A 66045-nucleotide genomic window follows, 5' to 3' on the forward strand; every position below is an offset into this window, starting at 1 on the left:
AAGCTTCCGCTGTGGTATTATAATTGAGGTTTGAGAATCAGACTTGATCAGTCGAACAGAACAAAGTTTCTAGAAGGGAGAAAGAAACAAAGACAAAAGACAAAGCACTAATTGTAAACAGGATGAGTGAAGTAAATCAGTACATTATCTACAACAATGAAACGTTAAAATATGAGTGTTGCATGGGGCTGTAGTGCTACACCCTGTGAGGGAAGGACAGAACAAGGACAGGAGAAGAAGCATGCAGGACAAGGGTCGTAAACCCTGCTGTACAACTGAAGTGTGGTGGCATTAATTATGTAAATTATAAAACTGTACAGGACGAGAGTATAAGTGAAGGGATACACAAGTTATTGAGTTATTTGTTGCAGTAAGGGGTGTGTGCCTGCGGATACATGCAAGTGAATTAATACCGTTTTACATGCACAAAGACTGACAGAAGTGTCCTGTAATTGTTGTGGCCGAACCGCGGCGGCTGAGGACCCCACCCAATCAATCGAGGGGCGGGATCAGGCCCAAGGTTCCACCCAAGAGCAGCCCAGCGAACGGGACAAGTCCCACACCGAGGGACCCAGGGCGGTCCACCGGCCCCACCGAGGCGCCCCGACAACCGGCCACCCAGCGGGGGCCGCAGGGACCCAATGCCACCCCCGCAGCCAAACACCACCCCACCCCACCCACCCCTCCACCCCCAGGGGAGCCAGATACCCCCCAACCCGCAGGGCCCGTGATGCAGTCACTCCCCGCCCAGCCAGAGGAGCACCGCCATGCAAGTAAGTGAGACCCACCTCCCCCCCTGTTACTATGGCTGCCAGGTCCCCAACTAGCAGTCATTGGCCCTACCCCGTGTATCAGTGTATCCATCCATCCATTTTCTGTACAGTTTATCCTCACAAGGGTTGCGGGCGTGCTGGAGCCGTCCCAGCTCAAATGATTCTCTAGCGTTTTAGACAAAAGTTAAAACACACATAAATTGTCATTATTTATTAATATTGACATAACATTCTTAATGAAAATTTGAGCAAATTTGTCATTTCAGAAGTATGTATCAAACTGGGAGCCCTTCGCATTAATGAGTACTTGAGAAGTAGCTACACCCCTGGTGTAGTTAGTGTAATTAATTTTGTTGTCTTTTAACTAACAAAGTAGATGATGATGATGCTGATGACAGTGACAAATTATAAATGCATGGTGGTAAATTACCGCAGTGTACATGGGCATCCTCCAATATTGTGAAGGTCAGCTCAAAAGTGAAACTGACTTGAATTACTGTACCTTGAATCTATCTATACAGGTGAAAAGTTCAGTAACTACTATTGAAATTAAGCAGTAATTCAAAGAATGGGAATATTGCTTTATTCTTCCAGACGGAGAACCAGCAAATTTCTCTCTGCCAGAACTGACCAGGTTTCAGCAAGTTGAAATTACAGAAGCATGCGCAGTTCATGGAGTTTAATTACTGTACAATACAATGATGAATTTTTTTTCTCCATCTCCTGTGAAAGATAACAGAACCCAAGGACTTATCGACACGCAACCCCTTCACCTCACAGCTACCGACTTTTGCTAATACCTAATTCATATGACAAGTGAACTCTGATTTAGAACATTACTGAGGATACAAGATATGGTATATAGAATACATTTAACTGTGCAACACAAAACCCGCTGTAACCAAATCATCCACAGACAATTTATACACCGGACATACAAAAATAACAACACAACATTCCCACATTTACAAATAATTTACTTAAAGTGATATAAACAAAATTATATACATATTCTTTTATTATACTGTATTTAGCCACACTACTTTGTTATGGGAAACTTCCTAACCCACACGGTAAATACCTTGTCTTAAAAATAAGACCTCAACCGGAACCTAAATAGTTGTGGATAATGTAAATAGAAGTCACGTTTTTCGATTTTAAATTTGTACAAACTTTAAAAAACTAATAAAATAAAGGTTTTTATATTCAATTTGATTCAATTCTACAACAACTGGAACAAAAATACTGATCTGAAAAGAAAGCAGCCTTCATAATGGGTAAACGTTTAGAATGAAGAAAAAAAAACAGGTGAAGTCTATAATAAGGGAAAGGAGAATACATATTTTTAAAAAGTCTACAGAAGGCATTGTTTCACATTATGTTTGAAAAACACAACAACACAATGTAACAAGCAGATGTGCTAAAGGACACAGCAGCCAGCACTGTGAAAATGCTCAAACGCAATGCTCAGCACTAGTCATAGATTTATCAATGACAGCCAAACTAGAAGTACTACTAGAACTAGAACTACTACTTGCGACCTTATTTTGGACACCTGATCTTTGTATGACCTGCAACCTCCGCTGCTGCCCTAACAGGTGCAGCCATTTGTGCTGCCAGTGATTGACAGCAATAATATTAGAGATGAGCTATTTGTGTTGGAGTGTCCTGCCAGAACATTTCAACATCACTTACATAAGTGTTGGCAATTATAGAATGTACTGGTGCATGTCAAGAAATATGTCCACAGTGATGGAACCCAGCAACATGTGACAAAAGTAATGTGTATTTTTTTTTTTTTTACTTTTTGGAGGTATTACTAATAGAATGTAGTAACATTATACCTGGTACAATCACAGTAAGGCATGTTGCAATGCATTGGGGTGACCAGACGTTGCTTTCCTTGGACAGGTTCACTTTTTGGACCAACAGAAAGCATCCCGCTGGTAAATTCTAAATAATCTGGGATTCTACTCACTCTGTCACAATGAGAGGCGGTTTAAATCCCGCCTGTCTGACTGTTCCGCCACTGGCGGGCTTTTCAGTTATTGTTCATGCATCATTGCATCTGTTCATCAATATTATCGGGACCAGTTTGTTTTAGTCGCAGATAACGCCTGGCAAGTTTGTTATTTATTTATTTATTTATTTTTAGGACCAGTAGTTGAAACAAAGTAAATAAATACGATTATTTTTCTCAAATACACTTTACCATGATGACGTTATGTCCGCATTACAATGGCAAGTAGGCTTATTAAAATTGCATAACAAACATTATGGTTGTGTTAAAGGCCATTAAAGTGTTCATTTATTTTCATACTATACAATTTTGTAGTTGTTTTAGTGAAAGTAACTCAAATGTAGAAGTAGTGTGATGTACAACCAATTCAGAGCCCATACTATAACTACATTATTTTCAAATGACATTAACTAGTAACATTTTGGAACTTGCCCAACACTATCAATACAAAGTAATATTGGTTTCATTGAAAGGGAATAAAAGAAGTTGGTGATGACTGGCTTCTGGACATAATCTGACCCAGACAAGCAAATGTTATGGTCACCCAGGAACTTGAACTGGTTTCATGTCAAGCTACATAATACATCTGAGCCTTCATCCATCAATCCATCCATTTTCTGAGCCGCTTCTCCTCACTAGGGTCGCGGGCGTGCTGGAGCCTATCTCAGCTATCATCGGGCAGGAGGCGGGATACACCCTGAACTGGTTGCCAGCCAATCGCAGGGCACATCGAAACAAACAACCATTCGCAGTCACATTCACACCTAGGGGCAATTTAGAGACTTCAATTAACCTCCACATTTTTGGGATGTGGGAGGAAACCGGAGTGCCCGGAAAAAACCCACGCAGGCACGGGGAGAACATGCAAACTCCACACAGGTGGGGCAGGGTATTGGACCCCGGTTCTCAGAACTGTGAGGTAGACGCTCTAACCAGTCGTCCACCGTGCCGCCTCTGATACCCTCATATTTCAGCAAAATATTCAATACAGCAGCATGCAGCTTCACAAATCGTGTGTTTGAATGTTATAGTTTAAACATTCCCTAATTGTTACTTGAAGGACTGGGAGATGCCCCGTCCAAATTACACAGACACACCATTGCCAGGGCAGGTGGTTGTGTATGCACAACAAAGATCCCTACAAGTCTCCGTCGTCATCCTCCATGAGCTCGATGCCGTTGTGAAGGAAGGCCTCCTTTTCGGGTGTTGTGGATACAGAATCTCGGTCGCGCTTGAAGCCGTTCATCTCCGTGTCAGGAGATGAGCGGGCCGCCGCTGCCTCGGCGCTGTGATGGATGCCGTAGCAAAAGTAGATCAAAAAACCTGAAACCCCCCCCAGAAAAAAACATGCAGGGGTCACTGTTGTACACACTGTTGTAAATGTGATTCAAGTCATGCATTTGTTAGATCTTTCATTGCACTGCGACGCAGCATGGCCATTCGAAGACATTTCCATGAACAATGACCAGGAAAATGTAATTAATAAATCACTTTTAAATGTCAACCAAATGTTTATCATAGTTAAAAATGAAAGTGAAATGGAAGGGCAATGCACCCTAAATTATATATATAAATATTCCTAATAAAGTAACTACAGACCTGTGATTGTTGTGAGCATGTCAACATGTAAAAGCAGCCCAAGTACAGTTGATGAAAACAGTGATACCTTCGCAACCCTACTCCAGTTCCACGAGTTGGTGATGTAGGATCCAGTGCGTGTTGCAATATTTCTAACAGCTACCGTAAACCCCTGCATATTCATAGTTCCTTATTCACAAATTCACTTATATTTTTTTCCTGTGGAATCTATCGTCAGCTATTTACTGAAAAATTTGCAGTTTTCAAGTGCTTTAAGTAACATAGTATCACTAAGATGCCACAAGATGGCGCCAAAGCTCTGGCTAATAGGAAAGTAGCTCTGTAACTTGCGTCAAGGAAGTATTTTGAAGTGATACATCTCGACTGTTCTACAATTTTTGCATGTCGGGGAGGAGCTAAGTTAAGTCTTGCCCGCATGTGTATGCTTTTGTTCTGCTGACTGGCTGGTAATAAGCTCGAGCCAACAAACGACGAGGGTCTCTTTGTTGCTTGACAATTTGACAGTATTTTCACGGGTTGCGATGCCACCTTGTGCTGCCAACATAGTGCACATGCCAGAAACCTTCACTGCTTATGCGTACATGCCAACCCTAACATTGCTGCCTGCAAAGGAGCAGTTTACCTAAAGCCATCCAGATTGCAAACCGTATCCAAGTGCCTCTGTCCAGCTGCATCATCAGGTAGACATTAACAAACATGCTGATCACCGGAAGAATAGGCAGGAACGGAACCTAAAAAGCAAAATATCACAGAATGTAATGTAATGTATGTAATGTAATGTAAAGTATCACAAATGTACAGGATGTCTGTTACATTTCACTTAGTGCTAATTTATGGCTGTGCAAAGACACAAACCTTAAAAGAGAGCTTTGTTTTGCTCTGTGGCTGTCTCCAGACAATACAAGTGAGGAGGAGGCACATGATAAAGATGATACTGAGGAATAGAATGTTCAACAAAGTTGAGCCTCCCTGGACAGCCATTGCACTGAACATCAGGATCAGCAGCCCTGCATAGCAACAAAATAGTTAGTGAAAAGTTGCATCTCTGTCAAATCTAATCTAATAATATTTGTGAGGCGTGTGTTTCCTTGGTTGTGATATAGATTGCACATGTGACAGCAGTTGTAACTTAGCATGGAAAATCCAAAGCAACATGTTACCAGATCTCAGATGTGGTTACTTGTTGGGTTTACTGTACATGGATTTTGTTCTTAAATGACTGGATTAAAACTTCCTGTAGTTATCTTCTTTAGAGTGGTTTTCAAACTTGGGTCCGTCAGCTGTAATTTAAATACCTACACACAGTATAGGGACTGACGCGCCAATAAAACAAACACTTAACCGTGGGCCATTTAAAAGCGCTGATATGATTGTAGCGTTTCAGATAAATCTAACATCTCTGCGTGCATACAGAATTTCTAGTACATTTTTTTTTTCAAGTAGAGTTGTACAGGTGAAAAAATGAAACCTACCCTTTTTGCGGGCTCGGAAGCACATACTCTGGGTCAAAAGTTTCCAACATTATGATCGATAACTTCTTTTCCAAAGTACTTTATAAATGGGGAATTAAAGGAGAGACTGCAATTAACACACCTCCCCAAAAAATCTATTATTGATATGAAGTGTAAAAAAAAAGAAAATCAGCCATCTCTGGCCCCATCTTCTCTCTCTACTTTGATATACAAGAAATCACCATGTCTGAAGAAAAAATAACCAATATTTTTTTCCCCCAAATAGTCACTATTAGATTGGTAAAGTTGCTTAGTTCTGTGTAGCGATCAAACCACTAAATGGCAACACTGACTCTTTAGGTTGAAACTTCAAAAAAATAAATAATTCCCTTGGCATTTAAAGGTGCACGTGGTAGTTAATTGGAGTTAGGAATTTGAGTGGGACAAATTCTCCCCTGAAAGCGGTTTTGAGAACCCATGTCCTAAATCACAGCCATTCACAGAATGATTTTTCCATCTGACAAATGTTTATGCCTGCCTAAAGATCTGCTCTCGCTGTAGTCTACATGGAAGTAAGTTCGGAGCATTCGCATTTCCCATACCCATGATAGAGGCACAGATGTTGACCGTGAAGCCTGAAAGGGAGGTCGGATCAAGGTTGTCCGGGAAGAACAACGTCTTTAAGCTGAACCTCTCCTCCACACCGGGTAGGATGCCCATACTGCCATCGCTCTGCTCCAGCTCCTCCTGCATATTGGCCATCTGATACACCGCACTGGGCTGCTCGGGCTGGTACCTGGCAATCAAACAGGCGCACGAGGCGGAATTCAACTTGGAGATAGCTGCAAAAACCAGCGTGTTCACAGTAATCCACTGTCATACTGCAATGTTAGCAGGCAATGAGCCTGTTTATGAGTACTGTCAATCACAATGTCCGCAAACACAGTTCAAGTCAGTCGTAATCTGTGTTGCAGTTTAAAAGATGATGAGGTGTGAAATTACATTCAATATGGATGCAGGGCTCAATTTGAATGGTTGCCTGAGAGCAGATGTGGCAGTATGGGGGGTGGTGACCGAATTGATGAAGTGTCTATTGGCTGTATAACTTCCTCATTATCTCGGGCAAAATACCCAAGATTGCCTTTTGACAGTGAACTATGTCCTGCTTGTGTGACACGTAGCTCAATAGACTGACATAAGCACCTCTTCTTGATTCTTGTATAAACAAGTCTCTGACAGTTCTGACAGTGCTCCACTGACCTTAGTACCAAGACACAGGCAGCCACTAATGTATAGGCCAGCAGTGTACCGATGGACATCAGGTCCACCAGATCCTTCAGGTCAAACAGAAATGCCATGGTAGCTTGAAAGGAAGAACAAGGGAAAAGGTGACAATAATTGTGAGACATTTGGTAACAAACTAGAGAGATACCTACTGTCTATGTTTTTTTCAGGGGCAACACCGATTATCAGTAGCCAAGGAGGCCGAAAACTGATATTTATAGCCGATATTCATTTGTTGAAAAAGGGAATATTTTGGTGTCAAAATTTGAAATAATACAAAGTCCAACACTTAACTGTTTAAATGCCTTTTGACGTATGTTTATTGAAAAGCTTTTCAGATTTGCACCATGTTCAAGATATTTGTTTTCTTTCTTTTAAAATTCTAACAAAAAGTACAGGGAGCTCCAAGACTCAGCAGAATGTCTTATAAAGTCAAATGAAAACGTAAACAATTAAATAGCTCCCTAAAAGCTTTGACAGTAAATCAAGTTTTCCAAAATTTTAATATAACTGAAATGTTAATCTTTCACACATCTTTGTTTTAAGTTCAAACAAAAACAAAAAAAATCAAGGAGTTCCCAGGGTCAGCCACATCTCTTATAAAGTTAAATAAAAAGTTTAAATGTAAATAAATCATTCCCTGACGTTTACCCAGTTTTAAATCGATTTCTTAGTCGCCCAAGGATTTTTGAGAAGAATTTTTTTTTTCAAAAATCCCGACATGCGTCAAAATACTGATTATCAGCGCTGATAATCGGCCCAGCCAATACTTGGTCTATCCTGATAACAAAGATGACTGAACTTGGAATTTGGTTCATATAACCCATAAATTGTGACATCTATCACGTTAGACAGCATTTGTGAAGAAACCAAAACATCCAAAACAAAACTGATGCATGATGAGTTGGTTGGATCTGTGTTTGGTGGTAATTGTATTTTTAGCATTAAGCATCAAAATAAGTGAAATAATTTTAATATTTACTCTCCTATTTGTGTTTTTTTGGTGCTCTTTTTGAAATGCCCAAAGATGCCACAAGATTGGTGCCAAAGCCCTGTCTAAATTGGAAAGCTGAACAGTATTGGTCTAAATAACACTACTTTTGTGACCATAGACCTACACTTTTAAATGCAAGTGATCATTCAGCAAACTCCAAAACAGCACATGCAGCTATCTTTGCGTGCCCGATTCATCTTACCAGACAGAACCCCGGCAGTCACAGTGGACGTTATGGGGGATTTCCTCTCGCTGACATGGGCCAGGAAGGAGAAGAGCAGGCCATCCCGAGCCATGGCAAAGATGATACGAGGCAGGGGGAACATGGAACCCAACAGACTGGGATGGGAGGCAAAACAACAGATTGGGGTGACAGGAATGAGAACAGGGCATGGGGGGAATTGAGATACGTCAGTAGGGGGGAAAAGGAAATAATTAGTCAATAAGAAACAAATGGCCAGTTGCAGACTTGCCACAGATGAAAAAAGCGGCGGGATTCAAGACCGGCTACACATGAGCGATAGGGGCATGACGGTGGACTTAATGTTTTGATGCCTGCATGCAGAAAGTTTGTCTCGAATAAGAACTAATTCCACTTGTTTGCAATCTGCGTTCCAACGTGGATTGTAAAAAGTAATCTGTTATACAAACATCATGCACTTTATCCTCAGAATAGAAATGACATGACATTAGAGAGGATTAGTGAGTTCCTTTTGCATGCTTTGGGTACTGGTTTCTGCCAGGGCTCTCTCAGTTAAATAAAATATCAGATAATATACAACCCAACCTCGCTGAGCCCAGCAGCATGAAAACAGAAGACTCCGAAACCATGTATGCCCTTTTAAAAACATGCGTGTTAGTGTCTCACCTGCCACTATGCCAGAGGTGAGGGTTGCAGTTAGCGGGGTTTTGCTGCGCGGGCTGATCTTGGCCATGAACTCGAAAAGCAGCCCGTCATCAGCCATAGCCCAGATGACACGGGGCATTGGAAACATAGAGCCCAGCAGGCTACCAGAGGTGGGGGAGGAGGACCAGGAAATATAGTATCCACATATACGTGAGAAGGCAGTACACAGATATGAGATTTTATCTCAACTCGTCAACAAATATGACATTGCATTCATAGTCACATACACAACATAATGAAGTAAATTGTGTAGTATTATGCATGCAGTGAGAATGACAGTGGCATGCAATTAAAAACACTCTTTACATATATCCATTCACCTCATTGCAGTATATTGCTTGGAATAACCTGTTTGCTATGCACTGTAAGGCCAGGTCACATCTATAAGTTATACAAAATTACAGTGGACCCTCAGATGTCAAATGAGATTTAGAGAGTTCCAGGGGATTGTCCGACCTTTGATTTGTTTGGATTTCAAACGAATTTTGCACCATCATGATCGATGTAAATGCCATTGATTTAATTGATGCAGACCTAAGAGGTACCGTTTTGTCAGTCATTTGAAATTGGTTCAGGTCTACAGCATTAGACAAAGAGCAACGAGTAGTCCGCTGCCAAGTGTGTTTGAAGAGTGTTAAAAAAAAAAGAGAGTAGCATGGAAGAAAAAACTCCTGCTAAGAAACAGTGTATTTGGATTTTGTTATGCAAGTTGTGAATAATATCCTTGTTATTTGCTTTTCCTTCTTAGTGAAGGACAAAAAAACTAAACAAAATACAATCTATCCATTCATCCATTTTCAACACCACTTATCCTGGTTAGGGTCACGGGGCGCTGGAGCCTATCCCAGCTGACTTTGGGCAAAAGGCAAACTACACCCTGAACTGGTCACCAGTCAGTCGCAGGGCACATATAGACATGGACAACCATTCGCACTCACATTCACACCATCACTGAGTGGGAACTGAACCCATGCTGCCTGCACCAAAGTCAGGCGAGTGTACCACTACACCATCAGTGACCCAAAAAACAATCAAAATCAGAAATCGTATTTTGTGGAAAATAACCTGGGATTTTATTTTAATACCGTATCACCCAGCCCTAGCTGTATCACATTGTGTTACAATCAATTTACAATTTGAATGTGAAATTATTTTTGTTCCACACACAAAAATATATCTTGACGGATGGCTGTTTATCAAATATATCCCTGGGTTTTCCCCAATGAGGGAGCATATTCAAGGGGTTTGTCATAATCAGATTCACAGGTAATGTTTTAAGCAACATTGTTAACAAAGTGTGAAAATGCCAAAATTTGTTCAAACTGCCATTGGCATTACCATAGGTTAAATTTAGTTTGATTGTTGAAATGTTCATGTTCTGAAAGTCCACTGTATTATACTGAGAGTCCACTGTATTGTAATGATCTAGCAAATGGACACAGTTGCAAGGTCAGTAGAGGTTACGCACACACATTCAAAGACACATGAATATCTCCTGTCAAGGCAGATTTTTTTTTTTTTAGAAAAGATGCAACTTGCAGTGACCTTTGCTGATCTCATAACTGCTCAATGTAGTCTGTTGGGACTAAATTCTTAGCAAGCCAAGACTTAAAAAATATACATACACAAATAGACCTAGAGACTGAAAGCATATACACGTAGTATGAGAGGGCCTACCTTGTGGACAGTGCACAAAGGGAGCCGACAGCCACAGCATATTTGGCTCCTTCCCAGCCCACGTACTTAAAAGCAACGGGAAGGGGGCTATTGCTGTCGAGCAGGTAGTACGGCATCATGAGCGTGAGTGCGCCAGAAACGCAGAAGTACGCCACAAAGCAGATCAGCAGCGACGACACAATGCCGATCGGGATGGCTCGCTGGGGGTTCTTCGCCTCTTCTCCTGAGGGCATCATGTTCAAAAGGCACACTACCATTAGGTACACTTGTGCTCTTTGGTTTGTATTCAAATTGTTCAGTTTTGAGTTTTCATTCAACTCTGCCATTTATTAAGCCAAGGCAGACATTTCACATAACGCTGGCGTTGGACCGAAACCTTGCATCTCCAAAACCATCACTTTTCAAAAAACAAAACATCCACCCATCCATTTTCTGTACCGCTTTTCCACACGTGGGTCGCGGGCGTGCTGCAGCCTATCCCAGCTATCTTTGGGCGAGAGGCGGGGTACACCCTGAACTGGTTGCCAGGCAATCGCAGGGCACATAGAAACAAACAACCATTCGCACTCACATTCACACCTACGGGCAATTTAGAGTCTTCAATTAACCTACCATGCATGTTTTTGGGATGTGGGAGGAAACGGGAGTACCCGGAGAAAACCCATGCAGGCACGGGGAGAACATGCAAACACCACAAAGACGAGGCCGGGATTTGAACCCCGGTCCTCAGAACTGTGAGGCAGATGTGCTAACCAGTCGTCCACCATTCCGCGCAAACAAAACAAACAAAAAACGGCATGTTTGTTGAGCCAATAGCATTGGGTTTCTGAGAGACGCAATGAAATACATTTTCAACAATTTAGCTTGGTCAATAAATTGTAAAAATAACACAATAGTATTGCTTTGTGAGAAAATGTATGAAATTGACGAAATTTAGACCCGATTTATGGCCCGATGCCAGCAATAAGATAAATCTTACGGTCAAAAATACATACTGAAATTATGATAGTAGTATACATCAGTGTCATAGATAATTGAACAACAATACAATACAATACAAAACATTTGTAGTAAAAAAAAAAAACAGTTCTATTGAAAACAAAATGGGGTAAAAATGTGAAATTGAATGATTTAATTGGAAATTACAGCTCTTATCGAATATGATCAACTAGAAGAACAGTATAAAAATTCTTGTCTTGCTCAATTTTGATCAACAGTGACAAATTTTGCTCAGTATTTTTTTTGCGTTACCTCTGCCGAGGAGATTGTTTTTCATTCCCTTCTGTTTGTTAGCAGTAGCATACAAAAACTTACTATAATCATCTTACATTTTTTCATTACCTTGTACATCACTGTTTGGTGGAACATGGTGAAAAAAGAGGGCAAATTGATTCATTTAATTATTGTTTCCGTTGCATTTTGTAACAGAATTGAACAAGAAGCTTATTTAGCACCCATAAGACTGAAACACCCGACTATTCAACTGCTGGCCATTACGCAACCGCGTTCCTGAGACGAACACTCAGGATTTGTTGTGCAGTTAAAAATCACATTGCGATGATGGGAACGTGTACAGCACCGTCTGGATCCTTTCACTGTTTTTGACAGGTCAAAGCCACTGGCTGACCTAGATTATACACACTGAAGCCTGTCTGCCAAGTGTTGGACTGAAGTGCCCTCATAAATAAAACTCAAATAAATGCTCAGGGTTAACGGCACAAGAGCCAATAAGAATTCAGGACATAGAGGGGTGGGACAAGAGGGGCGAGAGGAAGCTTTTACAGGCATTTTGCATAGTGAACAGATTAGACGACAGTACATAAAAGGAAGGCTTGTCCGAGTGATTCTTGTTACCTGCGTCACAGTTCGTATTGGGCCAAGCACACAAACTTTAGCGTTTCTCTTTGCCCTGCTTATGTAATAGCGAAACATTTTTGGACAAGCTTTGGGTACATGATCTCCGCTCCAGATCTATTTACACTCCCCCAAAAGTATGTCCACTGGGTGTATATTATGTATGGGGAAATTAGAGGAAGACTTTAGGGCCAACCAAATCAACACTGACCTGTGGTTGCTATGCAGTCGAATCCAACAAATGCATAGAAACAGGTAGCAGCTCCAGACAGGACGCCTGTGAAACCAAATGGCATGAAGCCACCGGCACCTAGTTCCTCTCTAGTTGGCAAGACATCTGTAAAACTAGACAAACACACACACACACGCACACGCACGCACACACACACACAAAAGGAATTTGGATTATGTTCAAAAAGGCTGTGACATTTGTAAAAAAAAAATTGATGTAAACATAGAAAATGTAAATATGAAGAGTCAACAGTTCCAAAATGTTCCAATCCAATCCTGTAGGTAGCAGTAACTAGCAAAGTGGCAACGGTAGCAGTAGAGGTTAAGGCCACCGCATACCAAGCGACGTGGCTGAACATAACACAACTTGAACCATAGTGGAAAAATTAATTCTCACTGCATATCAACCGGAATGCTACAGTAAAAAAAGACATAGTAGAAACTTGTGTATATACAACCCCAATTGCAATGAAGTTGGGACGTTGTGTTAAACAAATAAAAACAGAATACAATGATTTGCAAATCATGTTCAACCTATATTTAATTGAATACACTACAAAGACAAGATATTTAATGTTCAAACTGATAAACTTTATTGTTTTTAGCAAATAATCATTAACTTGGAATTTTATGGCTGGAACACGTTCCAAAAAAGCTGGTACAGGTGGCAAAAAAAAAACTGAGAAAGTTGAGGAATGCTCATCAAACACCTGTTTGGAACATCCCACAGGTGAACAGGCTAATAGGGAACAGGTGGGTGCCATGATTGGGTATAAATGGAGCTTCCCTGAATTGCTCAGTCATTCACAAGCAAAGATGGGGCGAGGTTCACCTCTTTGTGAACAAGTGCGTGAGAAAATGTTTAAGGACAATGTTCCTCAACGTACAATTGCAAGGAATCTATAGGGATTTCATCATCTACGGTTCATAATATCATCAAAAGGTTCAGAGAATCTAGAGAAATCACTGCATGTAAGCGGCAAGGCCAAAAACCAACATTGAATGCCCGTGACCTTCGATCCCTCAGGCGGCACTGCATCAAAAACCGACATCAATGTGTAAAGGATATCACCGCATGGGCTCAGGAACACTTCAGAAAACCAATGTCAGTAAATACAGTTTGGCACTACATCCGTAAGTCCAACTTGAAACTCTACTATGTAAAGCAAAAGCCATTTATCAACAACACCCACAAATGCCGCCGGCTTCTCTGGGCCCGAGCTCATCTACGATGGACTGATGCAAAGTGGAAAAGTGTTCTGTGGTCCGACGAGTCCACATTTCAAATTGTTTTTGAAAATTGTGGACGTCGTGTCCTCCGCGCCAAAGAGGAAAAGAACCGGACTGTTATGGACGCAAAGTTCAAAAGCCAGCATCTGTGATGGTATGGGGCTGTGTTAGTGTCAATGGCATGGGTAACTTACAAATCTGTGAAGGCACCATGATGCTGACTGGGTACTCGACTGGCCTTCCTGCAGTCCAGATCTCTCTCCCATTGAAAATGTGTGGCGCATTATGAAGCGTAAAATACGACAACGGAGACCCCGGACTGTTGAAGCTCATGTGCATTTTTCATTGGGGGTTACATCTGTGACGTTTCAGACGCAGTTCACTGGCGATTAGGCCGGAAAAACCAATAGGTGACGGTTGGCCACTCAAGAAAACTAGATGTCAGACCCCAGTTTAGTTTTCAGTGTTTCATGACTTCACAATAATTGGATGTGGATCAACATGAAAATTTAAGCTCTTCTGCCTCATGCTTAGTGAAGGAAATAGTGTGTGAGTGTGTCCTTACTTGTGGCTGGAGTTACTGCTGTTAAATGCATGCAGGATTTCCTCAGGGTTCAGGTACCAGTTCTTCAAAGTACCTTTGACCAGGCCAGAGATCACCATGAACAACAGGACTAGCATGTTGATACACGTAAAAACCTTGTTGACCATTGCAGACTCTTTTACTCCAAATGCCAGCAGACCTTAGATGTTATGAAGACAAGTGAGAAAAGCTGATCAATACACATGGTCAGAGGGGAAAACAAGTTGTGAATTTTTTTTATTTTTTTATGTTACCTGTGAGAGTGATAATGATGACAACAGCAAACAAGTCAGGGTATTCTGCCAGTACTCCTGGTGCATTCATGTGCATGTACCCTCTGAAGAACTCCTCTATCCGCTTCCCTATTAACTCATCAAAGGTAGCGCTCCATGCTCTGGCCACACTGGCAGTACCTGAATTGCGGGAAGATTATTTAGGCTTATCATTTCTGTCATAGCTGTAAGATTTTATATAAGTATGACGGTTATAATTAGATCTGTCTGATTTAGACAGCCTATTTAGCTCCAGCTTGACATAGAAAATTCCATTGAACATTTTCAGACACTTACATTTCTGTCAGATCAGGTTAATAATGGTTATGTTAGATTTTATTGGCCGACTGGAGATAGTATTTCAACCAGGCAACTGGAAGATGCGGCTCGGGAGTGCTCTATTTTTTACAGTAGTAAATGCGGGCTTACCAATGATATAGGCAAGTATGAGGTTCCATCCAGTTATGAAGGCCCAGAGTTCGCCAACAGTCACATAAGAGTACAGATAAGCTGAGCCTGTCTTGGGAACACGAGCTCCAAATTCAGCATAGCACAAGCCGGCTAGGACTGATGCTAAAGCTGCTATCAGGAAAGACAGCACTATGGCAGGACCTGGAAGGGCAACGCAAGTTTCGGATTTAGAGGCTTTCAACAGCATTCGACAGGAGTTTTAAATCATGGCTGGCGATACCTGAATTCTCCCGTGCGACAGCACCCGCGAGCACGTAGACGCCGGCCCCCAGCGTGCTACCCACCCCTAGTGCCACCAGGTCTAAAGTGTTGAGGCATCGCGACAGGCGAGAATCCTCCGTGTTACAGTCCACCACCTTGACCCTCAGCAACTGCTTCCCAAATCTCACAAGTTTGTCCAGCCCCATTGGTCCGACTGCAGGGAAGGGAAGGCGGCCGAGCTGGAGAGGGTTGACCGCGATTTGGGGGTCACAGGGGGAAAGCGGCACACACCTTCAGTGGGCATAAAGAAGGATTGTGATAAAAGACAATGCGACAGTCTCTATCGCTGGTGAAAATGAGTTCAGGTTTGTAGCGTACAGTTATATACAGCTGTTAACAGAAGAAGCTTGATTCACTGGCAGAGAGGCGCATTGCTGTGGGAACGTTTTTAGCGGCCACACTTGCAATCAAATCTACACGATGGACATACTTGACAAACTTATGTAGGACACAGTTTCCTGTGTTGCATAACACATCCCAAATCCACAATTTCTGACAAGTGTCCAAAAAGTAAAAAGTCTATATGGATAATCCAGTTTATTGCTTGATGTGTTGTTGACATGTGTTACATAACACAACTCACAGGCGTGGAACCAAATCCCCCTGAACAGATTGTTGGATACGAAGAATCATAACTCATGACACAAGTACTGCAACAGTTTTAGTCTCTTAAACATGCACCCACACACACACACACACGACGGAAGTTACTAATTATGAACACTGAAAGTCCTTACTTAGTTTTTGGAAAATATGCCTCAACAATTGCCAAAAAACATGGACTTTCTCCTGTTGTCCTGCAAGATGCAAGTTCCAGAGTATTTCTGTCCCATGTCAAACGGAATGATGCGACACTTAGTAAAGTGTCAGTCGTTGAGTGAAACTGAAGTTGTAGGACAAGGTTCAACAAATACAACTGACGGTTAACGTTAGCTGCTAATGCTAGCCATTAGCTCGCAAGTAGCCAAGTGGCCATTTTATTTTTATTATGACCTCCTCATCGAGCTGTTAAACACATTGTTACACTAGTGTTGTCCATCTATGTTTGCCCTGGCGACTAGTCCAGGGTGTATCTGCCTTTCGCGCCAAGTTTGGTGGGTTAGCTGTCAGCTTTCCATGACCCTTAACAAGATAAGCAGTATAGAAAATGGATGGATGGATGTTACACTGGTTAACTTTTATTTTTTGTTATCAATGTTAACATTTATGTTTAAGAAATGCCTGCACTGTTAATCAAGAGTTTATGATGGTGACAGTTTGACTACTGAGCAGATTATTTCTATTAACATTATTTCCCATAGGAACATTATTATTATTTTAGTTTTTTTTTTTTTTTTTTTTTTTTTTTTTTTATCTGAGCAAATTGGAGGTCAACCACTGTCCAGGGAACAGATTGTGGTCAGCTTTAGACATTGTGCGCCAAACCCAATTGACTGTGCATAACACCACAGCTGTTGGTGGAAAATATTCCCTGGATGATAAGGAGCGGTCGAGGATCTCTTCCACGTTCCTTAGCATTTAGTTCATATAAAGGGATCAGATTGAGGAATAGAATGTGAAAACTGTGGGACAGGGAAATTCAACAATCACTCCAGTTTTTCCTGGAGTGTTTGGGGAGGAAACCAGAGCAATGTCCCATGGAAGACAGGACTTGAGCACGATCATGCCGATGATGGCTCCTTTCCAGAGCTCACTGACATGGTGACACAAACTCTGAAAGGTCATGCGGACAGTGATACAGTCATGTCACACCCCATGGAAACTTCCTCTTGAGGGTAACTTAAGGTTACACCTTTTTTTTCCCTCCCTTTCCACAAAGCTGTAGAAATGTTCCAGGTGATAAATTATGCATGGAGCAGACCACAGACATTAAACCTCGACTTCTCAGACTTGAAGTTGCTATTTAGCATTTCCGAGTTCATTAAGCGTGACTTACAGTAGGGCCATGCATCATACACCACTTTAACATGACAAAGATTAAAACAGCAAATGGACAAAAAACAAACAAACGAGATATGTCAGAAAGGTTCCAGGTTTTCCCCTTCATTGTGGGCCAGACTATCAAACAGCATGTCTACAAAGTGATCCTGCGACTTTAGGTTGGTTCACTGCGCAACATCCATGAGCATCCGACAGCTCCTGGCCGAGAAATCAACGTCCCTACTAGGCATGGGCTGGTTACCGGTTTCAAGGTATACTGCTGTTTTTTGTTTGTTTTGTTTTTAAATCATTGTTTCGAAACCGCTAAAACTTTCCATCAGCCTTATGAGCTGAAATTGAGTGCAGCCAAGTGACACGACCCCTCCACACATCCATCCATCCATCCATTTTCAATACCAATATATAGCATGCACCAAGCAGCTTCCATTCATCCATTTTCAACACCGCTTATCCTGGTTAGGGTCGCAGGGTGCTGGAGCCTATCCCAGCTGACTTTAGGCGAAAGGCAGACTACACCCTGAACTGGTCGCTAGTCAGTCACAGGGCACACGGACAACCATTCGCACTCACATTCACACTGTCACCGAGTGGGAACTGAACCCACGCTGCCCGCCCCAAAGTCAGCTGGGATAGGCTCCAGCGCCCCGCGACCCTAACCAGGATAAGCAGTGTTGAAAATGGATGGATGGAAGCTGCTTGGTGCATGGTATATATTGGTAAAATAGCAGATTTTACACAATGCATAATGGTTTTCACATATCCTTTGTTACACAGTAAGTAAACAAAAAATTCCAAACAATCTATTCGAACTATTGATGAAAAACCCTCATCTGGTAGAGATAAACAAGGTTGTGCCTGTCAAGTTTATTAAAAAAAGATCTGCGTAAAAATAGTATGTCTGGTAGAGTGCTTAGAGAACCACAGGCAGAAACAGTAAATCAAAGCTGTCTTTATGGACGGCATGAACCCCTCAGTGACTGAGTTTAGGTTACTGAGTGTTGAGTCAAGAGCAGTCTGTGAGTAGAAATAAACAGCACAAATGTATAAATAAATCTGCGACGGGGAACCTAGGGCCACGAGTATTTGATGGGGCCTGCCATGCAATTCTAAAAAAAAAAGAAAAAAAAACAATTTAACAATTAATCGACGACTAATTGGTCATCAAATTAATTGACAACTATTTTGATAATTGATTAATTATTTAGTCATTGTTTAACTTTAAAATTGTTGTACACATTCTCTGATTTCAGCCTTTCAACAATAAATAGATTTTTGCAGTCCTCCATGAAAGCAGACTGATAAGCTTTGTGATTAATCAAAATAAGACATTTGCAAACATCTGCTTTCATTTTGGATAACAAGCGTCAGTATTTTTGCTTATTTTCTATGACCAAACCAGTAACATAATCATAATCACTTAGTGGAAAAAAAACAATAGTCAATTTAATCTATTATGAAAATTATCCCCATCCTTGAGCTGTCACCTTATTGTGGTGTAGGGGTTTGTCTGTTCCAATGATCCTAGGAGCTAAGTTGTCTGGGGCTTTATGCCCCTGGCAGGGTCACCCTTGGCAAACAGGTCCTAGGTGAGGGACCAGACAAAGCACAGCTCCAAAAACCCCTATGATGACAAACAATTCAGGAAGACGTTTTCCCCTGCCCGGACGCGGGTCACCGGGCCCCCCCCTCTGGAGCCAAGCCTCGAAGGCGAGCGCCTGGTGACCGGGCCTGCACCCATGGGGCCCGGCAAGGCACAGCCCGAAAGGGTAACGTGGGTCCCCCTTCCCATGGGCTCACCACCTGTGGGAGGGGCCATAGGGGTCGGGTGCAGTGTGAGCTGGGCGGTCACCGAAGGCAGGGACCATGGCGATCCGATCCCCGGCTACAGAAGCTGGCTCTAGGTACGTGGAATGTCACCGCTCTGGCAGGGAAGGAGCCTGAGCTGGTGTGTGAGGTCGAGAAGTTCCGACTAGATATAGTCAGGCTCGCCTCCACACACAGCTGGTCGTGGCGAACCAACGGTCAGGGATGCCGTCAAGCTGAAGAAGGAGTCCTATTGGGCCTTTTTGGCCTCTGGGACTCCTGAGGCAGCTGATGGGTACCGGCTGGCCAAGCGGAATGCAGCTTTGGTGGTCGCTGAAGCAAAAACCCGAGCATGGGAGGAGTTCGGTGAGGCCATGGAAAAAGACTTTCGGACGGCTTTGAGGAAATTCTGGTCCACCATCCAGCATCTCTGGAGGGTAAAGCAGTGCACCACCAACACTGTGTATAGTGGGGATGGGGCGCTGCTGACCTCGACTCGGGACGTTGTGAGTCGGTGGGGAAAATACTTTGAAGACCTCCTCGACTCCACCGATACGCCTTCCCATGAGGAAGGAGAGTCTGGGTTCTCTGAGGCGGGCTCTCCTATCTTTGGGGTTGAGGTCACCGAGGTGGCAAGGCCCTGGGCGTGGATGAGATTCGCCCGGAGTTCCTAAAGGCTCTGGATGTTGTGGGGCTGTCCTGGTTGACACGGAGAAGGCGTTCGATCGTGTCCCTCGGGGAGTACTGTGGGTGGTGCTTTGGGAGTATGGGGTACCGAACCCCCTGATACGGGCTGTTCGGTACCTGTACGACCGGTGTCAGAGCTTGGTCCGCATTGTAAGTAAGTCAGACTCGTTTCCGGTGAGGGGTGGACTCCGCCAAGGCTGCCCTTTGTCACAGATTCTGTTCGTAACTTTTATGGACAGAATTTCTAGGTGCAGCCGAGGCGTAGAGGGGGTCCGGTTTGCTGGCCTCAGAATTGCATCTCTGCTTTTTGCAGATGATGTGGTTCTGTTCGTTTCATCAAGCCGTGATCTCCAACTCTCACTGGAGCGGTTCGCAGCCAAGTGTGACACGGCTGGGATGAGAATCAGCACCTCAAAATCTGAGACCATGGTCCTCAGTTGGAAAAGGGTGGTCTCCCCTCTCCGGGTCGGGGATGAGATCCTGCCCCAGGTGGAGGAGTTAAAGTATCTCGGGGTCTTGTTCTCGAGTGAGGGAAGAATGGAACGGGAGATCGACAGGCGGATCGGTGCAGCGTCTGCAGTGATGCAGACTTTGTATCGGTCCGTTGTGGTAGAGAAGGAGCTAAGCCGAAAGGCGAACCTCTCGATTTACCGGTCGATCTACGTTCCGACCCTCACGTATGGTCACGAGCTGTGGGTCACAATACAAGCGGCCGAAATTAGTTTCCTCCACAGGGTGTCCGGGCTCTCCCTTAGAGATAGGGTGAGAAGCTCGGTCATCAGGTACGATCTCAGAGTAGAGCCGCCGCTCCTCCACATCGAGAGGAGCCAGTTGAGGTGGCTGGAGCATCTCATTCGGATGCCTCCCGGACACCTCCCTGGTGAGGTGTTCCGGGCACGTCCCACCGGGAGGAGACCCCAGGGACGACCCAGGACACGCTGGAGAGACTACGTCTCGGCTGGCCTGGTAACGCCTCGGGATCCTCCCAGAAGAGCTGGATGAAGTGGCTGGGGAGAGGGAAGTCTGGGCATCCCTGCTAAAGCTACTGCCCCCACGACCTGAACTCATATAAGAGGTAGAAATTGATTGGATGCATGGATGGATGGATGAAAATGATCGTTATTTGCAGCTGTAGTATGAATAACCTGCAATTGAGAAGTTGAACCTGATGCAGCCTCAGAAGTGTCTGTCAAACTAGTAGCACTTCGCATTAATCATGACCTAAAACTTAGCTTTCAGTTTCAAAAAGGTTGCTGAGCACATCACTCCCTTTTGTGTGATATTGCTTATTTGTTGTTTATTTGGTGTTGTTCAATCATTAAACAATGACAAATAAACAATAATAATCAGTTAATAAACAGTAATCAGAAACCATATTTTGCAATAAACTTTAATTTACCCGATCATTCAATCAATCAGTGGAATCATGAATAGAATAATTGATTCTAAAAATATTTGATGGTGACAGGCCTAAAGTACAAGCTCAGAGGACCTGTTGGAAAAAAGTATAAAAAACAATTAAAGCCACAAATGCTAATGTATAATTTCCATTGCGTAATTTCTTTCCATAAATTTAGTATGACCCTTGGAGGATTGTCTTAATTAGAAGAAACCAAGCAACACTCAACTAACATTGCATACAAGCTCCTGCGAGTGGTGACAGTGACTTACTTAACTCTTCTCCTGTTGATACACTGTAGCACTGTGCGCCTCCTGAGAAATGTGATTAAATAGCACGTTGTTCTCTATTCTTTGAGCTACCGAGAGGACCGTGCGGTGACTTAAAGGGTTCCGAAATAGGATCTGCAGGAATCACATGGTTCAGCTATTCAAAGCAGCAGTGACGTGCGTACACACTGAAGGCATAGTCATCATGCAGAGGTGGACAGTTATGAATTCATACAATTTGCTTAAATAAAGGTATGGGTACTACTCTTGTAAGGTGTAACAAATGGTTCAAGTTGTCAGATAATTTACAGTTAGTCAAATAATTTAATATTGTTATTGATGAGTGCATGGAAGTAGATGTAGTGCCCTTCAGTGGAGGTGTGTCAGGTCAGAAACAAGGGTGTGTTCTTTGACAGCCAATCAAATTGGACCATTGAGAAGACGCTGCTTGACATTTATATGAGAGTTCTTTTCGGCACTCTGACCTATATGTAGATTGATGGCAGTAGTGATGAGACTCAAAACATAAAACATGCCTGACATTTATATGAGAGTTCTTTGCGGCACTCTGACCTATATGTAGATTGATAGTGATGAGACTCAAAACATAAAACAAAGAGTTGAGTGGAAGGTACAGTATTTTAGTGGGTCAGAAAGGACAGTAACACCGTGTTGACTGTTTTGCAATTTATTTTTCTGCTCCGCTCAAAAGCATATAATGATATGTGATGCTTATTTGAATTGCGTCCTAGTTCATCCATCCATCCATCCATTTTCTTAGCCGCTTCTCCTCACTAGGGTCGCGGGCGTGCTGGAGCCTATCCCAGCTGTCATCGGGCAGGAGGCGGGGTACACCCTGAACTGGTTGCCAGCCAATCGCAGGGCACATAGGAACAAACAACCATTCGCCCTCACAGTCATGCCTACGGGCAATTTAGAGTCTCCAATTCATGCATGTTTTTGGGATGTGGGAGGAAACCGGAGTGCCCGGAAAAAACCCACGCAGGCACGGGGAGAACATGCAAACTCCACACAGGCGGGGCCGGGGATTGAACCCGGGTCCTCAGAACTGTGAGGCTGACGCTCTAACCAGTCGTCCACCGTGCCGCACGTCCTAGTTCACTTAGTGTTTATTTCAGCATTCCTGTATGGCGTTTGCATGTGCTTGCGTGGGTTTTCTCCAGGTACTCCTGCTCCGTCCCCCTCCAAGTTAAACAAATACAGAGGCTCCACACATACTTGCTGTTTGGCACCCACGGATTTATCTCTTTGTGGATTTTTTTCAAATGTTTCTTACTTTTTTCCTTTTTTCGTTCAGTTTTTTTTTTCTTTTTTAGGGGGAAACAAACCCCAAAGAGCAGCTAGAGCAGCTCCAACTACCAGAGACAAATTCCTTGTGTTTTTTGGACATACTTGGCAAATAAAGATGATTCTGATTCTGAAAAAACATATTGGCAGTTTATCCTCGCTTATTCAATGATTTCCTGTTTTTTTTTCTCTCCAAGCAATTATAATGAGCGTCAATTATTTTTTGTCATTCACAGTCCCTATCTCCCACTAATAGCAGGGGTCCACTGTACTCTAAATTTGCCATAGAAGTGAATGTGAGTGTGAATGGCTGTTTGTCTATACGTGCCCTGCGATTAACCTTTTAAGTCAGTCCGACTTATTGGGTAGATGGTGTAATAATAAAACCACCATAGGCGGATTGATGAGAATAAAAAATTGTGATCATTTACAGTAACGTAATTTCTCGTGTATAATGCGTACTCATGTATAATACGCACCCCAAAAGTTGACCTCAGAATTCTGCAAAACCCTTCTACCTATTTATAATGCATGTTTACAATGCAAAGTTTTGCTTCTACCCATAACCCAAAACATGAAGTATTATCTGTATTATTATATATGTGTAATTATTCTGAAGTTAAGTACTTTATTTGAATACGTAATACAGGAAGTCCTCGATTTACGAACGAGTTCCGTTCCTACGATGGCGACGTAACACGATTTTCCGCGTAAGTCGGATTTCACCGTTAAAGTCGATATTTACGGCGAAATACTTCTGTTACGGGCATTTTCCCTCGTGTGACAGCAAGCTCAGTGTGTGGACGCGCGCCGGTGCGAGTGTGTACAGTGGCAAGTGTAGTGACGGCGACCGGGGAAGAGTAGCAATTAGCGGAGGACCCATTGACGTTGAATGTGCAGAGGAGCTAATAAAGTCATTAAAGCAGCAAATCGGTGCTTCGTGCCTTTATTGTTGCCACCACCCAGCTCAGCTGTGCAACGAGAGAAGGGAGTTAACCCCTGTGTCTCCCGACCACGGTCAGGTGACCGTAGCAGGAAAGGTTAACACTTCGTATAAAGAAACTAAAATACATCAATTTTTTTCCATTTTCAACACCGCTTATCCTGGTTAGGGTCGCGGGACACTGGAGCCTATCCCAGCTGACTTCGGGCGAAAGGCGGACTACACCCTGAACTGGTCGCCAGTCAGTCGCAGGGCACATATAGACACGGACAACCATTCGCACTCACATTCACATTCACACCGTCACTGAGTGGGAACTGAACCCACGCTGCCTGCACCAAAGTCAGGCGACTGTACAACTACACCATCAGTGACTCCTAAAATACATTAAAATAAAAAATTAAGATGCTGTACTTACCATTACTCCTGAGAAAAAAGGAGGGCAAAAAAGGCGGACAAACACAGACAAGCACGATGCACCAGCTAAGCAGAAACACTATGGTGCTGGTACAAAACGGCGGACGAGGCACGGGCGTTGTAAAGTCGAAACATCGTAGGTCGAGTGCGTCGTAACTTGAGGACTTCCTGTACTTTCTTTTTTATTTACTTGCTGTTATTGTGAAATTCACAGCCCTACTTTTATTTAGTAAATTAGAAAACACACAGTTGTGCTCATATGTTTGATTACCCAGGCAGAATTTGTAAGATGGGTACAATTCTTTAAAGAAAACATGGACCAGGCATTTTATTTTATTTTAATGGGATTCAAATTAAAGGCTCAAGGATTTCAGAAAAGCATTATCTTTAAACAAAACATAACCATAGCGAAATTAATGATGGTTGTTGTTCAGTTATTAGTCATATTAAAAAATATATATATATATTTCACAAATTCTGCCAGGGTATGTAAATTTATGAGTACAACTGTACATATATGCAGTCATACATACCCCTATCATATTGAAATGAAAGTGTAGGCTATACCGATTTCATAACCACTAGGTGGCGCTGGCATATTAGAATGAAAGTGTACAGGTTTTTCATAACCTCTAGACCAGGGGTGTTAAACTAATTTTTGTCTCGGGCCGCATTGTAGTTATGATTTCCCTCAGAGGGCCATGAGAACAGTGAAACCATATAAATGTTTAATCACCAAATCATATTATTACCATTACCAACAAATTGAGGGATAACTAGTTTTGAAATCAGAAGACAGGGATAATAGATTGTTCAAGTATTGTTTAAGTTACTGTAGAAGAAGGGTTTGGTAACATAAAAATGCAATATCTCAACATTATTGTTTATTATTATGACAATTTTGAATTTGGGTACAGATTTTAGCAAAAATCATGGAAGCTGACGAGCATGATTTGCTTTCGCCGGCCACATAAAATGATGTGGCGGGCCGCATCTGGCCCCCGGGCCTTGAGTTTGACACCTATGCTGTAGCCGGTGGCATACATTTATAAAATGTGAAAGTTTTTTTTCCATTTCCCCTATACCTATACATAATGCGCACTATTGACTTGACATTTTTTTGGGAGGGGGGAGGTGGGGATGCGCATTATACACGAGAAATTACAGTAAGTCGATTTATAATTTTCACACTTCGGTGTATAGGAGGAGAGAAGCAATTACAAATTTTGGCAAAACAAGAAATGTAATATGTGTAAAACATTTGTGTTGATAAAGCCTGAAATGATTGTGTGGTTGTGCAAGACTAGATGGCTTGCAAACTGAGCCTGACAATAACAAGGATGAAGGCAACACGTGCTGGCTTTGTCCTTGTTTTGGCGTCCAGATGGAAGGAGGTTAAACTCCTCATAAAGTACATGATTGGGCCTATTGAGAATACATTGTGCCTCATTTATCACCTGCTTAAAATAGATGCACTGCAGCTAGGGCGCTGTTCCCCCTTCTCTTCTCACATTTTTACATTGTTGTGGCTCCCTCTGCTTTTGGAATAAGCGTGGCAAAGCTCACTGAATTTGTGTGTATGCTTTCTGAACATTTTATTCGAGTTGCGACTTGTACAACCTTAGGCTGGGTCTATCAAGCATTAACAAGAGTCTTGTAATATTTGTTGCATTAATTTAGCATTTTTTTGCCCCTAAAATTGGTTAATTAAAAGTTATTTATTCATTATTTATTCTTTATTTAGTCATCTTATCAAATAATGGTTAATTGATTTATTGTAAATAATATAGTTTAAAAACTGTTATTAAAATAAACAATTTGACATGCGGTATATATTTATTTTATGAAATAGTTGATTAATCAATTATAATTGAATAATAATACAATAATAAATAGAATCATTTATTTATTTATTTTTACATATTTGAAACACATTTTAGGTAACTTTGTTTTTCCTTAACTGCCAATGACCTGGTTCAAATGTGGCCCGTAGCACAAAGGTTTGCCCACCTTTGATATAAAGGCACTATATATTATAGACGAGGTGTGTCAGAAAGGTTCCAGGACTGGTGTCACAAAAGATATATTTCAAACACAGACGATCAACCAGCACGTCTACAAAGAGGTCCTGCGATGTTTGCTTTGTTCAGTGCACGAGAAGAGGCGACAGTTGTGCCAGGACAACTCGTGGCTGCTTCACCAACGCGGCTGCTCACAATGCTCTGAGCATCCGACAGTTCCTGACCGATAAGAGCATTCCTGTGCAGGAGCTAACTACCTTCTCACCGGACCTGGCTCTGTGTTTTTTGTTTTTTTTCCTCTTCCCCAAGCTTCAGGGGGTTATCAAGGGGACCTGTTTTGAAGCTGTAGATGACAAGAGCTACAGAGGATCCTGGAAAAATGTCCTGAAACACTTCTGATAGACTTCATGCATACATGATACACCTATAACTCTACTTTTGTTATTTTTACATTTAACATTTTACCTCTGAAATCAATACATCGATTATTTGTCAATTTGAAAACTATTCCCAGAAAGCTGCCTCATGTTCATACCCTGAAGTGATATCTTCCACAGGAATCAATACACAATTTGTCTGTGTCTGTGAGTGTATTGGTAAAGCTGCTATTCACTGTTATGTACACATTTCAATCTATTTAGTTTAGTTACAAATGCTCTCATTTGTAACCCTGCTTTTAAAACCTAGTTTTTGTACACAGTATTCGTCTTACTGAGTGCATAAATACTTAGAGCAGCCCACAGGAGTGGTGAGCGGGTCTGATCTCGGTGAACCTGGAAGGCCGCCACACAAGCTTGCATAAGATATACTGTACATAGCTGAACATACAGGATATCTCCCATTCCAGCAGTCAGACCACTGGTGACCCACTTTCATGGCAGCTAAAGTTAGACCGCCTGGAAATAAACGAGATAAACGAGCGGCTGTTGTTGTAACATCCAAATGGTGGACAGAATAAAAAAAGTAATACAAAAATGCAGTTGAAGGAAGGATTTTGTGTTTACCTACACTAAACTGTGGATTACTGACGATGCTCAGTGCTACTTATACTTATTTGTTATGACATTTGATTTGTTGCTCGCATGTCTGCTGTGTCCACTTGCTGCTTTCACTCCAGACCTTCCCATCCCCCTCAGTCCTGCTCACGTTTACCATTTGAACCCGGGCACTGTTACATCCTTTCCAGCCTTAACTGTCCCACCTTCACCTCACACAGGAGCAGGAAATAAAAAAAGCAGGTCGACAGAATATTCAAAGTGTGTGGCGTTAGAAGAACACAAAGGCCAAGTAAAAATAAATATTTGTTTTTTAAAAACACGTTTACGATGGAGAGGGAATTTACTTAGGGTGCTTTTGACACACTTTCCCTGGTACAAATCAGTTTGTAAATTTGGTCTATTTTCCTCTTTTTGTTACTTTTCACACGATAAAAAAAGTTCCATTCAAATGTACCACAGTAAGTGTGCTAGTGTAGCATCATAAATCGACGGTAGCACACAATACACTACAGTACATGTCATGTACTCCCCTTCTTTGGTAAGCGTTTCACTGCTTGCCAAAGACACTTTCCCAGTACATCAATATGTAAAGACTTTATACTAGTTGTGTACATACTGTATTATGATCGGTCTAGTAAGCTTAGTACAGGGGGGGGGGTCCTCATTTTATGATAAAGTTCCATTCCTACAGCGGCGGCGTAACCAGAGTTTGTACACAAGTCTGAACAAGCCTATCACTAACCACAGTAGTAAGGTCATAATTACAGGAAATATTTGTGTGAAAAAACACTTCAAAACCATAAATATAAAACAATCCAATCATAAGCGCTTAGTCCGGCGTTAACTGAGCGTGCCTTTTTGTGCCGTGTGAATGTATAAGCTGCGCAATCTAGTTTATTGTACTCCATTTGTATCTTCAAAATAATCTCAGTAAATATTTAGATTAATAATGGTAGAGTACTCCATAAAAAAGTTATGTTATGAGAATATGCAAGTAATGTTAAGAGGATGCCCATGTACTTTTTCTAGGAAGTCATAATCTTCCTGGAATAAAGTCCTAATGTGTTTTTCACAAATATTTCTTGATATTTCCTGATTACCACCTCTTACTGTGTGTAGCTTGAGAGAGACAATGGCTGCTGATCTCAACTGTTGGGTTTAGGTGGGAATATTTACATTCACTTAAAAAAAAAATACAAACTTATTTGCACAAGATGACTACGTTTTTAAATTCAATTTGTGATTTTTTTTCTTGGGGGGGGTGCGAAACTTTTTATATCATGTAATGTTTGTGCTAACATTTTGGCTCCTTTTTCCCCTCAACTGTTATCGACTGTTTCTAGTAACATTGTAACCTTTCTTCTTTCTGAAGAAAAAAAAATAATTCCATTCTTGTAACATACACACAGTATAATTATTTTCTGTACCATTATGTTGTCTGCTATGTTTTACTGCTTTTTGGCCGTGAGGCCCTAATACTCCTTTCAAAGCATCCACCACATTGCTGATATGCTTCTCCAGTCTTGATATTGTCTCTCTCTCCAATAAAAAGCATTTTCATTTCATAAAAGTCATTTTTTAATTGTTGTTATTTTTTAATATAATAGGAAAAAAAACTTCTTTGCCCTGATGGTGTCACTTCTTAAATTCCCTTTTGGGCTGATTTGGTGATAACATTTCTCGAAATTCACATGCAATTGTTAAAGGAAATGCAATTTTCAAGTACAGCAACTAAATTCCCGCATTTATCCTATCGAATAAGTTTGCTCGCCATTCAAAACAATCAATACATTGAAGTTAGTATATGTGCAGAGCGGAAATGTCAGTGAACTCAAATGCAGTGTCCCTATCACTTTATGGTTTACATAATGATGTGTGCAAGAAACATACCCCCATTGGAGCTCCTGCATGGGCGGATTGCAATGTTGTTGGGGGGTACATCATGTCCTCAAGTGTTCTTCATTTACTTTTTTTTGCGTGTGTGACGTGTGCTTAATGAAGGTGATTTGCAGTTATGATGCATCTTTCGTGCAAAGCTCGTACATGAAGTTCCATGCAGTACACAGTGCTATTGTATGCGTGCACATGGTAGCAGTGAAGCAACACGTCGCTTACTTACCTTTTACAAGTAGAACGAGCGCATCCAAACTTTCTACACACGCGCACACGGCAGTGACAGACGATATATAAGTCCAAAATTTTCTGATCCGGTTGAAGAGTAAGAGTAGAGTAGAGGTGGGTTAGCGTTTTTTTCGGGGCCACTTGGTATAAAACGTGGTCTCACACGCACGCACGCACGCAGGCACGCAGCCCCGCCTGCCGCGGGTTAGACGCAGTTGCATAATAGTAGAAAACGAGCTAATGTGGCGCTGTTGTCAACTGACCCTAAATCCAGCGGTGGGCAAACTTCAATTTCAGTTTACTGTATATTAACGAACCAGTTATTAGATAAATTAAAATAAATGTTTAATGTACTGTGTACTGTAGTAATACTCATTGGTAAATTTACCTGTTCATGTTTTTGTTTATCCTATCCTCCATTATTTGCTGAAAACTCACCTGTTTGCATTTATTTGAGCTTTCTTTAATATGCCACAAGATGGCGCCAAAGCCCTGTCAAAATAGGAATTGGTCTCAAGGAAGTATGTTGATGTCAACTGAACCAAGTTTTGTATTTCAGGAGGAGCTATGTTTAGCCTGCGTTGGTAGTGGAAGTTAGGCGTCTTTGCCACATGTGACTGCAACCACAATAAGAAACCTTTGTGTTATCACTGCGCTTGGCGTTCGGTGCCTGTCATGGCGGCAATCCCCGAACCTGTTGGTGGACACCAATGGTGAGGGATGCCGTCAAGCTGAAGAAGGAGTCCTATCGGGCCTTTTTGGCCTGTGTGACTCCTGAGGCAGCTGATGGGTACCGGCTGGCCAAGCGGAATGCAGCTTTGGTGGTCGCTGAAGCAAAAACTCGGGCATGGGAGGAGTTCGGTGAGGCCATGGAAAAAGACTTTTGGACGGCTTCGAGGAAATTCTGGTCCACCATCCAGCGTCTCAGGAGGGGAAAACAGTGTACCATCAACACTGTGTATAGTGGGGATGGGGCGCTGCTGACCTCGACTCAGGACGTTGTGAGTCGGTGGGGAGAATACTTTGAAGACCTCCTCAATTCCACCAACACACCTTCCCATGAGGAAGCAGAGTCTGGGTTCTCTGAGGCGGGCTCTCCTATCTCTGGGGTTGAGGTCACCAAGGTGGTTAAAAAGCTCCTCGGTGGCAAGGCCCCGGGTGTGGATGAGATTCGCCCAGAGTTCCTAAAGGCTCTGGATGTTGTGGTGCTGTCCTGGTTGACACGCCTCTGCAACATGGGGTGGACATCGGGGACAGTGACTCTGGATTGGCAGACTGGGGTGGTGGTTTACCGGTTGATCTTTGTTCCTACACTCACCTTTGGTCACGAGCTGTGGGTCGCATATTTAACATGCGTTTAATGTGATTGCTAAATTCTTAACATCTCTTTTTATGCGTGTGTGTGCAAACCTGTGCATGCACAAAATCTCAGTTTTTATTTGCCCTCAAAAGATTTACTTTTTCCAATTGAGATGTATAGGTTGTCAAATTAATGGTGGGAAAACTGAAAAATGTAATTTTTCACAAAACCTGGCATTCGAACAGGGTGTGTACTTTTTATATACACTTAGTCAGCGTTTTCCAATATATTGAACCAATGCACACATTTTACATGAAATTCTGCTACAAGATTTAGTTCTGTTACCATGTCACTGGCATTCACAATTTGTAGTAAATAATTTTCACAAAATGTGAAATTTCCCAAGACAAACCTGCTGATCTCTTCGCAGTTGTTGGGAATCACTGACCATAGTGACAGTCAATGTAGTGGATAAAATCTCAAAATTATTCAGTCTGAATACTGGTAGCCAACTAGCAAGGATACAGTACTTTATGTATACTTTATTCACAAGCAAACAAACGATAACACAAAACAAAAAAAGACTACAACTGTTTGACATGTGGTGTGTACAGTCCGTGCTGGTGAGGATTCTTTGTGTGGTGCAGCAAGAAGTCACTTTTAGCACAGTGGAAATTAGAAGAGTATCAAGGCAGTTTTTACATCACTCACTACGAACTATTTTTTAAGCCGGTTTTATCTTTTGATTTTAAGTTCAAAATTCCAAATACATAATGAAAATTGTTGGCATGTAGTCAGTGTTTGTTCAACTGGATCATACAGGAGTAAGTGCATGAAGACAAAAACCTTTCTATACATTATTCACAATATTTACACAGGTGTTTTATTCAGTATGCAAACTTTAGCCCAGAGTCCAATTTAGTGAGGAGTCAAATGCAGCAATGGAGGAGAAGTCGTCTGTGCTGCCGAGCCTCTGTCTAGGACTTGGTTTCCAACAGAGACTTAATATCTTTAATGCCTTGCTCAGCTGCTACGGCGATGATGTGGTCCACAGCCTTCATGTGCACCAGCATCTTTATGATCTCTTTCACCTGATCCCTGTGGGCACAAATGACGGCGTCAATGTGACATGATGATGCAATATATGTTGAAGCTTTATCCAAGAAGACGGCCAAGAATATTATTACAGTATACAGTAGGCTTCAATAGCAAATGGATGTTATTTTGGTACCCTTCTCAACTTTTAGCCATTCTATTTCCATCAACGGTACACTTAGTCTTAGACTTCAGGCAAGTCAAATTGGGTGAGTCAAACAATAAAATACATCTACCGTACCATAAGGTGCACTTAAAAGTCTTAAAATTTTCTCCAAAATGGACGGGGCGCCTTATAATGCGGGACGCCTTATGTGTGCATAGAGTTCCAAAATCTGTAAATGTTATAATGTGACTTTGGTGAGCGCTCCGCTTGACTGACTGGGAGCATTTTCTGCCGACACGCTGCTTATAGAGGAAAGGCGGACGTGACTGATGACACCATGCGGACGTTAAAGGGGGAAGGGTGCGCCTGAAAGAGGACGCTAAAGGCACACCCCCCAGTAGGTATATAGTTCCGGTATGTGTATTGTACAAAACAAAATCGGTTTGGCTAAGGACCCCCGAAAATGGCACCTACAAAGAGACACGCTTACGAAGCACAGTTTAAACTGCAAGCTATCAGTTACGCGGAGGAACATGGGAATCGAGCAGCCACCGCGAGAGAATTCAGGATCAACGAATCCATGGTTCACAAGTGGAGGAAGCAGGAAAACGGCATCATTGCTGAACAGCCCCCCGGCAACGAGACTGACTCAGACAATGATGAGAGGGAACCCGCCATGTTTGATAAAGAACTTGCCCAACCAAAATAACGAGTACATTGTTAAATATTTCAATAAAGTACAACCGAACTCAGTTTTGCTCCCGCTGCTTTTTTATATACATGCATGCATGCTAGCTTATATTTTAAGCTAGCGTATGTTTTACCATGCCTGCGCCCAATAATACGGTGCGCCTTATGTACGTGTTAAATACAGAAATAGACCCCGTAACTGAGACTGCGCCTTTTAATACAGTGCACCTTATGGTCGCGAAAATACGGTATATCAACATTGTGGGCGCTAAGAAATTAAACAGTGAGTTGCACTTTTGCACTGATTCTTTTTAGCGTTTCTTTTGGTCTTCAAACCATCGTAAGAGCCGATGACAGAAAAAAGAAGAAGCTTAACATTGACCTAAAACTTCAAAAGGTCAAACTAACAACTTTACATCACCATGAATTGGGACGAAATTCACAAACGTTGTCTCACAGTATCACAAAAACTAACCTTGTGCCTCATCGGTGGGTCAGTAAAGGAATCAATGTTTGAAAGTATTCGGTTCCATTTATTTCTCTTTTTCTTGTCTAAGTTTACTTTCGTTTTCAAAATTCACCGATGTCTTATGAAGTTACTTTTCGTGCTAACAAGCTGAGTTCCGGAGCATACCCTTCAAAATAAAAGTCCTCAAGCTTAAAACAGGACGTCAAGTTAAAACTTGCACTTAAATCATTTGACATGATAAAACAGTCACAAATAACTATTATAACAATACTATATTTTACTTTTAGCTCAATCAATGAATATTAAGTCAATTGGGTTAGTTCCACACACATTGCCTTTTAGTTAACAGGTTTGACGTTGATAATGGTTATAAAGAACCCCGTGGCATGCAGAAATTTAAGAAATTCCAAAGGCTTCACACACTTTTTCCTCCCAAGGCACAACTGTACTTGAAAACGGGGCTTAACTTGGATACATTACTTCGGAAGCCGTACGGGGTCTTACTTGGTCACACGTCGCTCGATATCGGATGTGCCCAAGCTGCTGCGGTATAATGAGTTGGCCAAATGGACGAGGTAGCGACACAGCGGCTCCAACTGAGGCAGTGTCTGCTGGCCCTTAAGCCCAGTGAACCATTGCATAGGCAAACAGTCCACCACCTGAGAAAAAGCCACAAGAGTGAGAGAGAGTTGAGCACCTGACCGCAACACCTGGGGACTAACCCCCCCCAAAAATGACACGTCTACCTTCTGGGACTTGTGAACATTGTCCTCACTGGGGTCGGTGGTCTGCAACGCGGAGAGGATATACCTATTTAAAGTGCTGTCTAAAGCCAGGTCCTTTAGACAGGAAGTGGAGACAATCCCCTCCCATTGCAAGATGTTTCTTAACAGCTAAGGAGAGAAGACAGTCATACTATCATAGCGTATTCCAAAGTACAGAAACCCCCCCACAGACACAGTGCCCAAAAAATATTTATAATTGCCTATAATAACAATTTAAACCATAAATATGCCAAACTATCATTTCAGAATCTTCTTACATTACCCTAAAAAACAAATGGCTTGCAGAGAATTTGATTTTGAAAAAAATACATGCACACCTCCATGATGTCCACTAACAACCCAGGCTTAACTTTATCGTTGTCTCTCAGTCAAGATGTATCAGTTTAATAATACTTTCTTGACACAAATTACTACTTTCCTAATAGACAGGGCTTTGGTGTTATATTGTGGCATCTTAAGGCGGAAAGAGCACAAAAATAAGACAAAGGCAATTTTTTCCGCTAACAGCTGAAAACAGGATCCGCAGAAAAAAAGAATGTCAATAAGTACATTTGCGATTCGTGAACTGCAAATAGGCAAAGGATTATCTACAAACCTTCACACAAGTCCAGAACTGCCTCTGGTAGAATAAATAGGGACCGCCGTTTTTGTTTTCCAGCAAACTGAGCAAGAGCAAAACCACAATAATCGTGAGATATATAATTGGCATAGGTCTGAGGTAAATAACGACCCATTTTAAGCAATAGTGCAGCATACTTTTTGGGGTAGAGGGGTTGGAAGACATCTTCATCCAGTGTCCGCCGCACCCGCATGACGACTGTTCTCAACAACTCCTGACGAATGAAAAAAATACAGAATTGATTTAGAATGCTTGTAACAGAATTAAAATGAAGACTATCTACATCAGTGCTTCTCAAATTGTGGGGCGGGACCCCCTGGGGGGGGGTCGCTTTGCGATGCCGTGGGGGGCGTGTGAGACCCTGAAGAACATGATTTGCCATACGAGAATAAAGTGTAATTGCACATCCGCTGCAGTAGATGGCAGTGGTGCTCTCGGTCTCGCTCTTTTCTATTTCAGGGAAATTGATGCACTTTATTTTCTGTTACAGACTGAAAGCAACTAACAGAAAACAGAAAACAATTGAGAAGCGCTGATCTACATGAAGGTGGTGTTGAAAATAGGCCTTACCCGTGTGTACTGGTTGTCCCCATGCAGCACAGTTGGGTAACCTTTTATCAACCTGCGAATAAAGCCCACCAGCCGTGCTGTCTGACTGTTTGACAGCGGGTCCCACACTTGTTCGGACAACACTGTGCGTACAAACAAACACACTTTTAGTGGGCAGCATTGCTATGCCTAACAGTTACATTGGAACCTTAAAAGGTCAAACACCGTTCTAGTACAAGGTAATATTGCTGAAGGCGAGTTTACATTTATATATATATATTTTTTTTTAAATACAACTGTAAAAACTAATTAATGACACGTGGCAGTGAAAAGCATAGAAAAAGAGCTGCTAATATTTTAGTAATTAAGTTTACTCATTGTCGTTTTAACCATATTGTACTGAGCAGCCAGGACAGAGACCTCAGTACCACTACTGTCGCCCTATTTTTGGTTCTTTGGTCATCATCACTAGACTCTACACCGATCTGATCGGTTTGATCGGTATCGGCCAATAATTAGCATTTTATGCTGATCGGCTTTAATGTCATAATTCGCCAATCCGATCAATGCTCCGCAAAAGACATTTACTCCGCACTGCCATCTTGTACAGTATATTTGACTCCAAAAGCTAGTTTATTTTTAGCCTTGTCGCGTGTTTTTTTGACATATAACTGTAAATATCTGGGGGGAAAAAACAAACAAAAAAAACATTGGCCGTGTTTAGAACTTTAATTCAAGGATTGCTTGAGGTATGTTCACGTACTTTTAATACGATACCGCTCACAAGCAGGCAACAAAACTTTATGTAGCCTAGCAAGCTAGCGCGAGCACTAACGGTTGTAGGTAAACATGCCAGCGGTCTGTCGAATCATGCTCTCAGGTTTTGGTGTGTGAGAAGTAATTTAATTATAATAATGTCATTTAATTACAGTAAGTTAGCACCCATCATTTGTGTCATGTTGTAATGTTAGTTTGACCTGACTGATTAGAATACATGACCTGAATAGAGAAAACGTTTGTAGATACTCAGTATACAGTACACAAGTATATACAGTCAATGAACAAGTCATTTAAATAGACACATTGCTCCATCTTGTGATCAGTTTTTTAAACTTGCTGATCGGCCCCAAAAATCCTGATCGTGTAAAGCCTCATCACACATTGCTTCATAATTTCATTGCCCTCCACTGTTACGTACCAAAGACTTTTAGTAAAAGGCAGAACAATTACATCATCTACTAGATGGAAGAATGTTTCCATTCATACAACATAATGGCTTTGTGTTCAAACAGGCCCAGATTTCACACAGAGTAATTCAATTTGTGAGTAAAGACCATTATTTCAGTATATAAACTTTTAGTTTGGTCGTGTGCTGTGAGATTCTTCTAATGTCAAATAATTGTCTTGGCTCAAAAAACGTTGGGAAATGCTGCTTTAAAAGGCATATTTTCCAGAAAGTTTTGTTTGGTTTCCAAATTTTATGACCATTAAGGTATCTGAACTTTGGGTATCCAATGTATTTGTTAGTGTCGATACCTGTTAGTTTGGTGAGGACGACCTTCTCAACAATGGCCGGGAGCAGGCCAATGTCGCTGTCTCCTTTTTGCAATGCGCTGTGCTCCTCAAAACCGTAAAAAAGCAGAGACTCAAACCAGAGCATGTATTCAAAATTTGCACATTGCCCCTGGAGAGAAGCAGAAGAAGAGTGGGTTTCAGATTTTGTTCATTGCCAAGTTTAAAACCTAAGTCAAGAACAGGCCTTGCCTCAAGAGGGTTCCATGTGATGAGCTGCAGTCGAACAAGAGGGCTGAAGAGTTTGGGCAGACAGAGGCCGATGTAAGCATCTTTGTAGCACTCAGGGTAGTCACTCCTCCACACTTCAAATTGGGATTTGATGTAGTCCAGGGAATGAAAGTCCTCCACCACATCCTCAAACACTTTCTTACATTCTCTAGTGATACGATCTGGAAGGGAGGACGTTTGCGTATCTGAATGAATTTACGTTTGATCGCCAACAATTTGTCTCATCTTATCAATGCAACTTTTAATACCATGCTCCATGCTGAAGCTGGTGATGTCCGTTGACGTCTCCTCGTCATCAGACGACAAGCCTTCTTTGTGCTCTGCCCACTTTCCGTTCTGCTCTCGTGCTTGACGCCGCCGAGCTCTGACAAAATTAAGATCAGCATGAGACGGTGCGTTCAGACTAAACCTTTTTTTATTTTTTCTTACCGTCGGGCCTCTCTTTCTGCTATCCTCCTCTGGCGACTGCTCTCTTGATGCAACGTGCGGTCACGACCGAACGAGTCCAGATTGGGAGCCATGACAGCTTTATCTGCAAGAGACAAGAGCCATGTGAGGGCCAGTTGTGTTATTATGACATCACCCTATAGCTTCACCTCACATTAACATTACTAAACATTTTATTGATATTGACTCAGTTTTATCATCATGCCATAAGATACTCATCTAATAAGTGCTTCCAACAATAATCTAAGATATTTGTTACAAATCCATATCTTTGTACTTGGGATGTGCATTTGACCATGAGGAAAATGAACAATCAATAATTATTTTAGATGGCAGAAAATCAAGCTGAAAAATAATGCAGATGACTTGTATTCTTTAGGCAGCAAATTAGTAAAGACTAAAGCAACAGCACGTCTTCTGGTGACAGCCAAGTAGTGCATACCATTTTCATTATGGGCTCGTTACAGGGAGTCCGTGGTTGAATAGTAAATAAAGTCATACTAAATATAGCATCGTAAACTGAGGACCCCCAGTAAATCAAGTCCACCCAAAAGAAAATCAATACTATTCATTTACTCTTATGTCCATCCCTCATTTGTATTGATTACTCATTTCCTATTCACTTACCTGCCTGCAACATATTTGTTACACCCATAGAGGTCACAAGATAACTTTTGTCACCTTTTAACCAAGTGACTTTACTGGCATCCCGCTGACAGCCAGATTCAGTTGTGCAAAACCAGATGATACATTTTTCTCATATATACACACACAAATCACTCACACAAATCCAAGCCAGCTCACACTATTTAAAGGGGGGGGGGGGGGTGTAAATCCCAACCATACAGACACAGAGCTCGCCCACACACAGAACTAACGAGGCCGTTCGAATGAATCATAAAAACCTTATAGATGGACTGACTTGAAAGGCTTGCAAACTCCGCCGATTCATCTTTTATATCATCCTGTCTTCTCTGGACGAGTCGCGAGGCCCGTTGCCTTAGTAACTGGTGCATGGCAGCCTCCAGCTCCTCGATGGCAGGTACCTGAAACATACGACGCCTTCTGTGACCTCTGAACCACACAAAAGCAGGGCTCCGAGTCACAGGAACGCCTCGCTGCTGTGAGGGAGTGGAGGATTGCGACGTACAACTTAACAGTGGAGCTGGAATAGTAACAGTGTGGGGTAAAAGCAAATAACTTGCCAACGCTGTGAATTACAGCAAAAGGACCGATGTGCTTTTACCTGACACGCACAATATTCTGCTATACTTAAAGGGATCCATTTAAAGTGATAGAGTAAGGTTGGTTCCTATTCCACGCTCATCACTACGTTAAGTGCAATGACCTAGAATCAAAACAAACATTCATGAGTTTAAAAGATGCAGGTTGGTCCATGTAGTGAGTGCTGCAAGATCAAAACTTTTAAACATGCATTTACAAACCAGCAAATACAATCATATATGTGTTGCAATTATGTAGCACCATTTTGTATTGTATTCACTTTTACACTTACACATGCAAACTATCGATTCCAACTATATGTACTGTAAAAGAGTAGTGACTATGTACACTCTCTCAACTAACAGCTTCACACATGTGCAATAAGAGGGTATAAAACTCCTGCAAGCTAAATGCAAATGTAAAGGGAGCTGTATTTGAATTAGAAAATAATATTTTATTTAGTTATTATTGTAATGATTATTGGTCCATGTACAGCACATTGTTGCAGCAGAAGTTGTTGTTAAAGTGCTCTAGAAATAAAGTTGAGTTGAGTAAAGACAATACAGGGGTCCTCGGTTTAAGATGAGTTCCGTTTCTATGGCAGCAAGGTAACCTAAATTTTACGCAAGTTGGAACTTGCTGTAGTCTGTCAATAAGCGGGGGTAAAGTTATAGTTACCACTAATGAGTATGAAAAACAATGTAAATCAATCAAAGGAAAAATAGTGGGTACGGCATAACTGAAGTGTTCTATGTCAGGACCGTCGTAAACAGAGGACCTCGTGTAGCCCCTTTTACACTGCTGAAAAACGGCTAAATTTTCCGCCTTTTCCCCTGACGCTGTGCTGTGTCAACACTAAAGTTAACCCGGCAATTTTTCACATTTTGGGGTGTCAGAGCCATGTGCAAGAAAATGTCAGGCCAGAAATGTTTAGTTTGACATCTTACTTCCCCCACCCTGTTGAGTTGAACACTTTTTTTTAAACAAGCATTTTATGCGACACAACAGACACTGATATCATCACGTATCTAATTATGTGTGAAAGGGCACACTGTTACAGCAATTTCTCTCTTTTGCTGGGTTGTGTGTAAAAGGGAAAGGCGGATAAATGCCAGGTGCTCTATAACTATGATGCCCCAATTTTGGGGGATCTTTGTGTAAAAGAGGCTAATGTTAGTACCACAAAAACATTTATAACACTGACCATGTTTTTCTTAAGTATTTTGAGTAACTTGTAAATTCCTTTTGTAATCAAATCCTTTTTTGGTCACTTAATCATTCAAAATCATCATGTGCTCAGATTGCAAAGACACAAAACAGCTAAGAGCAGATAACAATCTCCCTTACCTTTTCACCGAAACACTCAAGCAAGTCTCCAACATACCCTCGCATCTCTTGCAAGAATTGATATTGATCTGCATTGTCATTGGACGAGCCGTCCAGCTGCAGTATGGCGCTCTCTGAGGCAGCTAGATCTTCCTGGATCTCTGTGTAGCGATTAACGTTGGCGTTGTGGCCTGTACGCATATGACCGAGCCTGCGGACACATAATGAGCAGGAGGAGATAAAAAACGGGAGTAGGAAGTAGGTTACGTGGCCAATTGCTTTCAAGTGCATAATTAGACAAAACAGAAGTCTCAAATGCAGTTGTGGGAATTCTAAATAATTTCTGACCAAAGCAGAGTATGCGGTTAGCTCTGTATGCAGCTTTACAGGGTCTCTGAGACCACAGCACAGAGAAGGCAGCGGCCAACATGACAAGGCTGGTCTTCTACATGACCTACCTATCCTGCAGGCGTTTCTTTACCAGATCAATGGACACTGGGGCTAAGTCACTAACAGAGAGCCCGAAGTGAGCCGAAGCGCTGTCTGCCTGGCCAGGGTGCTTGCTGGAGTGCGGTGGCACCACGTTGAAGGTGAAAGGCATATTGTAGCCAGTTCCGTAAGGCTGAGTATCGTAGCTGTTCTGGTAGTAGGCTGTGGTGTCCTCCGGTTGGCTGCTTGGGACCTGTTCAGGAGAGACAAGACGACGTGGTCACTGTGACTGATGCCAGTGTCACCATGACTTCGGGGTGGATAGAATTTATTGAGTACCGATTAATACATCAATGTTAATCATGTAAAATAAACTATAAACAGGTAGTTACAGTTGTGCTCATAAGTTTACATACCCTGGCAGAATTTATGATTTCTTGGCCATTTTTCAGAGAATATGAATGATAACACAAAAGCTTTTCTTTAACTCATGGTTAGTGCTTGGGTGAAGCCATTTATTATCAAACAACTGTGTTTACGCTTTTTAAAATCATAATGACATCAGAAACTATACAAATGACCCTGATCAAAAGTTTACATACCCCAGTTTTTATTGCCCCCCTTTAACATATATGACAGCTTGGAGTCTTTTGTGGTAGTTGTGGATGAGGCTCTTTATTTTCTCTGATGGTAAAGCTGCCCATTCTTCTTGGCAAAAGGCCCCAGTTCCTGTAAATTCTTGGGCTGTTTTGTATGAACTGCACGCTTGAGATCTCCCCAGAGTGGTTCAATGATATTTCAGCCAGAAGACTGAGATGGCAACTCCAGACCCTTCACTTTATTCTGCTGTAGCCAATGACAGGTCAAATTGGCTTTGTGTTTTGGATCATTATCATGTTAGAATATCCAAGTTGTCCCATGCGCAGCTTTCGGGCTGATGAATTTGAATGACATTTTGCTTGAGTATTTTTTTGATAACATGCTGCATTCATCTTACTATCAATTTTGACCAAGTTTCCCGTGCCTTTGTTGCTCACAGATCCCCAAAACATCAGCGATCCACCTCCATGTTTCACAGTAGGAATGGTGTACCTTTCATCATAGGCCTTGTTGACTCCTCTCCAAATGTAACGTTTATGGTTGTGGCCAAAAAGCTTAATTTTGGTCTTGTCACGCCAAACGATTTTCTTCCAGAAGTTTTTAGGGTTTTCTCTGTGTTGTTTGGCATATTATAAATGTGATTTTTTTTTATGACATTGATGTAGCAATGGTTTTCTTCTGGCAACTCGACCATGCAGCCCATTTCTCTTCAAGTGCCTCCTTATTGTGCATCTTGAAACATCCAGACCACCTTTTTTTCCAGAGAGTCCTGTATTTTAGCTGAAGTCATCTGTGGGTCTTTCTTTGCATCTCGAACAATTTTCCTGGCCGTTGTGGCAGAAATTTTTGTTGGTCGACCTGATCGTGGCTTGGTTTCAACAGAATCTCTCATTTTCCACTTCTTAATTAGAGTTTGAACACTGCTGATTGGCATTCTCAGTTCCTTGGATATGTTCTTATATCACTTTCCTGTTTTATACAGTTCAGTTACCTTTTCTCTGCAGATCTTTTGACAATTCCTTTGCTTTCCCCATGACTCAAAATCCAGAGTTGTCAGTGCAAGGGTCTCTCAGGAGCCCAGAAACTCACCGAACCTTTAGCCACACACTGATTACAAGCAGACAGATCACAGGTGTGGATGGTTACCTTTAGTAGCCATTCAAACCCATCTGTGTCAACTCGTGTGCATGTTATCAGACCTAAATCTCAAGGGTATGTAAACTTTTAACCAGGGTCATTTGTGTAGTTTCTGTTGTCATTATGATTTAAAAAGAGTAAACACAGTTGTTTGATCATATATGGCTTCATCCAAGCACTAACCATGAGTGAAAGAAAAGTTTTTATCATTCATATTCTCTGAAAAATGGCCAAGAAATCATAAATTCTGCCAGGGTATGTAAACTTATGAGCACAACTGTATCTGAAGAAAGTGGCATACACACAGCAGCATTCGTGATAAGAATGTAAAAAACAAAACAGAACATCTGCCACTAATCTTTGCATTATGCATTCATCAAAGTTAAAACTGAATGTTTTGAGTCTCCATTTTTCTTCAAGTTTCTTGATTAGACAGTTGAAAATGTTAAGTTACTTAAGATGCTGCCTGCACAGTTTGACCAGAGAACAGAGTACATGGAGTCATATAATGTTTCAAAATCCAAATATATTGGAGGTTGACCAACATCCTTAAACTTTTCCCACATCAAAGGTTCCACTGCATTTCTATTGATCATCGAGCTCTTGATTTTGTTCATAACAATTAGTTTAAATGTCAATGGTCTGATATATTAGATTTTCTCGAAGACCATGCCCCGGTACAGAAACCACAATTTAAAATTTGGGTCTTGAGTTGAAAAACCTGATATCATGTACAGTCGAAAATATCCATAGTATTTTCTTGACCGCCACTATTGCATCACAGGATAGAACAACTGCTTCAAAAAGGTTGTGCCTTTCAGGAAGGACCTGTGTGTGGCTACTCACCTGTGGTATGCTGATCCCTTTCCTGATCTGCTCCTGCTCCCACCGGCTCAACTCTTCATCATGACCCGTATCCAGCGCCTCATCGTCGCTGCCCTCGATACCTGCACGCACGCAACCAACAGTCACACCACAAAGGCAGCACAAGACGGAGGACAAACACGTCTCGTGAGGTGACGTACCTATCTCTTCAGCGATCTTTTGCCTCTGGGTTTTGTTCCGCACACCACTGAAGCGGATCCTCTTCTCTTCCTGGTCTTCGTCGTCGCTGCCGTCCTGGTCTTCTTGCGTCTGACGTTTCTTGGGGGTTTCCGTCTCTACAAGTGGGGCGTCTCCCCCCAGCTCTCTGGCTAGCTGTCGCCGCTTTCTGGCAGCATGAATGAATGCTGCATCAGGGATCTCACCTAAAGGAACACATAGGTACCGAATAGGAAATGTAGCTGAATGATGGTAACAGTACAATAGAGCATTGGTTCTCAAACTTCTTGGGTCCACGAACCCCGAACAGGGGAGAATTATTTTCAAGGACTCCCTCATAACCCTAACGGCAATTAAACATAACTACCTATTTGTACTAGGGTTTGGAACGTACTCGGTAAAATAGAGGACCGTTCGGTACGCTCTGCACGGGCGAATACGGACTCATGGAACGCCATTATTCAGTTTTGCTATTAACTTTGCATTGATTCTGTGTGTACGTGCGTTTCTACCAGGGAAGATAATAAAGGCATTATCTAAACACTGTTGCATGTCCACACAGTATTGGTGCACCGATTGGCATATGTTGGTATGAACTACACACAAAAAAAATTATATGAAATAATTTGTTGCACTTGAAAAAAGGCCAATAGTTAAACATATGAAGCAACGTGGTACCAGGTCTCAGAGTACTGAGGGAGGAGAGCGTGTTGAAAGTGGCTCCAGTGTTGTTGCTGCTGCTGCTGCTCTTCTGTACTTGACTGCCTTTCGCCTCGTCAGCACTGTCAACCTCCATTTCTTCCTCACCATGCTCACTGCCCACTTTGCTGACCACTTCTTCTTTGACGGCAACGACAGGTTGAGGCACCGCTTCTATGGAGCACAGGGAGAGATGAGTTAAATGGACAATGTACTGCATTTCAAAAAAGACGCCGAAACAGATGTGCTAACCACTACAGGTTACCGTGCTGCACCATTTTAGGGTTTTGACTGGCCAAATAGTGCTTGACATCCAGCCAATAAGTATATTCATATTGTCACATTTTCCTTGACTTTTCAGTGAACGTAGTGTCAGTAAATGGTGCAAATCGTGTAATGCCATTGACTTCCCCCACCTGTTTTAACGACACCACCCTTTTCCAAGTCCTCCTTGTACTCTTTCTTCAGCTGCTTGACTATTTTCTTGCTGTGATTGGACTTCTTCACTCGGAAGACCTCTGGTCCTTCTGTTCGTAGTCATGTTGGGACCAATCCCATGTAATCATGTCGCAACAAAAGGAGAAGACAGTTCAGAAATAGTTTCCCAAATCAGATGCAATCTTGTTCATCGTCAGACAGGTGAGTTATTTATTTATTACTTTTGGTGTAATGTTATAAAGAAGAAATAACTTTGTATTGTTAGGGGAGATATTTTTATATGTATTTAAATGGTTATAAATGTAAAATAAAGTACTCCGCGATTGTTTCCTGGAGATACAGACTGAGCCCTGCCCAAAATAGCAAACAAACGTAACTGATGCTCCCTCAAATGTTTATAGCGGCCTATATCCACAGTTTTCCATGGTAAAAATATCACAAGCAACGAGCAGAAAATACTATAATTTCAAAAGCATCTTACATCCATCCATTTTCTTTACCACTTATCCTCACTAGGGTTGCAGGCTGCAGGAGCCTATCCCAGCTATCTTCGGCCGAGGGGCGGGGTACACCCCGAACCGGTCGCCAGCCAATCGCAGGGCAAATAGAGACAAACAACCATTCGGACTCACATTCACACCTACGGCTAATTTAGAGTAGTCAATCAACCTACCACGCATGTTTTTGAGATGTGGGAGGAAACCGGAGTGCCCGGAGAAAACCCACCCAGGCACGGGGAGAACATGCAAACTCCAGACAGGGGGGACCGGGATTTTAACCCCAGGCCCCAAAATTGTGAGGCACATGTGCCAACCAGTCGCCCACCATGCCGGCAGGATCTTACATTTGGAGAAAAATGCACCAGAAGTGCAAGGATGCTGGCGTGTCCCACATCGCAACCCATAAAAAAAATACCAATTGTCAAGCAGTAATGAGCCAGTCATTTGTTTGCTTGAGCATTTTTTTCCCTTTACATTAATTTTTATTTTCCATTAGCCTACCGTGTTATATTTCTCAATTAAAAATCATTATATTGCGGTGTTTTGAGGGGGCCGGAACAGATTTATAGAATTTCAACTCATTTCAATGCAAGTCCTATTAAATTAAGAAACGAGCTTAATCACTGAAAGAATTAAACTCTTACTTCAAGATACCGCTGTACTTCCCTTACACCAATTACTACTTTCCTATGAGCCTGGGCTTTGGCGCCAACTCGAGGGATCATCAGAAAGTTTTCAATACCAAGCTCGGTGAAAAAAGAAAGACGAATTAGCGGGGGTTCATTATATTCAATTTTTCATAAAACAAGTATTTTACAGTTAGGTGGCACTTAAAACAAGATTTGTCGAGAAATTGTGAGTAGTCAACCACGGAGCAGACACCATAGTCACGTGGTCTTTTTTTGCAGCCTGTCGTCGAACGAATTGTCCCGTTACATAACAGTTTGTGGGCATTTGTTATTGATATCGATTATAATTATAATGTAGAAATAAAATGGGCTATCAATGTGGAAAATGGCGGCACATGGCTCGTTCGCTAGCCAAAATGAACGCCGGTGCGGTACCTTCTTCTTCGTCATCGTCGAAACTCAGTAAACTGCCTTTCGTGGGTCCGAGCACCGGAGCGCTCTCTTTCCCCTTTTTGTCTCTCCTGACGTCTTTTGGGCTTTTAAAATTAGCCCCGAAGCCATTGCTCCTGGGGCTTAAGCTAACGTTGTTGTTGCCGCTGGCCGTCTCCAGGAACGGGACTTCCTCCAAAACAGGCCCGAACAACGTCGACGCCAGCATCGGCTGCACATTCTCCTCCCGCTCGTCCTCGTCGGACTCGTTCCTTCGTCTGAAATTTGCGCGTTTGATCCTTTTAAACATTTTCGTTATCAGCGGTGATCAACCATGCTTAGATTATCGATACACTTCGATCAAATACGGGTGAATGGACATCCATTCTCCTAACAAGCCATTTTCTGGTCAAGTGCCTTTCTTCTTCGTTGTTAACTTAAAATGTGACTGTTTTAGTACCTATAATTGTTATTACTCCCCCTACTGCTCAAAACTTGTATGTGCATCAGTCAGATACAAACGGATATCCTGTGCTGTACTGTACGTCACAACCATTAATGTTATACCATGAGACATGATAAAAATTTGGAGTCAAGGCAGCACAGTGGACTTAATAGTGTGCCTCATAGTTTTTAGGTTGTGGGTTTGAATCCCGGTACCGGCCTTCCTTGTTTGGGCTTTTCGTGTTGCATGGGATTTCTCCAGATCCCATGTGCCAAAAAGAAAAAGATTAACTGATAAGTCGACTTTCAGCTTTCCATAGTTGTGAATGTGACTGTCAATGGTTGTTTGTCTATATGTGCCCTATAATTGGCTTGCGATCAGTCCAGGTGGTCGTACCCCACCTCTCGCTCAAGTCAGCTGGGATAAGTTCTATCTCACATGACCTTAATGAGGACAAGTGCTACAGAAAATTAATGGATGGAAAAAGTCACTTATTTCAGTAGTTCAATTAAAAAAGGGAAACTTGTATCATGTACAGAAATTGAAACACGCTTTTTTGAAGGCCAATTCCGACGTATTTCTATCATAAAAATCTGTTATTATTATTATTCTAATTTCTTGAGATGGTGAATTTGGGTTTTTTGTTAGCTGTCGTCATCATATATATATATATACATATATATATATATATATATATATATATATATATATATATATATATATATATATATATATATATAAAATCATGCAATATTTTACACTGTGCAGTGACTCTATATAATGGGTGAGTTTCACTTTTTGAAATATTCACAAATATTCAGCTGTCATCGGGCAGGAGGCGGGGTACACCCTGAACTGGTTGGGCACGTATAAACAAACAACCATTCGCACTCACATTCACACCTACGGGCAATTTAGTTGTCAATTTACCTACCATGCATGTTTTTGGAATGTGGGAGGAAACCGGAGTGCCCGGAGAAAACCCACGCAGGCACAGGGAGAACATGCAAACTCCACACAGGCAGGGCCGGGGATTGAACCCAGTTCCTCAGAACTTTGAGGCAGACGCTCTAACCAGTCAGTTACCGTGCCTGAATACTTTCTGTACCCACTATATTTTGTGGTCAGTCAGTACATGTACATGATTGTAAATTCATGTTTTTTTGTTTTTTTTAAAAATGTTTTTGTAGGGTCTGTGCTAGTACTGCACTAATAAGTGTTACAATGAAACTAAATAAAGAAATCTTTTACATGGATTTGTTTATGCCAACAAGCTAAAATTCTCCTATTACTTGAGCCAAATAAAGTCCTTAAAATCATTCTTGAGTGAATCATCTCTGTAACATTTCTGAACATTTTACCTCCACCCTCCAAGCCAGGAGCAGTATTTAGTACAACCCCAATTCCAATGAAGTTGGGATGTTGTGTTTAACATAAAGAAAAACTGAATACAATGATTTTCAAATCATGTTCAACCTATATTTAATTGACTACACTACAAAGACAAGATATTTAATGTTCAAACTGATAAACATTATTGTTTTTAGCAAATAATCATTAACTTAGAATTTTGTGGCTGCAACACGTTCCAAAAAAGCTGGGACAGTGGCAAAAAAGACTGAGAAACACCTGTTTGGAACATCCGACAGGATAACAGGCTAATTGGGAACAGGTGGATGCCATGATTGGGTATAAAATGAGCTTCCCTGAATTGCTCAGTCATTCACAAGCAAAGATGGGGCGAGATTCACCTCTTTGTGAACAAGTGTGTGAGAAAATAGTCGATCAGTGTAAGGACAATGTTCCTCAACGTACAATTGCAAGGAATTTATGGATTTCATCATCTACGGTCCATAATATCATCGAAAAGTTCTGAGAATCTGGAGAAATCACTGCATGTAAGCGGCAAGGCCGAAAACCAACATTGAATGCCCGTGACCTTCAATCCCTCAGGCGGCACTGCATCAAAAACCAACATCAATGTATAAAGGATATCACCACATGGGCTCAGGAACACTTCAGAAAACCAAATAGAGTTCGGCACTACATCCGTAAGTGCAACTTGAAACTCTACTATGCAAAGCAAAAGCCATTTATCAACAACACCCAGAAAAGCCACCGGCTTCTCTGGGCCCGAGCTCATCTAAGATGGACTGATGCAAAGTGGAAAAGTGTTCTGTGGTCCGACGAGTCCACATTTCAAATTGTTTTTGGAAATTGTGGACGTCGTGTCATCCGGGCCAAAGAGGAAAATAACCATCCGGACTGTTATGGATGCAAAGTTCAAAAGCCAGCATCTGTGATTGTATGGGGCTGTGTTAGTGCCAATGGCATGGGTAACTTTGACATCTGTGAAGGTACCATTAATGCTGAAAGGTACATACAGGTTTTGGAGAAACATATGGTGCCATCCGAGCAACATCTTTTTCATGAACGCCCCTGCTTATTTCAGCAAGACAATGCCAAACCACGTTCTGCACGTGTTACAACAGCGTGACTTCATAGTAAAAGAGTGCGGGTACTAGACTGGCCTGCCTGCAGTCCAGACCTGTCTCCCATTAAAAATGTGTGGCGCATTATGAAGCGTAAAATACAACAACGGAGACCCCGGACTGTTAAACAGCTGAAGCTGCACATCAAGCAAGAATGGGAAAGAATTCCACCTACAAGGGTTCAACAATTAGTGTCCTCAGTTCCCAAACTTTTATTGAATGTTGATCAAAGAAAAGGTGACGTAACACATTGGTAAACATGACCCTGTCCCAGCTTTTTTTGGAATGTGTAGTATATTTAAATAGTACCGAAGTCAGAGTTCCTTTGAGAGGGCCAAATGTTTGGAGATCTGTATTCAAGCCAACCATCTTTTCTTTGTAGTTCAACATTAAAGGAATTCATTCAACCATTTGTACGTTTATTAGGGTTTTCCTTCTCCTCCCAGACAGTAACCTGTCTTGGGTTTACGACAGGCGTCCCGGTTTTCAAAGAGGACTGTTTTGCATATTATAAAATAAGGGTACCGGGATTGAGTTTAGCTAGTCTGGGAGGCGCAGCAGGCGGGTGTGGTTATTTCACGGAAACAGAGTGCCACCTTGTGGTCAGTTTAACACTCCAAATATGGTCACGAGGAGCGACCACCTTCCGGATGCACCCAGGGCGGGGGTAATTCCACACCCAGAGAATTAAGCCTTGATAAACTGAGATCCAGGAGTTTTTGGGGGCGTTTTCGTTATCCTGGCTTTGTACGCAGCTGCTATGACACTTTGGCTTGTTCAATAAATCGAATTAGCCCAAACGCCAAGTGTCTCGAAGTCTTTATTCATTCCTGCCCAACGGAAGCCGGTGTTCTCCCGGGTGACCACCGACTCAGAACCACAGTCGAAAAAAATCCACCTCAAATGTGTTGCAGCTATCCATCCATCCATCCATCCATCCATTTTCTACCGCTTATCCGAGGTCGGCTCGCGGGGGCAGTAGTTTTAGCAGGGACGCCCAGACTTCCCTCTCCCCAGCCACTTCATCCAGCTCTTCCGGGGGGATCCCGAGGCGTTCCCAGGCCAGCCGAATGACGTAGTCTCTCCAGCATGTCCAGCGTGTCCTGGGTCGTCCCCGGGGCCGAATCAGATGCCCCAGCCACCTCATCTGGCTCCTCTCGATGTGAAGGCGCAGCGGCTCTACTCTGAGATCCTCCCGGATGACCAAGCTTCTCACCCTATCTCTAAGGGAGAGCCCGGACACCCTGCGGAGGAGCTCATTTCGGCCGCTTGTTTCCTGGATCTTGTTCTTTCGGTCACGACCCACAGCTCGTGACCATAGGTGAGGGTAGGAACGTAGATCGACCGGTAAATCGAGAGCTTCGCCTTTCGGCTTAGCTCCTTCTTTACCACAACGGATCGATACAAAGTCTGCATCACTGCAGACGCTGCACCGATCCGCCTGTCAATCTCCCGTTACATTCTTCCCTCGCTCATTAACAAGAGCCCAAGATACTTGAACTCCTCCACTTGGGGCAGGATCTCATCCCCGACCTGGAGAGGACTGAGGACCATGGTATCAGATTTGGAGGTGCTGATTCTCATCCCAGCCGCATCACACTCTGCTGCGAACTGCTCCAGTGAGAGTTGGAGGTCACGGCTTGATGAAGCCAACAGAACCACATCATCAGCAAAAAGCAGAGATGCAATACTGAGGCCACCAAACTGCACCCCCTCTACGCCTCAGCTGCGCCTAGAAATTCTGTCCATAAAAGTTATGAACAGAATCGGTGACAAATGGCAGCCTTAGCGGAGTCCAACCCTCACCGGAAACGAGTCCGACTTACTGCCGGATATGCGGACCAAACTCTGACTCCGGTCGTACAGGGACCGAACAGCCCGTATCAAAGGGTTCGGTACCCCATACTCCCGAAGCACCCCCCACAGGACCCCCGAGGGACACCGTTGAACGCCTTCTCCAAGTCCAAAAAACACATGTAGACTGGTTGGGCGAACTCCCATGCATCCTCGAGGACCCTGCCAAGGGTGTAGAGCTGGTCCACTGTTCCACGGCCAGGACATAAACCACACTGCTCCTCCTGAATCTGAGATTCAACTTCCCGACGTACCCTCCTCTCCAGCACCCCTGATTAGACCTTACCAGGGAGGCTGAGGAGTGTGATCCCCCTGTAGTTGGAACACTCCCTCCGGTCCCCCTTCTTAAAAAGGTCTGCCAATCCAGAGGCACTGTCCCCGATGTCCACGCGATGTTGCAGAGGCGTGTCAACCAGGACAGCCCTACAACATCCAGAGCCTTGCCACCGAGGAGCTTTTTAACCACCTCGGTGACCTCAACCCCAGAGATAGGAGAGCCCGCCTCAGAGAACCCAGACTCTGGTCCCTCATGGGAAGGCGTGTCGGTGGAATTGAGGATGTCTTCGAAGTATTCTCCCCACTGGCTCACAACGTCCCGAGTCGAGGTCAGCAGCGCCCCATCCCCACTATACACAGTGTTTATGGTGCACTGCTTCCCCCTCCTGAGACGCCGGATTGTGGAGCAGAATTTCTCGAAGCCGTCCGGAAGTCTTTCTCCAAGGCCTCACCGAACTCCTCCCATGCACGAGTTTTTGCTTCAGCGACCACCAAAGCTGCATTCCGCTTGGCCAGCCGGTACCCATCAGCTGCCTCAGGAGTGCCACATGCCAAAAAGGCCCGATAGGACTCCTTCTTCAGCTTGACGGCATCCCTCACCATTGGTGTCCACCAACGGGTTCGGAGATTGCCGCCACGACAGGCACCAACCACCTTATGGCCACAGCTCCGGTCGGCCGCCTCAGCAATGGAGGCGCGGAACATGGTCCACTCGGACTCGATCTCCCCCGCCTCCCCCGGAACATGAGCAAAGTTCTGTCGGAGGTGGGAGTTGAAACTCCTGACAGGGGATTCCGCCAGACCTTCCCAGCAGACCCTCACAATACGTTTGGGCCTGCCACGTCGGACCGGCATCTTCCCCCACCATCGGAGCCAACTCACCACCAAGTGTTGATCAGTTGACAGCTCCACCCCTCTCTTTACCCAAGTGTCCAAGACATGCGGCCGCAAGTCCGACGACACGACCACAAAGTCGATGATCGAACTGCGACCTAGCGTGTCCTCGTGCCAAGTGCACGTGTGGACACCCTTATGCTTGAACATGGTGTTCATTATGGACAATCCGTGATGAGCACAGAAGTCCAATAACAGAACACTGCTTGGGTTCTGATCGGGGGGGGGGCGTTACTCCCAATCACGCCCTTCCAGGTCTCACTATCATTGCCCACGTGAGCATTGAAGTCCCCCAGCAGAACAATGGAGTCCCCAGCGGGAGCGCTCTCCAGCACCCCCTCCAAGGATTCCAAAAAGGGTGGGCACTCTGAACTGCTGTTTGGTGCATAGGCACAAACAACAGTCAGGACCCGTCCCCCTACCCGAAGGCGGAGGGAGGCTACCCTCTTGTCTACCGGGGTGAACCCCAACGTACAGTCGCCGAGCCGGGGAGCAATAAGTATACCCACACCTGCTCGGCGCCTCTCACCGTGGGCAACTCCAGAGTGGAAGAGAGTCCAACCCCTCTCGAGGGGACCGGTACCAGAGCCCAAGCTGTGCGTGGAGGCGAGTCCGAATATATCTTGTCGGAACTTCTCGACCTCACACACCAGCTCGGGCTCCTTCCCTGCCAGAGAGGTGACATTGTACGTCCCTAGAGCGAGCTTCTGTAGCCGGGGATCGGATTGCCAAGGTCCCCGCCTTCGGCCACTGCCCAGCTCGCACTGCACCCATGTTACCATGTTAAACACGTTACTGCCACTGAAAAGGTTGACGGGGCCCGTATCCCTCCTGATCAGACAATATGCATTCTGCACGTCTGACATTGTTCACTTGCGTCCTTAAATGGCAGACATGTGGGATGCAGTAAGCGAGGGTCATTACAAAGCCATTACTCAACGTGCTGCGTTGACGCCGTGGCAAGTACATTAACTGCCGAAATTAAAGTGTCACCACAGAGGAAGCTGGAGTGATTTGTTGTGATTAATTAAATTCAAGATGACCCCTTGCCATTAAAACAATAATTGGATAAAAAAATAACTCCACGTAATGTCTTCCAATTAATGGCACTATTTGAGTTTGTAAGTCTTTTCGCCCCCTTATCCCATAACATGTTAATTATTGAAGATTAGATTGGGAAAATGTAAGCTTAAATCTATCGCCGTTGAATAAATGATGGACTTTAATTCAGGAGTGGAGAACCTATGGCATGCGGGCCCTATATGGGCACAATTTATAAACAAATCAAATCTCGGAGGAACCATTATAGTAAGTCAAAATATCCATGTAAGCCACAAATGGACAATAATTATTTGGTCACTGCACATTTTAATGTTGTTTTGTCTCCATGTTTATATATGACTATTAAAAACAAAAAATATATTTTTTTTTTTCCCCCATACAAGTTTTATTACTGTGCATGTAAGTACTGTGACCTATTACTGCCCCCCCTGGAGCCAAAAATAACTCAAAACAAAACATAAAAAAAGAGCACTTTTATTAATATTATTATATATATATATTTATTGGAAGATAAAACCTTATAAAATATTTTTATGTTTGAACTGATCAACTACAATACATATGGGGGCAGTGTGGGTATCAAGACATTTGAACACACTGGGATCTGAGCTCCGGTCATGTGTAGAGTTTGCATGTTTTCCCTGTGCCTGTGTGGGTTTTCTATGGGTACTCCAACTATATCCCACATCCCCAAAACAAGCATGTTGGGTTCATTGAAGTCTTTAAATTGTCCATGGGAGTGTCAGTGGTTGTTTGTCTATATAGTACCCTGCAATTGGTTGGCGACCAGTTCAGGGTGTACCCCGCCTGTCGCCCAGAGTCAGCTGGGACGGGCTTCCACCATGCCCGAACGGGAACGTGGAAGTGGACATTTGCAACAAAGCAGAGCATTGACATTAAACTTCAAAACCACTTGGGGGCGCTGTTGCCCCTTCTAATATAAACGCATTTACCCGCCATGTGGCTTAAGGTAGCCCTCACAATTCACTCATGTATGAATGCTAATAAAATACAATGACATTTCCTCATCCGGTCTGTATCTGCTGCCAGCCAGCACGAATATAGATTGTATCAATAGTTCTGTTCAAAAGGATCATGAAATAAGCCTCTTCGTTTCTCTTTATGCGACCGTTTCATCAACTTCATTTTGCATAGGAGAGATTTCCTAATTTGGTTAGTTGTAGTCCCCATTGCCTTGAAGTAGTGATGTTAATTTAAACTGCCCACATAGGCTACAGTTACTGAAAACGTGTTTGAAGCCCCTGGTTTCATTGTATTCATTCATTCTTGTTTCAGGGTTGGCTACCTTGGATTATTAAATACACAGAGTGCATGTCAAGAGGTAATGAAGATAGAGTTATTATTTTTTGGTAAGTGGCACTGTAATTGAAGGGCAACAGGAGCCGCACCTTTCACCTTTTACTAAATACTTTCATTAATGCAAGGTTATGTTTGGTAGCTTGGAGAAAATTAGGATGTCAAAATTAATTAATTAGTCAATTTTTTTTTTTACAGCAGTAGTAAAATAGTCAGGTTTTCATATTCAAGAGTGTTAGTCTTTTTTTTAATGACAGATATGTAATTTTGGAATTATCATGTCCCACTGATCTCAGGTAATAGCGTCCTTTGTCGGGAGAAGATTGCTGTCATGATACAAACGCCCATGTAAAATAAATATGACAACTGTGGATTAATTACTATTGTTATCTCTAACAGGGGATCAGAAATTGCTTGGTGAATGGTGAGAGAACATTTCAGAACATTCAGAACCCTACAAACACACATCCAAGCCCACCCTTCAAATAAGTCAGTAACTCTGACGGCGGAAAGTCCCAACAGTTGATACAAGAAAATACGCAGACCGAGGCAGACCTTCCTTGTAGACCGGCCAGTGTTCGAAGCCAAGAACAGTGAGTGAAAACCAGACTAATGACAGGACTGTATCACGTCTCTATTGTCATTTCACAGTGCAGGAAGGCAGGACTTCAACAGAAACGCAGTCCATATTAGAAGGCAAGAATATAAACAGACTAAGGAAGTTCTTCCTTGTTGACCGGACAATGATTTCATAAACAGTGATTGAAAAGAGGAAGTGTTTACTGTTAGCCTGTGCAAGAAGGCAGCACTTACACAGAATAAGAATATACGCTGACTGAGGTAGACCATCCTTGTAAGCTGACTGCACGAACAACGGTGGAAAAGCAGACAGACAATGTGCAAGTGACAAAGTAAGAATATACATAGACTCAGATAAATTGTCCCTGAAGACCATCTGATGCTAGGAGGAACAATGACTGAAAATAAACAGTCAATGATAGTAAGGAATATCTCTTGTCACACCGAGCAAGTCGGGCAGGTCTTTAAACAGAAACACAAGTCACAATGCAATGAAAGAATCAATGCAGACTGAGGTAGATTTTCCTGATAGACTGGCCAATTATTGCATGAACAGTGACTGAAAAGTAATACATCGACGACACAAATTACTTGTGATTATTATAAAAACGTACAATTAAAACAAACATTTAGGTTTCTACTAGATGATGAAATGTAGATCGGGATTCTTTTTCCTTGTTACTCAGCCACTTGTTGCTAGGCAGAATTTGTCAATCATAACTGCCCCATAGGCCAATGAACAAAATGGTTCGGTTTATTTTCTGGTCACTTATTGCAGAATTCATGGAATACCATTGTAATGTTCTATTTTGTGGTGTTAGTTTAACACAGGCGGCACAGTGGACGACTGGTTAGACCGTCAGCCTCACAGTTCTGAGGACCCGGGTTCAATCCCCGGCCCCGCCTGTGTGGAGTTTGCATGTTCTCCCCGTGCCTGCATGGGTTTTCTCCGGGCACTCCGGTTTCCTCCCACATCCCAAAAACATGCATGAATTGGAGACTCTAAATTGCCCGTAGGTGTGAATGTGAGTGTGAATGGTTGTTTGTTTGTGTGTGCCCTGCGATTGGCTGGCAACCAGTTCAGGGTGTACCCCGCCTCCTGCCCGATGACAGCTGGGATTGGCTCCAGCGCGCCCGCGACCCTAGTGAGGAGAAGCGTCTCAGAAAATGGATGGATAGTTTAACACAGCAATTTGTAATAAGTAATGCTAATTTTGTGCCTTTAGTTCCTGTCGCTTGTTTGGATAGCAGGAAGCTAGGATTCATACAACAGGAAGTCAGAGAGCTACAGATAGGAGGAAAGCTAAATTATACGTCGTTCTTTGTTCCTTGCTATATGGCCGAAAGCATTTGCCTGTGAGTTATTTTATGTCCAGGTATCATACTGTGTATTAGAGAATGTTGAGTTACAGGAGCTAACTTGTGATTACAATAATTAATAGAGTCGCTAAGCTAACTGTAGCATTCCCCTTCAATTTAACATAGATGTTAGCATTAAGGTAGCAGAACGTTCATATCATTTTGAATATGTTAAATTTCTGTTCGTATGTGTTCTGTTCATTTGTAAATAATTTTATAAGATAGATAACATAGATTTCTATGTTGTCCTGGTTTAAGAGTGATTCCTGGATCAAAGAATGAAAAGGAATCTTCTTATTTGGAAACTCTGTGTAGCAGGCTAGGGTATGCCATCCACACATGCAGGAACAGAATAACAATCATTTGTGCACCATATAGCATGGGGGAAAACAGTGAACACTCTGTATTAAATACAAAATCCATACTTCAAGGAAAACCAGTGACTGGTGCATAATGCAGAGCTGCAACTGGATAATAGAGACAATGGGTCTTGAGGGTTGAGTCCCATGCTTTTAATTGACCTGCTCCATGAGAAAATGATGTAGCTCATCAATTCTACCTTTGTTGATTTAAATGCCTCTCCCCTAGTGAATGCCTTGTTTTGGTGGCAGAAGAGCAGGAAACACTTTTAAAAGTATAAGAAAGTTATCAGAGTAAAGTACTGTGTCAGCACCAGAACCTCTGCTCTCCTTTTCCCTCTCCACCTCCTCCCTCAACTATCAGTCAAGGTAGCATCAAAGCCTAATCACCAAGAGCCACACTTGCACATCTTGGCCTGTGAAGGAATCTTGCGGAAGGGAAATATGGGTCCCTCAAGGACACTGATAGTTCACACTACACAGGAGAAGAGAAAACATTAGAAACAAGCTTGCGCAGCAGCCTTCTTTGCTGTTTCTCTGTGTGTACTCTCTCAACGGGAAATGCCCCTGAACAAAAAGTAGGATGTTGTGTCAAAGATCTTGAACAGCGAAAGGGACTCGGAGGAGAGAGAGTCACACACAAGGAAAACCTCGGTTTCGAGCTGTCTGTCAATTCTACCTGGATGTCGTGACTCGTAAATGTGTGAAGGCTACTTTATTGTTCGAGCGAAGACCTGGCATTGAACCATCAATGCCTTTTGCACAGAAGCTAGCTAAGGTGGGATATTGCTGCAACTGTATGGCCCTTTAACACAGCAACACGGCTCATGTGGCATACGGTATACATTTCTCAAAACAAGTTAGACTTTTGGGTGAAATCACAGGATGAACCTAAAAGTGAATTTAATTGAAAGCCTCTCTGAACTTTTGAATGCGCAGCTTGCTCTTCTCTGTCAAAGACCTAAACAGCAAAATTCACATCAGGTGTTTTATCCATGAACTGACCAATATATTTCAAAGGACGTCCACATCTATACCTTTCTGTGACTCCTTCAGTCTCTTTGTATCTTGGTTGCAACCTGATGATGACACTGTGTGGCACTCTAAGCTCAGTGGCCACTTTCCTCTGAGAACAATCCTGGCTAAAGCCTCACAATGGCTCGTTACTGTCGATCAATTGTTAGGTGTAGTCTTGGTCTTATGATGCCAAAATGTCAACTGCATGATAAAGAGGACCGTTAAATACCAATTCTAATTGACACCGCTTGTGAATTTTGCTGTTCAGCTCCTTGCTAGAATAGTTGCTAAAAGTTGGGCATGTGCATTCAAAATTTTAGAGAAGGTCAAATTAAGTTCACTGTAAAGTTTGCAGTGCAAAATAGCGTCTTTGTCATCAGTTCCACCCAAAGTGTTTTGATATTTGAGGGGCATTTATTTGAGTCATTGGGATGACTGTACATATGGTCCCACTTCATATTATTTGGGGTTAATCAGCGGTTCTTTAAATGCTGGCAGGTGTGTGCTGATACCCATAACATGAGTTTGAATGTGATTAATTAATTCTGAACACAGCCACTTCCCTATTTATGAGGGTGTGTGCACTTTTAAAACCACATTCTCTCAGTTGTTTATTTTTTTACTTTCCCTCTCTATTTTTTCCCAATTGAGGTTTACAGGTTATAAGGCAACTAATAGTGGAAAAAGTTTTAAAATGATTTATCTTCGTCTCATTTTCGTATATCGCAAAAACCTGCCATTTGAACATGGGTGTGTAGACTTTTTATCTCCACTGCAGCTTGGCTTCACCTTCTTTGTTAATAGTTTTATTATTGACTTTGTTGATTGTGTTAACAGAAATAAATATATATGTTTAATATATAATACTGTTTTTTCTTAATATGAATATGAATATTTTTTCCTTCTTTCTTTCTTTTTTTGGCTTTAGCACCTCACCCCAAAAATGTCTGTGCATATGCCTGCGAAAAGCCTTTATTTTTTGTGAATAGTATAGTAGTAGTAGAAAGTACTTGTCAGACTTTCACCACAACAGGGCAGGAGGAGTGAGTCTGGCGTGTCACATTTCACACCCATTTCCAGCAATCCCCTCTGTACGGCTCTGAAACTACCTCCAAAGAATGAGAAAATTGACAGGTCGACTTTGTCCAGCTATTCCATATCCTTGTCATTTAAATAGAAAAGTGATATTGGAAAAAAGGTGAAAAAAAATGTTGCCTTTTGCAGGCAGTGTGACTGGGGCTACATATGGTTTTGTAAGCTAAATCAGGGAGAAAAAAATCACACTCTTAAATACTCTTAAAATACCTCACACCACAGGATATTTGCTCAGGATAATCTTTCAGACAGATCCGAATCAGGTGGGCCTTTGATGACTTTTAGTGAGGAAGTGAGGGGAAAAAAAATGCTCAAATTCATCCCAAATATTGATATGTGTGTACCCCGCTGTAGCTCTTTAGTTCTATCTAGAAAACATCATGGCAGTGACTATCTGAATGTTTCCATTGTTAAGAAAAGTTGAGAAATGTGGAAATAAAATCCTGTATCCACATTTGTATTTACATATACACAAAAATCCCCTCCACAAAGTTTAAAATAACTCACTTTTGGAACTCAAGTGTTTTTGCATAATCCTACTAAAAAGTCATCTGGAGCGCACAGACAAGCCAAGTTGGAAAGATTGTGGTCTGCATATCAACATAAAGTACTCCTTGAAAAAGAAAAGTTTCAAATAAATCGTTGTATTCATGTCATTACATGTCGTGACGTGTGATCAAAATCACTCATTTTTTTCAAATAGCTTGTTGGCATAAAAAAATCCATGTAAAAGATAATCTTTATTTAGTTTCATTGTAACACTTATTAGTGCAGTACTAGCACAGACCCTGCAAAGACATTAAAAAAATGTACTGATTGACCACAAAATATACTGGGTACGGAAAGTATTCAGACCCCCTTAAATTTTTCACTTTGTTATATTGCAGCCATTTGCCAAAATTATTTAGGTAAATTTTTTACTCATTAATGTACACACACACACACACACACACACACACACACACACACACACCACCCCATATTGACGGTAAAAAACGGAATTCTTGACATTTTTGCCGATTTATTAAAAAAGAAAAACTGAAATATCACACGGCCATAAGTATTCAGAACCTTTGCTCAATATTTAGTAGAAGCACCCTTTTGAGCTAATACAGCCATGAGTCTTTTTGGGAATGATGCAACAAGTTTTTCACCACTGGATTCGGGGATCCTCTGCTATTCCTCCTTGCAGATCCTCTCCAGTTCTGTCAGGTTGGATGGTTAATATTCCATTTTCAGGTCTCTCCAGAGATGCTCAATTTGTCATGAACAGAACAGAGGACAGGACCCAAAATGCACGACTCCAATACAAATGGACAGTTTAAAAAAAGAGAGGTTTAATAAACAAGCAGAGGTCGGTACACAGGCACGCAATCCGAAAAGGTATCCAAAAAACGTGAGGCAAAGAGGCAAGGTCATTAATCAGAACAGTGTCTAGTCTTACTATGAGTCGGTGACATGGAAACAAGGAATGCTGGAACGTGACAACAAGGTACAACAAACTGCCGACCAGAAAGAATGAGACAGGAGGTTAAATGCATGGGGTAATTACGAGTCACAGGTGGGCAAGATGCTCTCAGGAGCAGGTGTGTACAAGACAGGGGGAAGACAACAACCCGAACACACACCCATGACAGAATTGGGTTTAAGTCAGGGCTCTGGCTGGGCCATTCAAGATCAGCCACGGAATTGATCTGAAGCCACTCCTTCATTATTTTAGCTGTGTGCTTAGGGTCATTGTCTTGTTGGATGGTTAACTCTACAGCCCAGTTTGAGGTCCTGAGCACTCTGGAGAAAGTTTTCGTCCAGAATATCCCTGTACTTGGCCGCAATCATTCCTTGGATTGCAACCAGTCGTTTTGTCCCTGCAGCTGAAAAACATCCCCACGGCATGATGCTGGCACCAGCATGCTTCACTGTTGGGACTGTATTGGACAGGTGACGAGCAGTGACTGGTTTTCTCCAGACATACCGCTTAGAATTAAGGACAAAAAGTTCTATTTTGGTCTCATCAGACCAGAGAATCTTTTTTCTCACCATCTTGGAGTCCTTCAGGTGTTTTTTTTAGCAAACTCCATGCGGGCTTTCCTGTCTTGCACTGAGGAGAGGCTTCCGTCGGGCCACTCTGCCATAAAGCTGCAGTGACGGTTGAGTTTCTAGAACTTTCGCCCATCTCCCGACTGCATCTCTGGAGCTCAGCCACAGTGATCTTTGGGTTCTTCTTTACCTTCCTCACCAAGGCTCTTCTCCCTCAATTGTTCAGTTTGGCCGGACGGCCAGCTCGAGAAAGGGTTCTGATCGTCCCAAACGTCTTCCATTTCAGGATTATGGAGGCCACTGTGCTCTTAGGAACCTTAAGTGCAGCAGATATTTTTTTGTAACCATGGCCAGATCTGTGCCTTGCACAATTCTGTCTCTGAGCTCTTCAGGCAGTTCCTCTGACCTCATGATTCTCATTTGCTCTGACATGCACTGTGAGCTGTAAGGTCTTATATAGACAGGTGTGTGGCTTTCCTTATCAAGTCCAATCAGTATAATCAAACACAGCTGCACTCCAATGAAGGTGTAGAACCATCTCAAGCATGATCAGAAGAAATGGACAGCACCCGAGTTTAAATATATGAGTGTCACAGCAAAGGCTCTGAATACTTATGGCTGTGTGATATTTCAGTTTTTCTTTTTTAATAGATCTGCAAAGATTTCAACAATTCCGTTTTTTTCCCTGTCAATATGGGGTGCTGTGTGTACATTAATGAGGAAAAAAAGGAACTTAAATGATTTTAGAAAATGGCTGCAATATAACAAAGAGTGAAAAATTTAAGGCGGTCTGAATACTTTCTGTACCCAGTGTATATAATCGCTTAATCGTATTGTTACATACATTATACACACCAAATTGATGGATAACTAGTTTTGAAATCAGAAGTCAAGGGAAATTATTTTACTATTGTTCAATTTATCTTAAAAAGGGGTTTGGTAATAATAATTTTAAAAATCGCTTGTAATATCTCAACGTAATTAAAAGACAAGTTGCAATTTTGACACAGATTTTTGCGAGAAACATGAAATCAACACTCATGATTTGCTTTCTGCGAGCCTTCATTTTGATATCTGTGCTCTAAAGGTGTGAATGTGGATGGTTGTTTGTTTATATTTACACTGCCATTGATTAGTGTTATAGGTTATGAATTGATAGATTTTTGTAAAAAATCCAAAACAAATCCAATTAAAACTGGCCTAATTGAGAGAAACATTGGCAAGATTCATGGTCACCTGTATGATTTATCATCACTCTTCTGACAGCCTGTGAAGAATCAGGCTTGCTGCATGCTGAGTTACTGTAGAAAATGAACGCAGATTGATCTGTAGCTTCTCTGCTTTAAGAGCGACAACGCCACCGCAGCACCTGCAAGCGAGGAAGCTGGAGAGCAGGAAATGATGTGCCTGTTTAAAGAAGAACATAGTGAAAAATATGATGATGTTTAAACCCACTTTGAAGTCTCTTGAACTGGTAAATAAATGATGTGCTCAAGAAGCCTGCTGAAATGGCTGCAGCTCTTCCACCTGCGGCTCTGTGCTTAAATATTCATTTCCTGCCATAGCCACACACTCAAACCTCTCTTTAGCTCCCTCCCACAAGCTTTGCCAAGTTTGTTTGTAAAAGACTGAAGTGAATGGCAAAGAGGTGCTCGCAAACTGCTGTTTAGGGAACATACAGTACATTGGAAGGAAAGAGACGAGGATTTATATTATCCTTAGTGATCGTCACAAACACTCTTAAACTCCTTCATCAGTGGACAGTGCTGCAGAGGAGAAGAAAAAATAATCTTTTCATTCGCTTGGTTACCATTCTTTCATCCCGGCAATGCTCATAATGGCCTTGAGATTAGCGCTCATTGAGTTAGCTTTCATTTGGCAGTATGGGGGAGCAGGGGCTGCTGCACCGAGGAGAGACTTGTTGGAAAGAATTACGCCGGGAGAAATTGAAAAAAGAGAATTTTTAATTGGAATGTTTAGAATATGAACAAGATGGAACTCGAGCAGCATTTAAGTGTGAGCCTGGTTAATTAGTCTATCATTGTACACATTTTCAGCACACCAACAAAACAGTGCAATATGTGAATGCTATGATAAATCCCTGTGATTACTAACATCCATGCATCCATTTTCTGTACCGCTTATCCTCACCAGGGTCGCAGGCGTGCTGGAGCCTAGCCCAGCTGACTCTGGGCGAGAGGCAGGGTACACCTTGAACTGGTCGTCAGCCTATCACATGGCACACATAGACAAACAACCATTCGTAGTCACATTCACACACCTACAGGCAATTTAATTTTCAATTAACCTACCATGCATGTTTGGGGGATGTGGGAGGAAACCGGAGTACCCGGAGAAAAGCCACGCAGGCACGGGGAGAACATGCAAACTCCATATAGATGAACTCGTGTCCTCAGAACTGTGAGGCAGATGTGCTAACCAGTCGTCCACAGTGCCGCCTGATTACGAACAATGATTTCCAATTTAGATTAATTCTCGATCTTATTCAATAGCATGCCTTATACAAGTAATTCAATTGAAATATTTGATTTCATTCACGTAATACCCTGCTATTTCAAGAATTTTGTAGGGTTTAGTACTAAATGATACTGTAATTAGTTCAACCCCAATTCCAATGAAGTTGGGACGTTGTGTTAAACATAAATGAAAAAATAATACAATGATTTGCAAATCTGCATACTGTAAATTATTCATAAACTGTTTTCCGGTCTTCATCTAAGTTTTAACCAGTGTTGCCACAGTTACCTTGAAAAAGTAACTTTGTTACTTTACTGATTACTTGAGCTTAAAAGTAACTTAGTTACTTTACTGATTACTTGATTTCAAAAGTAACTAAATTAGAAAAAAGTAACTTTTTAGTTACTTTCAGCAGCTGCCAAGTGGCAGGAATATCACTTATCCACAGTACAAAAAAGCATTAACCGTACCCATTACTTGGTAATGTACACCACACAAGTTACAGAATGATGTCATCAACATGAACCTATCTATCCATCCATTTTCTTTACCGCTCATCCTCACTAAGGTCGGGGGCTGCTGGAGCCTATCCCAGCCAGCTTCGGGTGGGAGGCGGGGTACACCCTGAACCGGTCGCCAGCCAATTGCAGGGCACAGAAACAAACAACCATTCACACTCACATTCACACCTACGGGCAATTAAGAGTCTCCAATCAACCTACCATGCATGTTTTTGGGATGTGGGACGAAACTGGAGTGCCCGGAGAAAACCCACCCAGGCACGGGGAGAATATGCAAACTCCACACAGGTGGGGCCGGGATTTGAACCCCGGTCCCCAGAACTGTGAGGCAGATGTGCTAACCAGTAGTCACCGTGTCGGCTCAACATGAACAAATAACTTAAATATTAGTGTAGTTTTAGCCACATTAATTCAGCAATTTAGTGCAGGCTTGACATGCCAACACTGTACAGTCAGTTCCGACAGTAAAGGTAAAGAAGCACACCATTCTCAGTACACTTCTCTAAAGACTCTTATTGTGGTCCATGAAGGTATGCATGTTTGTAAACGTGAAAGTGAGTGGCGGTTTCATATTGGGGACACACACACACACACGCAAACACACACAAACCTCCCAATCGCTTTCAACAAAAAAAAAAAATGCAATTGAATAGCTGGACTGTGGTTTGTTCAAATTACCAGCCACAAATGAATACTTGGTGAGAAACATTGATGACTCAAAAGTAACTATTGCTGGTTTTGAAAAAGTAACGCATTACTTTGCTCGTTACTTAAAATGGCGGCATTTTGGAGTAACGCATTACCGGCATCACTGGTTTTAACAGTAGACAAACACAGTCTTCTTAAACTAATGCCCCACGAACAAATACATGCTTCGATCTTTTTATTGAACACAACATCTAAATGTCACAGTGCAGGGCGGAAAACGAATGTTAGTCTCGGGATTTAAAAACTGGTTCAGTCTCCCTTGGCTGCCATAACCTCAAAACAAATGTTTTCTGTAGTTGAAGATCAGACCTGCACAACAGTCAGAAGGAATTCTGGACCATGCCTCTTTACAACATTATTTTAGTTCAGCAATATTTTGATTTGGATTTCTGGTGTGTTCTCAATCTGGTTGAAGTCAGGACTCTGACTGGGCCACTCCATAAGATGTTATTTTCTTCTATTCAGTTGTTCATTTACTGGATGCGCTTAAGTTCCAATGCAAAATGTCTTGATACACTTAATGGAATAAATTTTCTGTCATTGGTAGCAATGCGTTCAGACTGGGAGGCAGCAAGCGGTCCCAAACCATGATGCCACTCCACCGCACTTCATTAGTTGGGATGAGTTTTTATTATTTCTGTAAGTCTTTGGCTATCACTCCATAATTCTTCGCCTCATTGAGCATTCTGGACTGTGTTCTTCGTCTTTAAAGGATGGCCACTCCTCGGGAGAGTAGCAACAGTGCTTCTTGCAGCTGTATAATGAATATTTGGGGTGTGTGAGCTGAACACAGGTCATGCTTTTATTTGGATCATGATCAAATTTAACTAGATAAAAATTATTTTAAAATGTCTTCAGTTTTGAGAAGCTATGACATTTATTGTCATAGATTCCATTTACAGTTATAGTATCATTTGAACCAAACCATCCATCCATTCTTTGTTTTCATTTCTTTTTCAAACTAAGCCCAAAACTGTCCATAAATATTGATAATTATCTGTTGAATGGTTATCTTTTATGGACAATTAACACAAAAAGAAAATGCTGCATGAAGTTTTGTCAGAGATTTAAAAAAACATATTTACCATTTTCATATCTCTAATGTTATTTTGAGGATCTTTAAATATTTTATGTCAGTTATAAATTGTAGTCAGAACAAGTATAAATTACTTTGGAAAAGTTTTAGTCAAAATGTTAAATCATTTCTCACCTTGAATAAAGATTTTGTTTTTAGCTAAAACATACGCAGTAGGATATAAGAATTCAATTTAAATTTAACTTAATATTTTTGACTTCTCTGTCCATGCACAGTATTATAAACAAATGGTGGGCTGATGTAGATAGTGGTCATTTACAACGTGTTTCCAGGTGTCATTGAACTTTCATGAAAATGTGCTGAAAAAATTTGACTAAAATGATGTTTTTGTGGTGAACCTGCAATCTCGGGTCTGAATGACTACAGGCCTGTCGCTTTGACATCTGTGGTCATGAAGTCCTTTGAACGTCTCGTGCTGGACCACCTCAAGAGTGTCACAGGTCCCCTGCTGGACCCCCTGCAGTTTGCCTACCAAGCGAACAGGTCTGCGGATGATGCAGTCAACATGGGACTGCACTTCATCCTTGAACACCTCGACAGTGCAGGGACCTACGCGAGGATCCTGTTCGTGGACTTCAGCTCAGCGTTCAACACCATCATCCCTGAACTCCTTTCATCCAAGCTTCT

General features: G+C 42.3%; 2 protein-coding genes across 4 annotated transcripts; both read right to left on the bottom strand.

The window, feature by feature from the left end:
• Window positions 1-1339: 1339 nt before the first annotated feature.
• Window positions 1340-29713, bottom strand: slc7a1a (solute carrier family 7 member 1a). Of its 3 annotated transcripts, none has more exons than XM_061752032.1 (13): window positions 29513-29713; window positions 15567-15838; window positions 15305-15487; window positions 14858-15016; window positions 14586-14763; window positions 12771-12904; window positions 10706-10928; window positions 8324-8460; window positions 7104-7206; window positions 6446-6639; window positions 5248-5399; window positions 5015-5123; window positions 1340-4116 (listed from the first exon to the last, which is right to left on the bottom strand). In XM_061752032.1, the coding sequence occupies exons 2-13, from the start codon at window positions 15751-15753 to the stop codon at window positions 3932-3934; spliced, it is 1944 nt and encodes a 647-aa protein (XP_061608016.1). In that variant the 5' UTR covers window positions 15754-15838; window positions 29513-29713; the 3' UTR covers window positions 1340-3931. The 3 variants fall into 3 exon arrangements, with proteins under 3 accessions (XP_061608016.1, XP_061608015.1, XP_061608017.1); XM_061752031.1 differs by lacking the exon at window positions 29513-29713 and adding an exon at window positions 29284-29460; XM_061752033.1 differs by lacking the exon at window positions 29513-29713 and adding an exon at window positions 21710-22491.
• Window positions 29714-31336: 1623 nt separating this feature from the next.
• paxbp1 (PAX3 and PAX7 binding protein 1) lies at window positions 31337-46269 on the bottom strand. Its single transcript, XM_061751640.1, has 18 exons — window positions 45836-46269; window positions 44250-44360; window positions 43813-44007; window positions 43119-43340; window positions 42940-43040; window positions 40386-40609; window positions 39949-40138; window positions 38300-38423; window positions 37360-37462; window positions 37179-37294; window positions 36892-37091; window positions 36664-36811; window positions 35149-35270; window positions 34716-34792; window positions 34555-34621; window positions 33921-34067; window positions 33679-33833; window positions 31337-31912 (listed from the first exon to the last, which is right to left on the bottom strand). Exons 1-18 carry the CDS (start codon window positions 46137-46139, stop codon window positions 31792-31794), a joined length of 2727 nt encoding a protein of 908 aa, XP_061607624.1. The 5' UTR covers window positions 46140-46269; the 3' UTR covers window positions 31337-31791.
• Between the last annotated feature and the right edge of the window lie 19776 nt (window positions 46270-66045).

Source organism: Phyllopteryx taeniolatus, chromosome 17 (assembly GCF_024500385.1).
Source record: "Phyllopteryx taeniolatus isolate TA_2022b chromosome 17, UOR_Ptae_1.2, whole genome shotgun sequence".
Lineage (NCBI taxonomy): Eukaryota > Metazoa > Chordata > Actinopteri > Syngnathiformes > Syngnathidae > Phyllopteryx > Phyllopteryx taeniolatus.

Coding starts and splice junctions, on each gene's coding strand:
- slc7a1a (XM_061752031.1), bottom strand. CDS start 29,303: ATGCAGGAGCTCCAATGGGG. Junction 15,488..15,566: donor TGTCGCACGGGAGAATTCAG/GTATCGCCAGCC, acceptor TTGCCCTTCCAG/GTCCTGCCATAGTGCTGTCT. Junction 12,905..14,585: donor AGCAGTAACTCCAGCCACAA/GTAAGGACACAC, acceptor GTGTTTGTCTAG/TTTTACAGATGTCTTGCCAA.
- paxbp1 (XM_061751640.1), bottom strand. CDS start 46,139: ATGTTTAAAAGGATCAAACGCGCAAATTTCAGACGAAGGAACGAGTCC. Junction 43,341..43,812: donor CCTCAGTACTCTGAGACCTG/GTACCACGTTGC, acceptor GTGTTCCTTTAG/GTGAGATCCCTGATGCAGCA. Junction 37,463..38,299: donor GGAGTTTGCAAGCCTTTCAA/GTCAGTCCATCT, acceptor TGTCTCTTGCAG/ATAAAGCTGTCATGGCTCCC.